Source organism: Oryzias latipes, chromosome 15 (genome assembly GCF_053564925.1).
Source record: "Oryzias latipes strain Hd-rR chromosome 15, Olatipes_Hd-rR_3.1".
In the NCBI taxonomy this organism is placed as follows: domain Eukaryota; kingdom Metazoa; phylum Chordata; class Actinopteri; order Beloniformes; family Adrianichthyidae; genus Oryzias; species Oryzias latipes.
In genome coordinates, this window is record NC_136251.1 from 3,557,534 (window position 1) to 3,624,457 (window position 66,924).

The following is a 66,924-nucleotide window of genomic DNA, read 5'->3' on the forward strand; positions in this document are numbered from 1 at the left end:
GAAAAACAGGAAGAGCAATCATACAAGGAAGTGTGGGGCAGCCCACTCCAAAAGGCTCTGAAGCTGAATGTTTGTGTCTTTGAACTCCTCAGAGAAATGTGTCCTAAAGGTTGCACTGAGTTTGTTTCAAGGCCATTTGTTTCTGATCATTTTAATATCTTGATTATGGATATTGTTCTTGAACTTAGTAGACCCGTAACATTTTTAAATATTCATGTTATGTTGATGTAAACATGATACACTTCCTGTGGCTCCAGTCAAGCCCTGTGTTGATGGTGTCATGTACTGTCAAAGATTGACAAGCTGCCTGCCGGGTGTATCAGTGGACTTCCTGTTGTCCCTGCAAAACAGGTTACATCCTCTGCTGAGTGCACATAGAACATGTGCAAGAAACTCTGCATCTTTTTTAATAAATTTATGTCACAAATGTGACCTCATCCTGCCATGCAGTGATGAATGACTGGCCACTTTTTGCCTGTTTTAGAAAACAGGCCCTTCAATTCATTTATGTAACAGAGAATTTCATAGCTGAAAGATTTACATGAGCTTGTCCTAATGATATGATTCTTAACAGGTTAATCTGCTTCATCAATCCAAACATACCAAGAAAGGTGTTTGTGTTTCAAAAGTGGAAATAAGTCAAATCTCTGTTCAGCGACTTGCTGAGGGAGGAGCAGCTCATGACATATTTTTCTACAGGATCTCCACTTCAATGGCTGATTAGCCTTCAAGCTGTTCTCTTAAACTCCAAAAGTGGACATTCACCCATCATACCAATCTGTTCGGCTTCTGACTGCTCATGTATCCGGATTACTTTGCGTTGGTTTTACAGAGAACTGAAATTGCGTTTGGAAAAAAAATTTTTGTGTGCCCTGCTGTTTAACACCTGAGGTTTAAAAATAGGACAGCATTCCTTTGCAGATTACAGTAAATGTAAGAACATCCACATGCAATTGTAAAGCAGTTTTTATAACCAGACCTTTTTTATGGTGTTAAATTAAAGTCAAAAGTACCTTTGACTTTATTTAAAGTTATACTTTCAGGTAACTTTCATCACCTGGCCAGCGTTTTCTCATGACGTTTAGGATGGTCCTGTGCTGCTCCAGATTTTGGCACAGGAACTCACATGACCGTCTGTTGAAATGTGTTTCGATTCCTAAAGCCTTTTTGAAACTCTTTTGTCCAGACTTGCAGCTTCTTACAGATAAAAGTAATCTTCTATCTTTAATCTTCTATCTTATATCTCTAACTGATTAACCCACCAAGTTACAATGAACCAACAATCAGAGAAATATTTAGTGATTAGTTTTTGTTTTCCAAAAGGATTTAAGAAACCAGGAACACAAATTGGGAGACAATGCATGAATGATCTCATGCCAACCGGAAGAAACTGTAACAAACTAAAGGAAAACATGAGAATGACACCTATGTAAACAGGGGGAGGGGGGGTAAAGTAAAGACAGTGGGTCAGCATCAGAAAGGGTTACACCAACAAACGTTTTTCTAAATCGTTCTTAAGAAATGTAATAAAAAAATATTTATAGTGAGAAAAAAATGGTGACAGTGAAACTGGGGTGCCCATGAGGTCCGGGGAGCCTTACTGAGTGCTGTCCGGTCTCTGTATGACCGGAGGAGGACTTGGTTCCCCCTTTATCACCGGTTCTGTTCATAGTTTTTAAGGACAGAAATACTATGCACAGCAAGGGGCTGGAGGGGGTCTAGTTTGGGGACCTGCTCTTTGCAGATGATGTTGCCCATGTCCCACTGGGCGGAGGCCCCAGAGATGACCCAGGACATGCTGGAGAGACCACACCACTCGGTTGGCCAGGGAACATCTCAGGGTCCCCCCAGAGGAGCTAGAGGAGGTGGCTGGGGAGAGGGAAGTTTGGACATCTTTGCTTAGACTGCTGCCCCCGGGACCCAGTCCCAGATGGGTGGAAAAAGGTGTTACTGCTGCTACGCAATGGTTAATGCGGGACAGCAAGTCTTCAAACTGGATCAGAGAGACACGGAAATACAGCAGAAGCTGGCTGTCACTCAGACACAGCTCTGGCGGTAGATGGTGAAGCTTACCGTAGTGGGAAAATCTTAGTTAGTTATATCGTTATTTATCCAGGGTCAATTGAGAACAATTTGTCATTTTCCAGCAGCAATACAACAGAATGACGATGTAATACAAGTCACATACAAATAAAACAGGACATATTCACAGAATATTTACAATAAAAGGTCTACAGGAGGCACTAAGTTAATGTTTATAAGGAAAAGATAGGAGACCCAATAAAACATCTAACATCTGCATTCATGACAAACCCCATCTAAAAAAAGATGTCTTAAAGTCAGCTAAGGAGACCAAGGTTCGCAACTTCAAGGTTTTCTGCAACTCATTGCAGTCATAGGTAGCAGAATAAAAAAGAACGAGGAGCGGTTCAGGGTACGAACCCTGGGTACAACCAGGAAAATCCCCAGAACGCAAACTACCAGTATTGGTTTGCAGAACAAAATAAATAAACCTGATTTCCCAGCATCCTCTGTGTCTTTCATGTATTGTAAATGAGATAAACACAGACACCGCTCCATGTAGCGATCAGGCTAAAAAGATTCGGACAGGGAATTTGTTGCACGACAAAAGAGAGGCAGTCAACGCGAATTTGAAAAACGAATTGCGTTCGGTGTGAACCCAGCTTTAGAGCTCCTCAGTGCTGACCAATGACTCCATTACGGAACTAGCAGTAGATCAGACAGGTCAAAATGTATTGATCATCTGATAAGAAAATGATTCTTGTTAAAGAAAACAGGACAAAATTTTCTGTTATCTGCTTGATTCAATGTTGTATTTTCACAATTAACTGAAGTGGCATCTGTTACGCCCCCTTCTGAGTCTAGCGGCACCGAGGCGGCATAACATAAAAAAGTAAAGTTTTGGCTAGTAAGTTGACTGCAACAAAAACAAAACGAATTGTCTCCGTACAAAATATAACAAATTTATTTACAAATAAACCAACATTAACTAAAAGTGAAGCAAAAAGGCTTCAGGGTGAACCCAGGCCAAAACAACAAACCACCCCCCCCCTCCTACCTGAAATATGGAATCTTACCTGTAAATGAAAGAAAAGGAAAATCAAATGACAAACAATAACCTCCCTAGACTAAGAAAAACAGGAGAAAACCTGAAGAAAATGGCAGTTCACCCCTACAGCTTCACTTAACATAACTACACACCAAAAGACTAAACAGCATGGGCACACAACTATGAAAACTACAAAATACTAAAACACAACTCTAAAGTGCAACACAACTAAACAGGTGGTGAACTACAAAACACATTTGAGAAGAGGGCCAAGCTGCAGTGGAGACTGTTGCTGCAAGGCTCCCTTCTCACACACTGGAGGTCCAAGTAGTGCTTTTAAGGCGGCCTCCATCAGCTTGTCCAAATGGAGGCCACACCTTCATGCACCACACCTGCAAATAATCACAGACATACAAATAAAGATCCACAAAAAACACAAGTCCCACTCTCATACAGAAATAATACACAAAACACAGAAAAAACAGAACCAGACAAAACCAAATACGACCACAGCCATAACAGCATCATTTGGAACCAAAGGAACTTTCTTATACGTTTTCCTTTTTGTTTTAGTGAATTGTTTCTCAAAGTCTGTGCTGTCTTAAACTCATCTGAATGACCTGAACTAATTAGGTCAGGTTGTGTAACACTCAGGAAGAAGCTGAAGAACATCGCATCTGCCCAGCCCCATGTGGCCACGGTGGGATGAAGGGGGTGGAGGGCTGAGATTCGGAGGTGCACGTGGTTTTTCTCAGCACAGACGGATCAACATCTTCCTTCACAAGTCTCCAGGCAAACAGCTGAGGCTGGCTTCATATGAGGAGCTCTGTCTTTGCCTGCCTTGCCCCTCCCACTCACCGCCCCTTTGACATGATTTGTGCTTCATCTGGAATTTGCAGCTTGTTGGAGGAAAGGGGATTGACCTTGGAGATACTCCCTTCCAACTGTTTCTAAGGGGCCTGAAGGCACAAAGACACTGAAATGCTTCAAGAAGGTCTGTTCATGACGGTTTTGAAACTAACAGAAAAAATTCATTAAAAAGTATTGGGAATGATGTGAAAACTTAAGGCGATATTCGTCATGCTGTTTCTTTGGATTCTAAAACAGTTCATTAAGCAACATTTATCTCCAATGGACATTGACAGATTAACATTCACACTAACATGGAATGGAAATATTGAATGCACTTGGCAGGGGAGGTTGACTGTCTTTGAAGTGTCTGCAGCTTGACACATGTACCAGGGGCATCAAGTCTGGGTTTCAACGGCACTGAAGATCTCAACAGACAGCCAGCTGCTTCATCACCCTGCTCACCTCAGGGTACGCTCATTTAGCAACAGCAAGAGACTCCACAGAGCCACATGGGGAACAAACATTTATCTAATCAGTGTTTTCACCTCTACTGTCTGGTTCTGACCTGGCCGGAGAGTCTGGAAAACAAAATTCATTTACTTCAACTTTGTGATGGATCTATGTGTGAGCTACGGGACCCAGACGAGCTTCTTCACATCGACAGTCCTTTGTGTTTTTAGGTGTAAAGTCGGTATTCTATAGTCCATCAAAAGATGTCCCAACTGTCATTGAGACTGTTTTTAGGTGTGAAATGAGTAAAAATGGTTTCAGTCTAAAACACAAGTTATTGGTGAGCTCATCCATCTATTTCAAATTAAAATGAACTATCAACTTTCAATAGAGCGCCGCCCCCTCCAAGCGGGGCTTTAGTCAAGCCCAATTTAGAGAAAAAAACGTGGAAAAAGACTTTGGGGAAGAACACATTTTCTTTGTTGATACTGTGGTGTCCGACGTTTTTTTACTTTTAAGTGAATTGCTTATGTAACCCAGTGGTGATTCAGTGAATTGCATTGGACTCACACTAGTTTCTGTAGTTTCTTCCACAAAGGGTTTCTCTAGAAGGTGGACTGGGTTGTTTAAGAAGTTCGGATGATCGTTGAGCTGCTAAAACTAAAATGGACGAATGTTTTACTCACACGTGATATTCTGCATGACTCCATTTATTCCAAAGCTGGAGTAGGTTTGTTTCTTGCTATCGCTTTGTTCTATACTCCAGCACAGTTAAGTGAACCATGCCAAGCTCAGCTTGCACAGGTGTTTTTCAGTCTTTAGTGCTGTACGGATAAGTTAAGTAACACCCTGCATCATGTGTCGCTGAAAGCAGATTAGCCGCCATTCCAAATTCTCGTTCATTTAAACACTTTAACTTAGTTTGAATTGATGTTTGGCTGATAGTCACATGTAGCACACCTGTTCCAAACAAAAGTTTAACATTTACAGCGACCGTGGAAGCCGCGGAAAGGTCAAGCTGGAGCAACAGCAGGTTGCAGGTTGGAGTTGAGCGACACGGCAGAAAATGAACTGCATTGTACATGCCTCTCCATTTCAGCCCAGTGCTAAAAGGTTACAACACCAAAGTCATTAAACCATGCAATCATAAAGGTTGCAGCAGCTTCATGTTACTGTTGCATATTGTTAACATGTGCAGACAACTGTTAGCATTGTGTCCAATTTCAAAGGAGTCATTAGCATTTATATAGGTTCCAAGTGTGGCAGGCGAGCATGATTAAGATAACTTCAGGAGGAGGAAAGGCTGAGGTCTAACTCCCTGACGACACACGTGTGACTAAGAAGAACACTCACTTTCGCCCCATCCTGCTGTTTGCCTCAGAAACATTACTACAAACATGAAATTCAACAGTTTAGAGAATGGCTTCCAGACTGACTTTTTATTTCGTATACACGAAGGAAACACATTTGTTTAGGCTGTGGTTATGTTTCTGTGGTCCTAAAGAGAGGTATCATCTAATTACGCCCAGCGGACAGCGGCTTTGCTCCCACCTTGACCAGCAGGGATAAATGCCAGTCCACATCCTTTACCTGTGCCTTCCTGGAAAGGCATCGACAATTATCATTCGTCTCCTGATGGGGGGTTGTCTGGGCCTTTCATGTGATAGATAAGAACACTGGCAAATGAACTGAGAGAGAAAGTGTAATGCCATTCAGCAAACAGGCATGTGAAGAAAGGTCCCAGAACGGGTTCATCAAAACACACCACCAAAATCCTTTTTCATAATTTCATCACCCACCAACTCTCCCAGAACAGACACGCACAAAGTCAATGTCACGCCTGTTTGATCTCTTAAATGTCTGCTGATGCTGAAGGTGCAGACATGACTCCACGCTGTCATAGGTCATCTGTACTTCACAAGCAGAGGGCCGGCAGTCAGTCGGTGTTTTTTCAAAGGGACTGAATCAAACAGAGGAGTGAATATAAGGGCCGCTTCTAGATTGGTTTGCTGGATTTAGCTAAACCAAAGTATGTCCAGCCCAATTAAAAAACTCTTTTAATGCTAAACTTTTGTTTTTTTTTCATTAACCATTACTCAACTGTTTCTCTTTTCACAGTCCAGACAAGCAGTAGATAACACAAGGATGTACAAAGGTGGATAAAGAAGAAGGAAGCTCTCTGTTCGAGAAGAAAAAACTCACAATTCAACTGTTCAAACTGAAAAAAGCACATGTGATAATGCTAGAATTCTTCAACTTACAGTTGTGTGTCAATGGGCCATGATAGTTATAATACTTGGAGACGCAAAATCCCAAGAACAAAGATGTAAGTAACATTTTTCATTTGAATCTCCTCTGAATCCTGACTCTGTATTTTACCGCTGCATAACTTTCACACACATTATGCACATCACTTTTTTTTTGAAGTTCCTAATTTTCTGCTAAAGAATGTAAACACAGAGGAAAGGATCAGATTATGATAAATAAGAAAATATTGCTTAATGAAAAAGAAGAAAATGAGAGGATGTTTTCTTAGTGCAGGAGACTTAACCTTGACTTTCAAAAGATTTGCTTTTTCATTTATTTTTTCAAAAGACAGCGAGTAGATAAAACACTTCTGGAATAAAGGTATTGTTGGGTTTGAGCTTTGAGCTCTTCTTTGAGGTGGGTCTGAAAAAGCAACCAGCATTTGAAACATAAAGTTTGTGCGATTTGTAGATGAACTTGGATCTTATCTTTTTCCTCTAACTCTAAATATCCTAAATTTATGATAGTGCAACTTCTCCCAAGGTTTAAACTCTCAATAAATATCCAGGAGTAGTACAGAAAAAAATATACTTACTGTCTGGCGTAGATGTTCTGATATTGCACAGAAATACACAAACAAATATACGTGTCCATGAATACAAATGTATGTTTGTGAATAAATCAAAAGTGCTTTGGCTGCTTTGATTAACCCTTTTGCATTAAAGTCCACCATGTGACTCAGATTGGTCTCTTCTTTAATAATTCATGAATGTTGTGTATTTATGCTGTTTGTATCATAATTATGTCAGAAACAGTTTTAAATAGTGAAAAAGGACAACGGAAGGTCAGAAAAGAAGATGTACGGATAAAAGAGAGGTTGTGAGGCTCTTTTAAATTTGTTTTAGGCTCACAACGAGCACTGCTGTTGTCCACCACTTAGAGAAGACACAATCATTTATGAAATCCTCATAGTCTTCACCAGACAGCAGATCCTTAACATGCATCACAGTTTGGTTGTTTGTCTTTTTTCCAGCTCATCTTGTGGAGCTGTTTCCTGCAGCAATGATGGTCAAAGCTGCAGATTCACAGTACGGAGAAAAAACTGGGAAGGTAAATTATTGGACCAAAGCTTGTAGTTCTTAGCAGAGAATTGGTCGAGAAGTACGCCTGTTTTTGAAGAAAATCATGGAAAGAATTTTTCAAAAGTTAAACTAATTGGATCAGCTCTCTGACTCCGTGAGCAAGGCACATGGTTGAACTTGGCAATGGGCTTTTGAAACACCTGCCAAACAAAAGCCCTCATACAGAGGGCTGGGCAGCCGGATCGGGCAATAAATCCTCATTTACCGGATGGTCACTGAGGTGTGACAGGCTGGCTTCCACCAAAGGAAACTAGATCAAAGACGGGGCAAAGATAAATACAGCGGGAAGGTCAAAGACTTCTGAGGAAAAAGTTCTGCTCAGTTTGACCCTCGACTTCTTCATCTGAGTCAGCATGAAAGTGGAACCTGAAGCTGAAATGCCATATTTGTAATGCTTTGGAAGAAATCTGACTTTCCCTCTAAGCCTTTTGAAGGTCATGATGGAGCTTTTCAGAAGCCAGGATTCAGGTGAAGTTCCATGACTGTGTTTTAGGAGAGCTGACCTGTCAGGGCATGTAACTCTGAGGATGCTTAAGTGTTGTGCGTTTCTCATGTTTGACAGATTATCCGCCACATTTTGGGGTGATGGGGTTCACTGTGAAATAATCAAGTTGGCCTTTTCCTGCCCCTTTCAGCTGCAGCAAAAGGCGTAATTTATCATGCAGCAGTTAGACAGAAGCGTGAGTTCTGTGTGCCACACAATCCACAAACTTTAGGCACTCAGAGATCCAAGAAAGTTTTTGTCTTTAATGGATTCTAATGTATTTGCAGATGCCAGTTTGAGTTTTGTGGTTTAACTGCAAGGACTTGTTGCTTGTTGTATTTAATTTCCTGTGTCCACAGTAACTTGTTGGTAGTGTGGTTTAATTTTGCTCATTGATAAAGAAAGAACCCAGACAATTCCATCACTGAATTAATCCGTCTCTCCATGTGTTGCCCATTTCAGGAAAGTTTCACCTCCCCCATTAAGGAGGTTTCCTGTGCAGAGACTTTTCCTTCAGACTGCAGGACAAACGGGATTCATCTGCACTTCAAAAATTGCTGCACCTTCCAGTCAGAGATGTGCCTGACAAACACGTGAATGGAAAACCGTTCCCACCCTATCATCACTCCATACCACCCTCCCTATCATTACCTCCAGAATCAACTTTAAGGTTCAGTGTAAGAACGCTCAAATGTCATTAAGACTGTCTGAGAGACACACCAGAGTTTATTTCTTCTGATTAGGGAAAATCACAGCTGAGATGCATGAATGCTGCATTTCCTTAGAGATGTATTTTTATTTGCCTTTAGAAACTTTTGAAGGGTTCAGCTCAATCAGAGCAGCTCCAGAAAATGGCCGCAGATTCTGCTGCTCTGCACTTACGTTTGAATAAAACCTCCAACATTTACACACTTTTCACTCAGTGAATTCTCACAACAGTTCTTCACAATACAGTAGTGGTTGGTCCCACAACAATTGCTTTTAAAACTCAGGACACTAGATAATCCTGCAGTACACAGTTTTTTTGTAGTTAGAGGGTAGGGAGGAAATTCGGGCATAGCCAAAGTTTTTTCAATTGGAATTAAAAAAAAGAAATTGCCGCAGACTCACCAGATTCGTTCTTGGTAGAGTAAGCTTGTGCAAAGTGAGTAAAATTATTATTCATTCATTCATCTTCTTGACCGTTTTTCCCTTTCGGGGTCACCGGAGCCTATCCCGGCCACTTGGGCGTAGGCAAGGGATGCCCTGGACTGGTCGCCAGTCTGTCGCAGGGTAGAATATCCTCAACCACACATCCATTCACTCTCACACTCACACCTATGGTCAATTTAGAGTTGCCAATCAACCTATGAAGCATGTTTTTGGATGGTGGGAGGAAGCCGGAGATCCCGGAGAAAACCCACGCATGCATGGGGAGAACATGCAAACTCCACACAGAAAGGTCCCCCATTGATGTTCTGGTTCAGGTCCCCCAGCCAGGACTTGAACCAAGGGCCTTCTTGCTGTGAGGCAAGAGCGCTAACCACTGCGCCACCGTGCAGCCCGTAAAATTATTAAATAAACCAAAATGTACTCATGTCTTGATTTAAGGGGAAGATAGTCAGAAGAAATGAGCTCAAAGGGGCACTTGTTCTTGTTGAGCCCTCAGTGCTCCATGAGCAATGCTTGGCTGCTCACGTGTGGCACAGATAAACAGACAAGCTACACAATTTTCAATGTCCTGCGGCACATACGACCAGTAAAACATATTTCTTGCTAGTTGATAGACTCATCAGTCAGCTTTAGCTTACTTGGTAAACCAATTGCTTTTCTGGTTTGCCTGTATGATACTCCCTTGTCCAATGTGACTCTGTTCCTTTCACATACAAGTCATTTCTCAACCCATCCGTTTTTATCTTTATCTTTGTGTTCCATCCCCTTTTTTCAGGTTGATCAGCTCACAAATAGCAGTGGCATATTTCTGTTTATCTTTGATAAACTTCATAAACCCGTCGTACTGCTGAGACCAGTTCTGGAGGCATGACCAATGGTTACGTTCACACTGCAGGCTGAAACGACCCAATTCCGATTTTTTTGCCCCTATGCGACCTGTATCTGATCTTTTCATGACAGTCTGAACGACACAGATCCCATCTTTGGAAATGCCATCCAGGCCACTTGGGGATGTGGTCCTGAATCCGATACGTATCAGATCTTTTGAAATGCGACCGGCCAGGCCACATGTATCCGACCCGTACGTCATCGATACGCTACAAAAGTCATAATTCTGCGTTGAAGTAAGCGGGAACGAGAACATAAACATCAACCATGGTGGACGATGCTGCTGAGACCAGTCAGTGGAAGGGAAACCAGGTCAGCGATTGGATTCATATTTGGGGTGACAGCTCTATTCAGGCCAAACTCCAGGGCTCTTATCGCAACCGGGCGGTTTTTGAAAAAATTTCCAGCTAAATGGCCGAGCGTGGTGTTGAACCTTCCCCGTGATGACATTTTTTTAACCCTTTCCGACCGTGGTCAGAAGCGCGGGGGAGACCTTCCTCCTCCGGGGTTCACTGCCTCGTTCGGACCCTCAGATTCTCCAGAACGGGTTAATAAAGAGTCAATAGCATTTATTCTGGGGGAGCCTTCTTTTATAACCGTTCTCCTTCCTCCATAACACACAACATGAATGCGCGCCCACACTGCCCCCCTCATTTTCTACCTCGCTGCACGCGCTCTCTCCTCTCTCTTACACACACACATCCACATCCCCATTCCACAACAGTGGGTCCAGACGATCCTGGCTCCATTGCCTTCTTAAAATGAGAAGATTGTAATTGTACTGGCTCCTTTGTGAAAATAAATGTAATAATGCAAAAAGAACTCCACTGTTGACAACACTGTTGTTGACATCCATTGTTACCGTTAGCTACTTCTGCAAACAACAAGTGAAGTCGTTCACCGTTAAGTACTCTTCTGCGCATGCGGGTCACTTCTGGGTCATTCCACGGTCACACAGGAGATCACAAAAATTCGCATTTAATTGGAAATGTGAACGGCCTTGCAGAAAAAAATCGGAATTGAGCATTAAGCCCTGCAGTGTGAACGTAGCCTAGGACAGTCTTTGAGGATGGCTGGATAACTTGAGAGGGTTTTCTGAATCTAATATGCATTTTTCTTGTCTATATTTTGTTTTGAAATGTAACCCAGATAACTCACCCACTCAATGAAATAGCAAGAAACCCAGGCTTGCCAAAATGGAGAAGATAGTTCTTTTTAGTAGGCAACAGCGTCCTGGAACCATATGCAATAACACAGTTTGTTTTCATGCTGCTGACTGAGTATGGCTCTCATCTGACCTTTATTTGATTTGTTGGTGAGAAGGACAAAAGAGTGATTAAAATTAACACATCAATAAGAGGAGATACTGCACTACTGCATACTGTTGTCCACTGTACCAAAGCTTTTGATGATGACTGTCCACCGTTCTTGTGCTTCAGCTGGTCTCTGGACGTAACTGAGTGAAATGTCTGTCTGCACAAATTAAAACGTTTACTATCTTAAACATCGGTCTAGAAATCCTCAAACATCCTCACTGAAGTTTCAATAATAACCAAGAAACCCTAAAATAGTAAATGGCGTATGCTTATATAGCGCCTTTCTACCTTGACCAAAGTGCTGTACAGCCACAGCCCCATGCACACACCTATTCATGGTGGCGGCTCTGCTGGCTCACAATGGTGCCAACCTGAAACCACCAGAGCAATGTGGGACTCAATGTCTTGCCCAAGGACACATGAGCAATCAGAACTCGGCTGCTTTACCTCTACTCCACAGCCAGGCCCATGTCATATTTTGAATAGGGATTTGAACACTCTTTGACTCTACTTCAGGTCCCAAGTACAGCAGGGGAAAATTCTAGGCCTTCATATGACATCTATGATCCACCTTTCCCTGACCATGCTCTTGACTGCCCTGCTGGGTTGAGTACACCTTTCTTAATACTTGTACTTTCTTGTAATTCTCAATAGATGTAAAGATTTAGAGAACAGACAGCAACTCTTTTACTTGACTGTTACTTACACCTTAATTCTCCTCAAGTAAAGGAACAAGATCACTTTCCTGCTTTTCTTTATAGTTTGTTCCAATGACCTGTTATACCATTACTGCCTAAGAGGGGACAGTAAAGGCTATTTTACAGATTAATATTGGCACTTAAACGGTAATGTGACAATAGTTCGGGCTGCGAATCTGCATCAGCATCAGCCCGGATGGAACACTAATGCCTTTCCATAGAGAGGCTGAATCTGAATGTTGGACAGAACTCTTTCCGTCCATGCTTTCCCTACCGTGGTCTCTTGGGCCCCTGAGTCCATCAGGATTTGAAGCAGTTAATTGGGGTTGAGATCAATAGGGTTTACTGTTTGGGACAGTTGTTTGACCAGAGAAGATATCTTTGTTGTTAGTTCTTTTATTGCAGAACATTTAACCTGTATCACAGTGTCATCTTTGTCCAACTTTAAAGTCCCCTGTGACAATTTTTTTTATTTATAAAAACGTACCCAGAAGTGTTTTAATTAGGATTATTACATTTTAACCAAAATCCCACAACCTAAAAGGGCACAAATGACACCAACTCACAGTCTCTATTCTCAAAAGTTTCTCTTTAGGATTAAAGAATCTGTGAAAAGTGACACATTTTTGGTTCCAAATCGAGACTCTTTGAACAATGTGTGGAATGACACAAGGATCGTGTGTACCAGACCCTGCTGTCTGATAAAATTACACACCAAAAAGAACTCAGATTAGGGAACTTGTGCAATGCGCATGTGCTGCTGGGCCGTTATGACATCACAACAGCTCATTAATTCAAACCGAGCGTCTTTGCGACAATACTCAGAAATGCAAAAAATGAAATGATTATTATTACATTTGTTCTCTTTCATAATAAAAATGCCACACGTACATGTCAAAAACTCCATAAACATGATTTTCATCAGAGGCAGACTTTAAATCCAAATTGTTGTGTTGCATTACATAATTCTCAGAAGAGCTCAGTAACGTTTTTATCTCTGATGTAGGAGTGCAGGAACTTTGATAGTCATTTTGCAGAATATGTAACATTTAGTAATGTCACAAGCCCTGCTGGGAATATTCACTGAACTGTATAACCCTTGTGCTATCCTAGGCACGTTAACGTTGGGAGTTGGGTCATCCAGACCCACTAGACAGTGCTCTGAACCTTTTTTCTTCAATGATTTGTGATCTTCACTGGTGTCCATGGATCTCATGAAATCTTCCACCTTTATCCACCTTTGTCATGGTAGGGAGAACACATCAATGTAAGGGGGGGTCATCTAAGATCGCACAAGGGATAAAGTAGACCTGTCCATGCTACACCACTGTAACAACGTGCGTTCAAGCAACCACTTCCAAAAAATATTCTATTTAAAAATCTTGCGTTCATGCGTAGCTACCCAAGTTTTTTCGACCCTTTTCGGGCTGCATGTACAAACTGCGAAGCCATTGAATGCACATTGAAAGTTATGCCTGTTTAACTTTGACCAATCAGGGTTTGGGATTTGGTAGTGAGGTATACTTTACTACCAAATCCGAGGGCATCCCTTATAACATACATAGTTGCCAACCGTTTGAAAATTGATCATGGAGGAAATTAATAATTGCAATTTGTGTCCAGCAGGCATTATAAGACTCCAAGTCTTTTCTAGATCTGAAAGAGGTGTAAAAGAAAAATCCTAAAGAAAGATTCATGAGATTTACACCACTTTGACACCAAGCCCCTTCCAACTGTAGGTGGTGAACATGCGCTGGTAAACAGAAGAAAAAGAAACCCCTCCACCAGAGCTTTCCCAAGGGGCAACGCCTGGGGGCAGGGCCTGGACTTGCTCCGGAGGGGGCGGTGCTTTCTGGCTCCTCTCTCTGTGTGGGGTGGGTGGTGGCGGGACCTGGGGGGTCAGCGCCTTGGGGGATGGGGCCCCTGGGCTGAGGGGACCTGGGCTATGCTGGGGGGGGGGCTGGGGGACGGCTGTTTGACTACCGGGGGACAGTTAACCAGCTGTCCCCGACTTACCCCCTTCCTCATGTAATCTGTTATTAGGGTGATGGGGGGGTAGTTCAGCCTGCGTTGCACGTTGGGGGGAGGAGCTACTTGGCAGTGGCCCCCTCCTATGTTGCCGTATGGAATAACCCCCCCCCCCCCCCCCCCTCTTGGTTTTATTTGCATCTTAGACATGTAGGGCCCTTGGTAAGGGGTGGTGCTTGGACATCACTGCCAGCAAGCAGCAGATGTCCTCCCAGCACCCTACCCGCCAATTTTAACCGCACCTTAGACATTTAGGGCCCCTTGGTAGGGAGGGTGAGGGGACATCACTGTGAGTAATCAGGAGATGTCCTCTCAGTGCCCTACCTGCCAATTTTAACTGCACCCCTTTAGTACACACACCCTTTACTCCTCAAAATATACATTACAACATAAACACACACCCATGCACACACACACCCTCACAAACACACACACGCATTTCACAAGGAAGCTAGGACCTAGGACCATCTGTCCTCTACCCCATCCCTGGTAGGGGGTACTGGGCCCTTTGCAACGGCGGCCGTGTTCCCTGGGTGCTGGCTTCCTGGGCCGGGCGGCCCTCTCTCCACGTATATATAATATAATATAATATTATATGTATATATATGCCCGACAAGCTTGAATAAATATTCAATAACAATTAGTTGTTAGTTAGAAGTTTGAAGCTGGGTAAACTATGGTGCTCTGGGGTTCTGTCCTTTATTCTTGTCTACTTCTCCCCTCCTCTATTCTTGATCCTTATTTATCATTCAGTTCTCCATGCCACTGTTTGGTGCAGCTTCATGTATCGTCCCTCTTTCCCATTCCCCTCCTGGGGAGCGGGAGTGATTTCGGATTCCACTTGGCTGATCTGTGCTCCTACACCAGGCTGTGGTTCCTGCCTCTGCCACTCGTCCTGCGCCCCCAGCCGTCCCCCAACTACATCTGGATGAAGCCCCTCTGATGGACTATTTTTATTTATTAAGTTGTAGTGTTAGATTAGCTAAGTCTTCTCTAAGAGTTCTGGTACACTGCCTGTCCGTCCTGGGGGAGGATCCCTCCTTCATGTGGGCACCCCTGAGGTTTCTTCTTTCTTTTTTGGAAGGAGGTTTTCCTTTCCGTGAAGATGGGTCTAAGGGCAGGGATGCCAGTTTAGTCTGTTTAGTTTAGTTTACAATTTACCAATTGAATTTTATGACTGATTTCTTGTTCTTCTACAATTACCAGTATGAAGCCCATTGAGATGACTATTGTTGTAATATTGGGCTATAGAAATAAAACGTCTTCACCCTTCCGTTGTTCTCTGCACACTTGCTCGTTCCCACTCTATAGTTTCCCTAAAGGTTTTGGAGAGCACCACTGTTTGTATATTTTCTGCAGTGCTTCGATGTCTGGTTGCTGCCATAGTTAGAGAAGATAAATTTACAAATCCAGTGTGACCCAAACACCTTGTTGATCCATTGCAAACAACAGGCATTCGCAACAATCAGAGCCCGTGAGCTGGTTGTGCTGCTCGTAGCTGTAGGGCTGAAAGTGGCAGACAAATCCGTTTCCCTGTTAAGATAGGCTCACTATCTTTGGAGTTGGGCGACTTTTTTCTGCGATGTCCATTTTTCCTGAAAAGTCAGTCTTGAGAATGGCGTACGCAATAAATCTGCGACTAAATCAACTCCCCCCCTTGTTAATTGCAAAACAGCTAACTATTTGAACAGAAAAAAAAGTCCTGCTGCTGCCAAAAATAAGGTACAGAGGAAGATAGCCTGGTCTTGGTGGTGCGAGCTTTGAATATCCAGCCAGAGGAGATTAGGTGGTTAAAGGCCTTCATGAACTCCCAGATACTCTCACTCAATTCTGATTGGTTGAATCAACTTCAATGAGTTTCATCAGCAGTATTTTTTTTAATGGAAAGAGGCCTGCCAAAGTGGATGTGCAGACGGAAGCACTGACTGTGTTGGCGAAAGGCAGACTTTATGAACCTAGAAACAAGTCAGGGCTTAAGAAAATGTATAAAGAAACTGATTTAAGAGTTAAGGATTAACAGGTGTTTGAATAATTCTAATTATAAATAAATATATATAATAAATAAATAATAACAAATAATTCTTCTATAGTTACTGGTTTAATGTGATCAGGTGTTCTAATACTAATCAATGATTATTTCATAATGGTTACCGTTACTGTTCACTGAAATCATAAATGAATGTTTTCTGAAGATATTCAATTATCAAACGGGACTGGATTTTGTTACTTGAAAAGAATCTATCGTATCAGAACCGGTTTAGAAAAATTATGTAAAACTAAAAACTGAATGAACTCAGTAGGGGTGAGATTATATAAACTCGCTTCATCTCTCTCCTTTTCAAGCAATAAATAAAGCTCTACTTGATTTTAGTTAATGATCACTGTATTTAATTAAGCAAATGTGATTTAAGTGTATTTTTCTTTCTTTTATTTTCTGTTTTTTTTTTTTTAATTTTTTATCTATGCACTTCATAATTTCTGTAAATCTGTGTACATCCTTGCGACCCTGCGACAGACTGGCGACCTGTCCAGGATGGCCCCTGCCGTCGCCCACAAGTGACCGGGATAGGCTTCGCCAGACCCGTGACCCCGAAAGGGAATAAACGAAAGAAGATGAATTAATTAATGTATACATTCTTTATTGCTTTGACTACAATGCTTGAAATAAATCAATAAATCAAATCAAAATGTTTGGTTTGAAGCGATCATGTGAAAAAACATGTCTGAAAGCAGTGCAGTCATGAGAAAGCTAACAGAACAATTGGAATGATCTAATACATATTTCGGACCAATATAAAACATTTCTCTGTGATTTAGATACTTTTTCCTAGATTATTTTAGGCCTTTGCTGAAGGCATTGCAGGCCCTGAGGATATGCCACTGGATAAAAACCACATCTGTCCATCTAAAGGACACTTTAGGAATCACAGTGACATCAGTCAAGACAAACAGATTAACTACACAACAAACACTGTGAAACACCCATCTTGTAAATCTCTTTTCACTGATAAACGGATACTTTTCAGAGCTCTGTTGTCCATGTTAACTAAATGTACTGTAGCTTTTACCACACGTGTAAATCCTGAAGAAGAAGTTCAATGGCTGTTGGACATTAACGGCACATGCCTGCTGCCTGCGGCCTGTAGCCCATAGCTACACGCCCTGCGCCTTTGAAGGACCCACATAGGCACAGGGGCACCATTGATGGATACAGAGTAGTGTAAATGTGACAAATAAGCTAAAATGTTGTGGGGAGGGTTGTTTAGACAATTAAATGCAGCCATCTTTTTCTCTTCTACTTCACTCTCAAAACTACAACATCTATGATGATAAAGAGCTGGAATGTGGAAAAACAAACCTGATTGGTCAGAAGAACTGTGTGTTTGAGCGGCTTGATGTCTACAAATTGTTCTGTATGAACACATGAACTCTTGACACCAGAGGTCATTTTTATATGAAAAATGCAAATGTGATCCCTAAAACTCCAAGCTTGTTCAGGAATACCATTTTATTCAGAATATTTCATTTGTATTCAAATTCTGAAGACCTGTGGTAGATGTGTTTTTAACCATCACACAATCAGCCCAACTCTTATGACTCACATTTCCTCTAAGGTGTTTCTATGTTTCAGTGAACTGAAAGCTGACCATGAGTTTTAGCGATCTAAGTGAGTTGAATCAATACAACAGAAATTGAATCAGGAGATTTCTAAACAGTGTTTTCAACCTTTTTGAGCTTAGGTCCACCTTTTTCCTCGACAAAAGTCCCAAGGCACACAATACCAACCAAAATGTGAACAAAGAGAAACTCTGTGGTCTGTATTATTGACGTACAGTCCCTCCAAGATCTTGCGTGCCTTTTTTTGTAACAGTGGAGGCACCAAAATTTTAAAGTTGCTGAAGTTTTTTTTAAAGGTTTTGATAAAAGTTTAGATGGTTTTCAATAATAATTTTCAACTAAAGACTGTAAAATTAAGAACATTTAGAAACTGTTAGGACACACAGTTCGATGTTTGCGTTTGTTGTGCTTCATGACAGTTAACAGTACAGTAGCACAGATGCTGTAACATTAACCCAATGGATCATGGGAATGTAGTGCGAAAACAGTGGCACTGATGCCAGACAGACTCAAGTCTCCAGGCTTCATGTTTTATGCACTTTGTCCACGGTCTGACATTTATGTTGTAACTGAGAGACTTTATGAGCCTGTTGACACAAGGAAGTGAGGACGTTAACCACGGCTGATTGGTTAGATTGGTGATGTATATGATTAAACCTCCAAGAAGGATTGGTGGAGACAGTTTAACCCTTGTGCTATCTTAGATGACCCCACCCTTGCATTGACGTGTCCTCCCTACCATGACAAAGGTGGATAAAGGTGGAAAGATTTCATGTAATCCATGGACACCAGTGAAGATCACAAATCATTGAAGAAAAAAGGTTCAGAGCACTGTCTAGTGGGTCTAGATGACTCAACTCCCAATGGTAAAGTGCCTAGGATAGAACAAGGGTTACGGGGTCAAACTTTTCCAAAAAAATTAGAGCAATTGGCCAAGGTTGCAGCAAAATTATGTCTTGAATATTAATAAACACAAAGAAAAAAATCTGTTATCTTCCATATCCCTGGCTACTCAGTGGGCAACCCTGGCCTGTTTGATGAACACAGAGCGGATATTCAGGTGGTGGGAAATGTTTTCAGCTAAGCTGTGTGTGACAACAGAGAACAGTGTCAAAAAAATCTCCCTGTTAACTACATACAATGTGTGTGCTAAAAGTAGCTTTTGTGTAAGTGTGAGCACTTGTGGGCCTCTGTGGAGCCACATTTGATCACATTTCTTCGCTGTCAATCTCCCAGTTCAAATCCAAACTGAGAGCATTTCTGTTCCAACATATGACACTTTCTTCTCCTCTTCTTTTTTGGCTTTCTTTATTTTAGCCCTAATGTGCCTAAAGGGTCCCTAAGTATTTTGGATAGGATTTAAATGTGTGTCTTAATGTCCATAAATTAAATCCTATGCATTATGAGGGGCTTCCTTTGTGATAACATTTTAAGGGGATCCTTTCTTGTCTTGGGCAGTTGTACAATTATAACGTCAAATGGGAAATAAAATGGAAAATAGCAAATGCTCAGTGTTATCTCACATATCATTTTAAGGCACCCAAAATGAAGACAATAATATCCAGAGTGGAAGTTCTCAAACAGCATTTTGGCATAACAATGCTGAAAGAGCCAGTTCGTTCTACCTTTGTGTAGATTGGTGATTCTCTGGTTTCAGTTTTCTGAGTTATCATGCTGCATAAATCAAGTCTTAGGTTTAGGTTTAGGTCATTAATTATGCATTAGTCTAGTGTTTTTCAACCTTTTTTGAGCCAAGGCACACTTTATCCTTGACAAAAATCCCGCGGTAACCAGCATCCAAGAATGAAAAAAGGTGAAACTCTATAGTCTGTGTTGATGTACAGACCCTCTGCAATGTCACAAGAACTGTGTGACAATTATGGCAGAAAAAGCTGTAATACAAGTTAGGTTTATTTTTCCGTAATAATGTTCAACTAAATTATTTGAAATTTTAACCTGGTAGTTTTTTTCCCTTCAGTTTATTAACATGCAATTTTATGTAACTTTACAAAAAACAACAAATATATCTTTTCTAAAAAGTGATTTATTTATTTATATATTTACCTCAATGTTTGTGTAAGGCAACTGTAATTTTGAACATTTATGTGACCACAATATGTTTGACAAATTTTACACAAAAAAACTAACATTATATTTTTTGTTTTCTGTAGCTACAGAAAAAGTGAACATGTTGAAGTTTTATTAGTTTTTCTCTTGTCTTAATCAAAGACAATCTTTAACAAAATTTTTTTTATTTCATTTTAGATGATTAATACGGAGCCCGTGTCCTGACATTAAGATATAAAAAAATATCTTGTTCCCACAGATTAATATCTTGTTCCCACAGGTTATGTCGTTCGCACGAAATACTATTCCGTTCCCACAAGATACTATTCCGTTCCCTCAAAATACTATTCCGTTCCCTCGAAATGATTAACTCGTGCGAACGCAATAATTATGTCGTTCGAACGCAATAATTAATCCGTTCGAACGCAATAATTATTCACGTCATAAGTCATTCACGCGGCTATGCTCTCTGTACGCCGGCAAAAGCCGCTTTCAGCGGTAACTTCCGTGTCTCTGTGACCCATATTCGTTCAAAAAAGGAACATGAAAAACAAAAATGATCACTTTATTACCGTCTCAATGAATATAAGACAAATATCAAAAGATTTATGATAACTAGGCTGCTTTGTCAAACGATAGCTTCTGCTAGGCTACTACTACTAGCTCCGCCGCAGAGCTCTTTGATGTATGCCGGCATTTGGGCAACTGGCTGGTCTGTTGTCAGACAGCTGATATTGTAGTTTAGGGTCGAATAGGAATAATAATATTCAGGACTTGTCTTTTATTAACTTTAGCAGTCAGTATCTTTACATTCGAAGGCTATTAGGCTACATGCTAACTGACTAGCCGATCATTTCCTGTTATTAATTTACGTCATAGATTTACAGCAGATACCTTCACATTTCTGTCTGTGTGTGTCTCATTACATTGCATTGAAGACACGCAGGATGTTTAGAGAACAGATTTATTTATTTTAAAAAGCACAGAAGCATCCATCGTATTCACGTTCACATCATCTGCTACGCCCTCAGTCATCTTGCTGCAAAAGCCGCTTCCTGCTGCTACTTCCGTGTCTCTGTGAGCATTCAATAGGGGTAAAAATAAAAGCAAGAATGGTCGATCTGTTATTTTCTCGATGAAAATCTGAAAAATATCATATTAAGCTGGATGCTTCGCCTAAAGCACTTACCTTTAGCTTGTAGCATAACAACAATAGCAGTACGTCCCGTTTCCCAGCGTGCTTTGCTGCCAATCACTGGCCAATCACCGTGTCCCCTGGCAGCAAAGCACGCTGGGAAACGGGACGTACTGCTATTGTTGTTATGAGGCCAATAACAAGTCAATAGAGACTCTAACTAGTGCAGTTTCCGTACTGTGGTGAGGTCTAAACCCCGACTGAAAGTCTTCAAAGTGGCTGTTGTCCTGTAGGTGGCAGTAAAGCTGCTTAACTACAACTCTTTCTAGGATTTTAGAAATAAAGGGCAGGTTTGATATTGGTCTATAGTTGGCCAAGATGCTAGGATCCAAACTGGGCTTTTTCAGAAGAGGTTTAACAACTGCATATTTAAAAGACTGTGGCACATAACCTGTTTCCAGAGAGTTATTTATTTTCGTTAATATGGAATCATTAATTAGGGGAAAGGTTTCTTTAAAAAGTCTCATGGAAATTGGGTCTAACAGACAAGTTAATTGAATTGAATTGAACTATAAAGGCAGGAAAACAAAACACCTGACAACATCTTCCAAAAAAACAGAATTCACATCACCAAACCAGACTAAACCAAACCAAAGCAAAGAGCTCAGTCTTCACAAATGGGAATGTTTGCACGTCTGACACATTCCTAATCTGGTGTTTGAAAGGACAGAACAGTGAATCAATCATCTGGTCAGATTATAGCGATGAAATGCTGCTCTGTCCCAGCAGCAAAATCTATACCTGAAATAAGACAAAAATGGAATTCGGAAAAGTTAGTCGAACAGATCTTTCTTTTTTCCTCTGTTTTCAACATAGTTTGTGTCAATTCCAAACTCCGGAGTTCATCACACCCGCCTGCAGCCTTTCTTCTTCTCTTTTTTTCTCCTTGTCATCAGAGCAGAGGCGCGCACGGGCTGCCGGATAGGTCCCATCTCCTCTCCTCAGGGCCGCGCGGATGCTGAGCCGCCTATAAAAAGACGCTCCAAGATGCCACGGGTCGCTCGTTCGCGCTCTCGCGCCGCGCAGCTCCAGCTCACGCGCTTCCTATCAGTGACCCACCATCTCCACCAAACACATCTGGCGTGTTTCTGTCCTCACCATGCGCGTCTGCCGTGGCGGATTTTCGCCCAAGAACTTTGCGAGACGCGAGCGGCAGCGCGCACGGGACGCGGTGCGCAGGCAGCGCCTGTAACGCAGACGCGGGCGCGCCTGTCCAGACCGGAGCGGCTCCAGCTGAAGTTGACAGCATGAGAAGAAGAGCGCAGACAAGAGTCTTCCTCCACTGAAGCCCCTCTCTGGACATGGACAATGGATTCGTTGAGCTTGTCAGTGAACGCGGTGTCCTTCACCGTGGCGACAGAGATCTTCTCCACCGATGACCCGTTCACTGGACCCATCAAGAACATCGCGCCGTGGAACTTCACCGTCCTGGCCGTCCTCATGTTCGTGATCACATCGCTGTCTCTGACCGAGAACTTCCTGGTCATGTTTGTCACTTTTAAGTTCAAGCAGCTCAGACAGCCGCTCAATTACATCATAGTGAATCTGGCCATCGCGGACTTCCTGGTGTCCCTCACGGGGGGGCTGATAAGTTTCCTGACAAATGCCAGGGGCTACTTCTTCCTCGGAAAGTGGGCTTGCATCTTGGAGGGGTTTGCTGTAACTTTCTTTGGTATGTTCTCTTTCTGACTTCTTCTATGTCATAACCGCCGTTTCTGAACATTTTTGTCAAATCAGCTCCAACAAATGTGGATTTTTAAAGATAGTTTCACAAGAACGCTCCAGAAATAACAATTTCGTCATATAGATGTCAATATTAGCACTGTGATTAAAGAGTTTTCCCCCCACGAATTTACTATAAAAAAAAACAACAGAAAAAGTTTTGGAAAAAAATGATTTTTGATATTTCCAGCCTTTAAACGCTTTTCATTTCAAACCGAACTTACTTTAAAACTTCATTTGTTTTAAATTAATTGATTGTGTATCTTGTCTCTGGTTTAATGCACAATGACATCTGTAGAAAAGTGCTGCTGGGCTGAAGTGGGATCAGTCGAAAGCCTCTTCAGAGTCTGAACAGCACAAACGAGGCACGTGCACAGCAGATGTATAAACGTGAACAGGATCAGTCTCACTGCATGCATGACTTGTCATAAATAGTTTCTGAGAACTGTGACTACCAATGTAAGTAAGTCAGTAGGCTGTTGTTCTGCAGCAAAACTCTGTAAGATGACATGCAGAAGCTCTACAACCGAGGTGGTGAAAATGTGGAGATCATTTCACACGAGCACTAGTGACCCGAGGAGCCCGGTGTGTTTGATCCTCCTCAGGCGGGTTTTACAGAGAAAAAGAGAAGATGTCCTCATCACAAACAAGCAGACGGAGAACCCTGAATTCCAGGGAAAGTACAGCTGGATGAACCTCACATAGGAATCATCAGACGACCGTTTTTTGATCATGAGGAACTCAGACTGTTTTATTAGGACAGCTTTGGTCCTGCAACCAACTACAAATACAATCTATAAACCTCTTTACATGGATGCAAAGGGAGAAAAATGAGAAAAAAGCCTTCATGCTGGGCCCTGAGTGAGCGCCATCCTCACAGATTGACACGTTGGAGAATTGAGGAGTTTGACAGATTTAACTCTCGGGCCGACTCATCACTGAAGAAGGCTGACACGCAGAACTGGAACTGAGCAAACTGTTGTGGGCCGATGTAGTCAAAGTCCTATCAAGGGATTTTAGATATAAAAAAAATCTAATTACATCTGAGCAGCTGTTTCAGTGATTTCCTGACCTGATGTTCACGTTTTGTGTGCTTGGGAAAGCTTTTTCAGTTCTGATGTAATGTGGAATAATAGATGTCTTGATTAATATTCTGTGCTGCCTATTTGATGGCTCTGCTCTTCATGTTTTTGCTCCACAGATGGATACTTCAGAAAAAGACCCAGTTTGAAAACGCGCCCGGCTTCATCATTGACGGCTTCACTTTTACTTGTTAGCACGTGTGTGATAATCACACATGCAGTTTTGTCCTCCCTTTGAGTGTGGCAGGCAGACATAATGAGCACCTCGCTGTGTGAGAAGTAATTAAGCAGACTCTGAGAGTGACTTATTACCACAATTAAAGCCTGCCTTCTTTTTTTAGCCCATTAGGACGCAGTCAGAAGCCTCATAATAGAATGAAATAAAGAAATATTCTCAGTGAGAGAGCAGCCACTGATGCGTTCAAACACAGATTAGGAGAGTTTGTCTAAAATAATTCATCTGTCAGTTTGAAAGCCTCAACTTCTTAAGGAACGTATGGCCTTTCAGTTAGTGGAGGATCTGAAGGAGGTGCAGAAACCCTTCAGTGAGGGGGTGTTGACAGCTGCTCTGCTGTTCTCCTCAGGGATCGTGGCCCTGTGGTCCTTGGCTGTTCTTTCCTTTGAGCGCTTTTTCGTCATCTGCCGCCCGCTGGGGAACATCCGGCTGCAGTCCAAGCATGCCATGCTGGGTCTGCTGTTCGTGTGGACGTTCTCCTTCATCTGGACGTTCCCTCCCGTGCTGGGCTGGAACAGATACACTGTGAGCAAGATTGGAACCACGTGCGAGCCTGACTGGTGAGAAATGAGAACTCTGTTATCTGCGGACCGCAAAAAGATCTGTGAGTGTTTGGGAAGAAAAGTAAATGTCACCTTCAAAGGTCAGCTCACAGAAATGCTCAAAACAAAGAGTTTAATCCTGAGCAGGGCTGTGATGCTGCAGTTAGAACCAAACGTGAAGACATCCCTGTGAAGGCTGGTCAGACTGTCTGTTCCAATATCAGACCAAAACTTTGTCTTTTTTCAGAATGTGACTGATTTGGGTTAAGTGACTCTTTCATGTTTGGAAATATACAGTCAGTGATGAATCAATGTGGAAATAAATAGCTGCATTTGATAAATTATTAACAAAGGTTGGTTAGTATGTCACAGCACAGTTAATTTGTTTTTCTGGACCATCAGGAAGTCAAATGAACCGCATGGTGGCTAGATAGCTCAGTTTGTTAAGTGTAGGACTGGCACATGGGAAATCAGGGTCAATTCCCAAGTATTGAGCTTCATCCAGTGCTCTTGGACAAGAGCCTTCACACTACTATGTAACTGAGTGTCTCCACCTCTGCTAAATAACAGGGTTGTGTCAGGAAGGCTTTCCAGTTCAAAAGTGTCTGCCAAGCTTTCACTGATTCGCCCGGCGACCCCTGTAGGGATATGGCGATAAGTCAACAATTTTAAGCAGAAGCGCGATTTACTTCGGTTTGATGCAGGAGATCAGGGTGCGGCTGGAATCCTGTTCTGGTCAGAACGTCTGTGTTGCTGGCAGTAAAAGTCTTTTTGTTGTAGTACCTAGAGAGGAGGATCAAATCAAAGCTGCCTTTTCTGAAGGTGATGATTTAAAAGACAAGACCTCAGCTTTTCAAAGCCAGACATGAGCTGAAAAACAGAATGTGTGAGGTCTTTTTTTATCACAGAAACTCTGTTTATGTGTTCCTTTTCAAATGTATTTAGGCTGAAAGGAGATAATGAGTTTAATCAGGTAAAGCACTTATCCTCACCGCAGTAGCTGCTGTAACTGCCTTGCTCTCTGCAGTGTTGATGAGAGATGGCACAGACTTGTGCACATTTCCTGCTGATGACTAATTTCTATTTGAAGGAAAAACTCTTGAATCGTTGGATACCAAAAATGTGGGCGTCATTACATCTGTTTCCTTTAACGCCTTCCATGACAATTTCAAGAGGACCTGAACCCACAACCATCTTTTGAATAATTTCTCTAGCCACACGGCTCATACCTGTATAGCTCAGACCTTCACTCTGGCTGTTTAAACACACATGTATTTGTTTTATGAGAGGAGCAGGTCTGCTATAATCCCGGCCCTCAGGGCACCATCTGGGTAATGTTGCTTAGCTGTTTGGATCAAACACGGCAATTCGGAGCTGAGCGTTTGTCGCTATAGGAGAACCACTGATGACGTGAAGGGATGTGAGGAGAAAAGGCTCACGTGACACAATTAAGATGTTTCCTGATGCAGAATCCTGTCATTCAGATGACCCGAGCGACCCCCGGCCGCACGCGGCATGAGTTCCATCAGAAAACGTTTGGTTGCCAGCAGGAAGCTGCAGCGGCACAGGTGTGCGAGGCCCAGATTGTGCAGCAAGCTCGTCTGATGCATTTTAAGAGCCTCATTTATGTGCAGGCTTTAGTGCTCACAAACACGTAGACTTCACAGGCAGACTTTTGAACATCAGGTAGGTTCGGAGGAGTGTCCAGAAGGAAAAGGCATGACCAAACCATACCTAAATTCTTTAAAAACTTTATTAACTTTATTGTTATCTCTGGGTATTGTATGAGGCATGTATTACAACGGCATGGAGATGGAGTTTGCTGGAAAAGCTACACATGAGCAAAGTTAGTAACCTTCCACTCTGCTCAAATGAATTTACTTTTTGGTGTTCCAAGTTGGTTTTTAAATTTTTGATTTTTCTAAAAGTCATTGAAAGATTCTCATCCAGCATTTGCTTTTTTAAGCACAAAGATGAGCTTTTTGCATCAATTACACAGTTCGAGGATTGTACTTGTTGTGCTCCATCAGTCTTTTGTTATATCAACCTTTCTGCTCAACATGCACCGCCACAGAATCTGCTAAAGCTTTCATTAAAGTGCAGGAAGAAAGGAAATTGAATAGAAGGATCATGTCTGTCCACACTCAGTACAGTACAGCCATCAATTTGCACAAACATTAGTTCACCTCACTATTTGTAATTTATGGCCAGTCTGTTAGATTGTGCTGAAGAAAAAAAGGCCAAAATATTCTAAACAGGTCTCCCAGCTCAGTCTGCTACATTTACCGGTGAAATGTGGTTTAGGTAAAGCTCATTTCTCTGCACCAAGAGCTGGAGCTCCCCGGACTCTTTTCATAGCGACAAACTTTAGCTACCACATGTCTACAGCAGGCTGGGATGAAGTCACGGGAAGCTTTTCCTAGAAGGGTTTTTAACCTGCAAACACATTAAAAGCTACCTGAAAAGGTCCCACTGGCAGTGAATGCACCACGGTCCAGCTGTGCTTTAATTCTGTTTATTTTGACCTCAAGTCCTTCAGGGAATATTGGGGGGGGGGGTTAATTTAATTTAAGACATTTGTTTTAAATGAAATCTTTTGTGAATTGAAGATTTAAAATGAGTAACAGGATTACTGTAGTGGCATGTTTCAGCTTGCTTTCTGCAGCCAAAGGCTGCAAATAATTGATAATAAGTGCAGACAGAACTTGTGATGCTTTAACCTAATTATCCGTAAGTTTAACATAACTTCCCCTCTGGGCACAAAAACCTTAGAAAATGCAAAGAGCAGGGGGGTTGACTCTCTGTAAGGGCACAATTAAGCTAAAGTGAGGTTGCTCTTAAGTGGCATTAGAGAGACAAAGATGAATGAATCGGGGGACGGGACAGAATAACATAACAGATGTCTATGATCGTGGGTTTTATAAATTGTGTTCACAGCTTTTATTTTCTCTCATTGAATGACAATAATGTTTTGATTGATAACTGCAGGTTTGGTTTATGCTGGTCTGTGCTTTAGTTACATTTATGTGCCTGAAGAGCTTCATCCCTGCGATCCTCTGAACATTTCTATATTGCCAAATCGAGCAGTGTGGAAAGTTAGGATAACAAGATATTTTGAGACGTGTGAAGTGTGAACAGTAACTGTGGAAGAGATGGACTGTCAGAGTTGTTTGACTTGCAGGTTTAAAGTCAGTGTCTTTTTTTTGTTGTTGGTTCTCACCACCTTGTCTCAATACGAAATTCCAAAACCCCAGACTTCCCAAAACAAATTCTGGTAGAGAAAAAATGAAAAGGAAAAAAGTCGTTTTCCATTCAAAAGTCTTGAGCCTCGTTTGAACCACATTTTATCTCAAATATTCATTTAAAAATAAAAACCTAATAATGAAAGTCAAACACAACAAGATGTAATTATGTTTATTTGTTTTGTAATGCTGTTGTTTTTTAAAAGGCCTATCGTGCAAAATATCTTTTTAGCGTTTAAGTGTATAAAAATGCTAATTATTTTCCCAAAGCGGTGTTTTGATCTGTTCACGCATTTCTGATTATTCCTCTAAAAACCAGTACTCTGAGCACCAGCCCCCCTCAGATCTACTAAAACATGTGGGCTCTCACACTGTGATGTCACAAAGTGAGGAACAGCCCCTTCCAGGAAGAGTCTGCACTTCCGCCCTGCCCCCAGACTGACACACCCCCACTTTCTCCAACTGCAATGTTGTGGGTCTCTTGCCTCCAGAATCCTTTTTTTTGGAGATCGGTTAAACGGTTTCCTTTTCTATGCACAATATGCACATCTGTCTTTGAAAAGTTTGGATGTTGTTTGTTTTCGTGGGCGAAATGCAGACCGAGGCCAACTCTAGGTTAACGTCATGAAATGGGCGTTACCCACAGGGAGAGAAAGGCGGAGCCTCAGAGATCGAGTCATCTTACTACTGGGTAGGAAATTAAACTGTGAAAATAACTTATATGTCATAAAAAATGTTATTTAGTGCCCCAAAGGTAATATTAACATATACATTAGTCATTTACTCGGAAAGCTTTAAGAAAAGCATGATATAGACCATTCCATGAATTATTTTTCTGTGATCAAGGGCTTGATTTGGTTTAGCAAAAAGCCTCCTAATGGTTAGTTGTTGAGCTGATGTGGCTCCATTTCTTTAATTGTGATGCTGGTTTCAGACAGGAGAAAACCTTCTCTTGAATATAAAGCCACTGTAAACCATATAAAACTAGAAAACACAATAGTGGTCATTATAAAGTAAATCAGTAGAAGACAGTCCTTCTCGTATAGTGGGGCGGCGCAATGCGATGAAAGGGGGGGGGGGGGGGGGTATGACCCCGAGCAACAGGCTTTGCTTTTTGCGGGATAAAGTGCAATTGTTCGTCCACGGCAGCAGGTGGTGCAGTTGCACGCTTATTGTCAAAGTCTGCGCAGGAGTTTAAAACTTTGCTGTCGACAAACCCCTCGAGAGACACCATGAAGAAATATGGAACAGTAACGAAAAGAAAGGCAGAGAGAAACGGAGGGAAAGAGACCAATGATTGTCTCCCAAAAGCTAAGACGAGGAAATATGAGGAATCTTATCTAGCGCTTGGATTCACTGTGTTCTGTGTCTGAAAATGTTGACAGCGGGCAGGAGCCATTAAGATGTCACCTACAGACATTACATCCTCAACACGCTGTCAAGCCGCTTGATTTTTTTCAGCAAGAACGTGGGGGGTACGGCCAACAATCTTCCCGCTTTCCCAGCTGAACATTGAGCAGACGCTGAGAGTAGCACCATCATGCTTCAAACCTCGCTTTTAAAAGCTGTGCTCCGCAAATCGTGCTCACTGTAGCCATTAATCATTACTTCATTAATGTGACTCAGAAAATAATCAGCACAATGTTTTTTTGCTTATTTCTTCTGATTAAGAACGTTACATAGATTGGTGCTGCTGTGTTAATGTTTCAGATCAATTTACATTTAATATTATTTATGGATTGAATTATTTTTTTCAGCATCAAATGGTTCAGTTGGTCAAAAATATTTCTAGTTTAAATTGGGACTGACTTAGACTCTTACAGGGTTTCTGTGTGGCAAAATAAAGTTAGTATTTGTTAAAACTTCATATATATTGCTTTTTTCTTTCGTTAATGCTAAAAGATAAAATTTTAGGTATACTTATGCAATTTTCAAAGACACTGATGTTATTTATAGCCTCTGCGGCGTGTTGGGGGGAGGGGGGGGGGATTGTCTTTTTTTTTCCTGGGGGGGCCATGCAAATAATAATTGAGAAGCACTGGTATAAGATAACTGAAAAAAAACATTTTTTTCTTATTCAAAAAACATGTTTTCATGTGTTTTTTTAAGCTTTTGTTAACTGAAGTCTCTGATCCATGAAGGAAATCTTGATGTGTGTAGTTACTGTGTTTTCTCTTCCACATGACTCTGTTTTTGTAGAGGGTTTCTTTCATGTGCCACACAGTTAATGAGGAATGAAGTGTGAAATGTACCATCCCAAATGTGAAGCTAACCGCACTTTCTTTCTTCAACAAAGATTAAGATGGATGGCTATAAGTGCTCAAACACACACACACACACACACACACACCCACAGTCAGCTGTGTGGGCCAGGTGGATTCCTAGACATTAATCTGAGGCTTGTTTCATATGAGGGTAGTAGGTGTTCTTGGGGAACAGATTTAATTAGACTAAATTAGTGTCCTATGGGCTCCTAAGTGATTCACACAGATTTGTCTCAGCTGTGAAATTTCTCTTTTAGCGGAAGCTCATTTGAGATGCACACATGCCGTCTTCCTCTGGAGTCACATAAAAGCTCTGAGTTTCAGAGCAGCTCAGCTGGGATTTAGTTAACATGCTTGTTCACTGGAGCACTTCTGTGTAATAAAATTCAAAGTGAATAAAAACCTTTTTGTCCACCTATAAACAGGTACTCAACCAACATGAGCGATCACAGCTACATCATCACTTTCTTCGCCACCTGTTTCATTTTGCCTCTTGGGGTGATATTCTACTGCTATGGGAGACTGCTGCGGAAACTAAGAAAGGTCAGCTGTTATGGTGCTACTAAAACACGAGTTTATTCAGTATTTTGCCTAAATGAGCAACCAGAGCAGCGAAAATGTGCCTAAGAGGTTTTCCAGTGTCAGCAGCAATCAAACCTTTAAAGCTGCTACGCACACAGGTTCATGTGATTGTTTCCTTGAGAGTAAAACCTCATATTCAGCCATGTCAAAACCATTGACTGTATCAGAGAACTGGAGTGTGGTGTGATGTCCCCCATAGAAAACGGTTCACTTCCAGCTCCAGCCAAATGAAGTCAACTCACTCACCATTGTTTTGCAACGTGGATGCCGCCATGTTGGACCCAGACGACGTCAGTTACCAATGATTGCTCCAAGTCCACCTGAGTCCAAATTTCTTAAATAAGTTGAACTACAGAACAAATATCATGAACAAAGGAGGATAATCAAAAATATGTTAAGAAAAAGGTATCAGAGCAAGAATTGTTATTCTGACCAATGGAATGATTGAGTAACAGCTGTTTAGTTCTCTATGGGATTTTGGCTTTTTTGAGCCAACTGGTACTTCCTGTTTGGAATGCCGGGGGGGGCAGTCACTCAGTCCTGTTCTCCTGTACAGTCCATGGACCAAACACATAAACATGCTACCTTCAGCTGGATCTGGAAAAGTCCAGTCTGATTACATTTAAGATGTTTAAAGTTTTACTGAAAGGTCTGAAAACTTTAGGCAATTTGGCTTTTTTTCAATGAATTTTTATTAGACGATGATGATGATATATGTATTTTGTATTACAGTTTTTCTCAGTCGCTTTAGTAAAATTCTCAGATCAGAATTGAAGTTTGCAAATATCTGTGTGCATTTCTCAAAACAATTTGTACAAACAGCAAAACACTATGGATTTCTTGCAAAAGCCTGTAACTTGCTCAAAATCTTTCAAATGACTTAGTCATGTTGTCAATATAACTGTGTACTTTAGAGGGATGTTCTGATGTAAACTATCGCTAAAGTTTTGATGACAATTATTGTAAAATGTTAGTAACACCTTTTTTGTTTGATTGCAAGAGACTGGACAAGATTCCCATTTACACTTTTATTGTTCATATTGTAATTTGTTGACAGACCATGTCATACCAACATAGAAAAAACCCACTGCAAACAGTAACACAAAGGGAAAAAAAAGATAGGACAATATTCTGTACAACAGTACAGGCAGTACAGTAGGAATTGGTGTGGTCTTCCTACACCTCTTGTCGTTCCTGTATGTTAGGCCACAAATTCTCATCCACATCACAGCAAATATCCTCTCTTGCAATGCAGCAAAATATATTTTTGTCACATTATGACAACTTGGTCAACCATTTTGCCGTTTATGACTTATACCATGAACTAATGACTAGGTGTTTTGAGGAGTAAGACTATTGCACAGTGAACTATATAATACATTTTGATCCACATGACATAAACAATTGATAATTTAGCAAAGAGCAGAGAATTGTACATAATCATTTGCATGGATGTACCAAAGCAATTGCAACTTGTTCAAAGAAGTGAGAAACTGCTTATATGATGTGCACAAGTGACATCATGATGTGAAGACTGAACAAATAGTTTTGGGAATTTCATTCTGATCTGAGAATTGTACTAAAGCCACTGAAAAAACTGTAATTATTTGTCTTCTTTAGTGAATCGTAACTGTTATTAAAGCAGTTATTTTACTAAAGGAATGTAAATGAGACCCAGAGTGCTAGAGGTTATCTTTTATATCATCTTTTATTAACAACGTTTTTTTTTTTTAATTTGAAACATTGCATTAGTGTTGTGATGCTCACGTATGATTAGGTATTGCCAATGAAAATAGAAAGCAGTGATTGAATTTCATTGTTGTGCTTGCTTTGCTATAACTGTCATATTCTCTTTTTCCTCCAGGTGTCTCATGGTCGTCTTGCAACGGCGAGGAAGCCTGAGCGACAGGTGACCCGTATGGTCGTGGTGATGATTGTGGCGTTCATGGTAGGCTGGACGCCCTATGCTGTCTTTTCCATATTGGTCACGGCTCATCCAACCATCAAACTTGACCCGAGGTTGGCATCCATCCCTGCTTTCTTCTCCAAGACCGCTGCTGTCTACAACCCTATCATCTACGTCTTCATGAACAAACAGGTACTCAGTCAGAAATAATCTAGAAGATATCTTTATAAAATTGATCCAACTGCAGCATTTGTGAGATCTTCACAGGTGGCAATGATATTAACACAAGTGGGATGATTGAAATGTATACACTGTTTCAATGGGATTCTGTTCTTTTCCGTTTCTTTTGAAGCCATCCAAAGTACCAGTAGACAATTAATTTTAGTTTCTGTCCTTGAGCTGTTGCACTCCATCTCATCTTGTATGGCCTCTGAGCCACTGCCTCCTCTCTGCTCTTATGCTGCTTCCGAATTGACTTGGTCAAGTGTGTTGCTCTGTATTGTCAGCCACTCCACTATCTGTTGAAATCTAATCAGAAAAAAAAAGTCCTTCACTTGGAAAAAACATCTTTCCTGTTTTATGTATTTGGCAGGCAGCATTTGTTGTTTCCTCATTTGACAGCCGAATTCTCTTCAAAACCATGACTGCACGTCTGAGGTAAAGGATCACTTCCACTAAATCTGTGGAGTTGCTTGGTGTATATGTTTGTTATACAGGTGAATAAAAAAGATAAATGCAATCCATGGCATCTATAGCACATATCCTTGGACAAATATGTGTTTTATTATTAGGATACATCTCATGATGCTTCCCCTGACCTCACGTTCCTGGACTGGGGTGTCTTTCTTGGTTGGATGCATTCTGAATCAATGCTGAAAATAGAAAAGCTTGATGTTGCCACCAAAATATAGAGAAGATTAGTTCACAACAAAATGGTTGGTACCTGATCATTTTTGAAGTGTCCTCCCCTTAAAGTTCATCCATTATGGCAGGTCAAACTGTTGCGTGCTTGGCTTCCTAAATAGATCATAGATGTGAATGATACCGGAAGTAGTTTCTAATGACATGGTTTGGAAAGACTGAACATCGTAGACACAATGATCATAGCTTGAAAGAACAGTACGAGTTCAATAGAGGCTAGGATTTGCCACACGAGACAGGATCTTAGATAAAAGCTGTGCAAAGGTACCTGCAAGCTGCAGGGTGAAAGATGCTAACAGTCAAGGAGGAACATCACCAAATAGTAATCCCACTAGGGCCGTTTGGTCTGGACTAACGTTTCTTTCTGGTCCAGCCCACTGTCTGCATGTTTGCAGATATAAAAGCTCATCTAGATTCTACAAGGGCTCGGTCTGTTTGGTAGAGTTCAGTTACAGCCTGAATCAGTGAGGTTCACGGCTGGTGAGACACTGATGTCATCAGTCAGATTTAGCCTCACCTGTCGCTTCCTCGTGTATTTGAACAGGAAATTTGTAAATTTGCAACTTTTTAAACAAAGAAAAAGATTGAAAACCCCCACAGAAAAAGGTATTCATGTTCAATTCAATTCAATTCAATTTTATTTGTATAGCCCAAAATCACAACAACAGTCGTCTCGATGGGCTTCGAAGTAAAACATGAACTCAAAAGGATCACGAATACAAAGAGTTCAATAGGAAAATACTAAAATGAAATAACAAACTGACTAAGCTATACTGGCATCCCTGCCCTTAGACCCCCCTTCGCGGTAAGGAAAAACTCCCAAAAAAAACGGATTCCGGAAAAAACGAAGAAACCTCAGGGGTGCCCACATGAAGGAGGGATCCTCCTCCAGGACGGACAGGCGATTTACCAGAAATCTTAGAGAAGAATTAACTTATCTAAATCTACAACTACATATATATATATATATATATATATATATATATATATATAAATATAAATATAAATATATATATATATATATATATATATATATATATATATATATATATATATATATATATATATATATATATATATATATATATATATATATATATATAAAAGTCCAGCAGACGAGCTTCATCCAGCCGTGGTTATCGGGACAGTCAAAGGCGCGAGTCGAGCCGGAGACAGGAACCACAGCCAGGTGTAGGAGCAGGAGCAAAGGCGAGGTAAACGGTCAGGAACTGGAGCACGGATGAGCCAACTGGAGTCTGGAAGCACTCCCACTCCCCAGGAGGGGAGAGGGAAAGAGGGACAATACATGAATCGCACTGTACCAAACAGAGGCATGGAGAACTAAATGATGAATTATGATCAAGAATAGAGGAGAGGAAGCGTAGAAGTAGAAAAGAAAAGAGGACAGAACCCCAGTGCACCATAGTTACCCCAGCTTCAACTTCTAGCAGCCTTTTAAAAGAAATAGTTATTATTAAGTTTAATTTAAACAAATTAACATTAAGTTAAATAATCTCTAAATACTAACTAGTCTGACAATAAGCCTGTCCAAATAGGGATGTTTTAAGTCTAACTTTGAATGTAGAAACTGAGTCGGCCTCTCTTCCATGAGCTGGGAGTTTATTCCATAAGACAGGGGCGTGGTGGCTAAACGCTCTACCTCCAACCGTACTTTTACTAATTCTAGGAACCACAAGCAGTCCTGCATTTTGCGAGCGAAGTGTTCTCATTGGATGGTAAGGGACTATGAGGTCCTTAATATAGGACGGGGCCAGTCCATGTAAGGCCTTATAGGTTAACAGGAGGATCTTGAACTTGATTCTAGAATCAACTGGGATCCAGTGAAGTGAAACTAACACAGGAGTGATGTGATCTCTTCTGCTAGTTCCTGCTAACAATCTAGCTGCTGCGTTCTGAACAAGCTGGAGACTTCTTAAGGAACTCTTAGGACACGCTGCTAACAAGGAGTTACAGTAATCCAGCCTCGACGTAACAAATGCATGGATGAGTTTTTCAGCATCACTCTTAGAAAGTATATTTCTGATCTTAGCAATATTCCGCAGGTGAAAAAAGGCAGTTCACTCTTAGAAAGTATATTTCTGATCTTAGCAATATTCTGCAGGTGAAAAAAGGCAGTTCACTCTTAGAAAGTATATTTCTGATCTTAGCAATATTCTGCAGGTGAAAAAAGGCAGTTCACTCTTAGAAAGTATATTTCTGATCTTAGCAATATTCCGCAGGTGAAAAAAGGCAGTTCTACACGCCTGAGATATGTGAGCCTTAAATGATAAATCCTGGTCAAGTAAAACCCCAAGGTTTCTAACTGTGGAATTGGGGGCTATACTTATGCCATCCAGGGAGACTATCTGAGCATACAGAGCATCTCTGAGGTTTTTAGGACCAAGTATAATGACCTCAGTTTTTTCTGGGTTCAAGAGGAGGTCATTAATTGTCATCCAGGTCTTGATGTCACTGATGCAGGCGTTCAGTTTCTCTATATTGTCATTCTGGTCAGGCTTCATGGATAAATACAACTGCGTATCGTCGGCATAACAATGAAAATTAATGCTGTGTTTCCTGATTATGTTTCCTAGGGGTAGCATATAAAGCGTAAACAGGATCGGTCCCAAGACTGAGCCCTGTGGGACTCCATAGTTGACTCGAGTGCACTGAGAGGAATGGCCATTTACATTAACGAACTGATACCTATCGGACAGATAGGATTTAAACCACTGGAGAGCAGATCCTCTGGGGCCTCATTTATAAAACTTTGCGTAGGATTTGCGTCAGAAGTGGCGTACGGATGAAACATAGGATGTGCGTACGCACAGAAATATTCGGAGTTATAAAACCGTGCGCACGCACATCCTACGCATCTTTCTCTTAATAAATCACAACAAATTCTAAATGCTGCGCAGCTTTTGCGGCCTCAAGACACGAATATAGTTGCCCATAAATAGTCCGTAAAACGCCCACAAATTAATATTCATGGTTTGCGAAACCGTGCCAAACACGGAGAGAAAATCAAAAAAACGTAACTTTACTCAATGTGAAGTAGAAGTTATCGTTGGCGAGGTGGAAAAGAGGAGAATAATGTTGTTTGGAGGGCACAGTGTGGGCATTACTAATGCCAAAAAGGCACGTGAGTGGCAGACGGTGGCAGACGCTGTAAATGCTGTAGCCTCACAACCTCGGACCGTGGCCGAAATAAAAAAGAAAAGGTCGGACATCAAAGTCAAGGCAAAAAAACGTCTAGCGCTGACCCCACCCCCCCCCCACACACACACACACACGTGTCTGCCCCGGGTGTGTGGGGGGGGGGGGGGCACCGGAGCTGACCCCTCCTGATGAGATACTGGCGGCAATAATTGGGGAACCCCTTTTAAGTGGAGTGGTGACTGAGGCGCAGGGGGACACCGACGCGCCAGATGCACGGGGTGACACACCCCCAAAATCCCGCAGAGGAAGTCGGAACCGGCTCATAAGCCACTCGTCCTCGTTTGCCAACAAGTCTCCTTGCTGTCTAAAGATGCGTTCACTCCGAATTCTTCCATTTGCCACATCTTCTAAGAGCGCAAGATCAGCCATAGTGCGTCATTACGCATTGTGATGGGGCATTTTATTTCCATCCATTTAATTACATCTGACAAGCTGCAGATGTCGGTAATAATCGACGTGGAAATGGGAAATTGATCAGCGCAAATGTAATTTCTTGTTGCTTTCTGAATGGTCGAGACATACGCCATACATTGTTTTATGAAAAATAAAACAAACTAAAGGCATATGCATGAATACCATAATTTCGTACCTTATGAAGAAATGTTTTACTATGAAAACAACTTTCCCCAGTGGACAATTAATGCATCTCTCTCTATCTATCCATCTGTCTGTCTAATTGCACCTATATCTGCTTCGCCAGACGGACACATTGACGGGAATGTCAGTTTTGTACATTATTTCGTTCTGTTAAATATATTATTTATGAGGATGAATTGCACAACATGCCAATATTGCAGAACATATTTCACTTTTCTTTTTGCAAATAAGTGTTCATTTGAATTTCTGTTGTAATTTTCGTTTGATTTTTTTTTTTGTTTGTTTCACTGCTGATCGATCAAACGGGTGTTGGTGTAGCTGTTAATTGTAAGACTTGCTTTGTGAAGTCTTCATGTTATTTCTGAGAGGCAGTATTGTCATTTTCACTTTCACGTGTTTCTTCCATCTGCCGACGGCGTCGCCTTTTCTCATTTCATCCGTTTTTGTGCGTACGCCTGGGTCAGAGCTTGCGTGAAGGACCGCACATTTTCCCGTCAAGTTTGCTTTTTATAAATCTCAACTATTGCGTAGAGAGTGGCGTACGCTTTCTTTTGTGCGTACGCAACGTTTATAAATGAGGCCCTTGATCCCTATGTCCTGCTCTAATCTATGGAGTAAAATACTGTGGTCGATAGTGTCAAAGGCAGCACTGAGGTCCAACAGGACCAGTATAGAAAGTAGTCCCTTTTCTGAGGCCAATAACAAGTCATTAGAGACTCTAACTAGTGCAGTTTCCGTACTGTGGTGGGGTCTAAACCCCGACTGAAAGTCTTCAAAGTGGCTGTTGTCCTGTAGGTGGCAGTAAAGCTGCTTAACTACAACTCTTTCTAGGATTTTAGAAATAAAGGGCAGGTTTGATATTGGTCTATAGTTGGCCAAGATGCTAGGATCCAAACTGGGCTTTTTCAGAAGAGGTTTAACAACTGCATATTTAAAAGACTGTGGCACATAACCCGTTTCCAGAGAGGCATTTATCATTGTTAATATGGGATCATTAATTAGGGGAAAAGTTTCTTTAAAAAGTCTAGTGGGAATTGGGTCTAACAGACACGTTGAGGATTTGGAGGACGTAATAATTGATGTTATTTCCGCTTGATCCACAGCAGTGAAGCAGTCCAATGTTACAGAGGTTTCTATGGATGCCTCCATTTCTACCGCTTCAGCCTGTTCTGGGCTGATAGTAGGAATAACTTGATTTAACTTATGTCTAATATTTGAGATTTTACTATCGAAAAATGTAAGAAAATCATCAGAGCTGAGAGAAACAGGAACATGTGGTTCTACTGAGCTCTGACTGCGAGTTAATTTAGCAATAGTGCTAAAAAGAAATCTTGGGTTGTTTCCATTCTCTGATATTAAGGTTGAATAGTACTGGCTTCTAGCTCTACGCAGAGCTTTTTTATCATTTAATAGGCTATGTTTCCAGATATCCAGAGACTGCTCTGAACCGGAGCGGCGCCATTCTCTTTCCAACTTACGGGTTTCTTGTTTAAGAGAACGAGTTTCAGCGTTAAACCACGGTGCAACTCGGTTTTGTCTGACGAACTTAGGTTTCAAGGGGGCAACAACATCGATTGTACTCCTGAGGGCTTGTAAGGCATCATTAACAAAGTGGTCATTTATACTAGGACTGATACTACGGGAGCTGGACTCAGAGTATTTTCTCAGAATATCACTAAGTACTGCCTGAACTGTGTGTTTAAACTCAGACACAGAACGGTCAGTTAATGTTCTTCTAAGCTGTTTCTTATTCACTGGGGCAGAAGGATGTTCCAGTGTAAACTGGAAGGTAATCATAAAGTGATCAGAAATGATGGGGTTAAGAGGAAGGACACTCAGCTGGCTGATCTCTATACCATGGGTTAGAACAAGGTCCAAGGTGTGCTTATGACAGTGAGTGGGTTCATTCACACTTTGGGTGAAACCAACATCATCTAATAAAGCTGCAAAAGCCTTTCCTAGGCAGTCACTGGGGTCATCAACATGAATATTAAAATTCCCTAATATTATAGTTTGATCAGAATCTAAGACAATAGGCGATAGGAAGTCAGAAAACTCAGTTAAAAATTCTGAATATGGGCCGGGGGGGGGGGGGGGGGATAAATAATTATGAGTAAAACAGGTTTTCGAGTTTTCCTGTTTGGGTTACTTAAAGACAATATGATGTTTTTAAATGACTTATAAGCATTTTTAACTTTAGGGCTGAGAAGTAAGCTAGACTGTGATATTACTGCCAAACCACCTCCTTTACCTGAAATCCTGGATTTCTGATAGTTAGCATAAGTGGGGGGGGTTGCTTCATTCAATCTAACATAGTCATCCTGATGGAGCCAAGTTTCTGTTAAGGCTAAAAGACTGAGGTTGTTATCAGTAATTAACTCATTGACTGAGAGGGACTTGGAGGAAATGGATCGAATGTTTAATAAACCGCATTTAATTACATCATAATTCTGCTTGTGAGTTTTGCTGTCTGTCACTTTGAGGTTTCTGTGACGCGCTCCTTTCATTTGTCTTTCAGCACATAAGCTAAAGCTCGGACCTGCTTGACTTTCCCTGCATGGGTTTTGCACCAGCACTAACCCTAAGCTCTAACCCATGTCTAAAGACATGTCTAAAAATAATATTTTATTCTCATTTGAATGAAAAAGTAAATTCATCTTGTTAACTTGTGTATTTTTGGGCTATATTTCTACCTCCCCTGACTGCACGTCACTGGTCTGAATGCAAAAAGCATTGGACAAGCATTGGACAAGAGCACAAAATATACAGAAGACTGTAAGCGATGGACAGTGATCCCTTATTTATTACAGGAGTTACATTGTAAAAATACCCAGCAAAAGGCCAAATCTACATAGTAGGATTACAGATGTTTTAAGGCTGTAAAACTCCTCACTACACACGTGTTACAGCAAGAAACACTTTTCTTAGAGTTTTCACACTTTTGTCTCTTGTTTAAACTCTGAAAGTTGAAATGTTCTTAGAAAAATCAGTCCAGTATTATATAATGAAAACAAAGATCTGATCACAATCAAAGATTTCTGTACATTTCTGTACAGGAGAAACTGCACAGAAGAGATTGATTAAGTACAGTACAGACCAAAAGTTTGGACACACCTTCTCATTCAAATGAATGGGACTTTTGAATCAGCAAGAGGGCGAAAAGGGATTATAAACCAAGAAGAAATGTTGTAGTACATTTCATGAGAAGCAGAAATCCAACAAGACGGAAAATGTATTTTTGGTAAATGTGGTAAACATTTCAAAGATGAATTTCAATGACATAGTGAATATGAAATATGAGAATGACTCATATAGTGTGATGTTGAGGATCTGCATGCAGTCTGAGCATCCATGTACCTTCGAGCCCTTTCGAGGGGTCAGAGCAGTTTTTACTAACACCAGCCTAAGAGCAGGACCTGTAACACAAATGACCAGAGCTAATTTGAATTCAGCTGACCTGTAGTGCTTGGCTTTGTTTCTGTGCGTTGCATAAGAAGGTTAGGAAGAACACAGTCTCTGGGGATTTTTATGATGCATGAATAATTCTGCTTGTAATTTTAGAGGTAGACAGCCTCTGGTGATCTCAAAGGTCAGAAGGTTTCTGCTGCAATGTTTTACTTCAAATATGTTTTTAAAAATGCATCTCAGGTGAGCTTTTGACAGCTTTGATCTCACAATGACATGGGGTTATCCAGTGGACTAAAGAGATTCAGAAATAAAATGATCTTTAAAGTTTAGACTAGATAGTCATGCATGCAGGAAAACATGGTTTTCACTAAACCATGTCCAAATGTTAATAACTTCCTGTCCTTTGAGTTTAAGTGTGTGCAAAAGGCCAAAGCATACAGTGGTTAAACATTTCTTTATAAACATCCTCCATCAGAAGAAAAATGCAGTAAAAAACACAGTTTTCTTTGGAGTGGGTCCTTAAAACATTTTTAAATTTAATTATATTTTTCGCTTGCACTTAGACTACAGTCACAGATGCCAAACTGCCACCGCTTGGCAACCAACATGTGAGTGACAGGATGGCATGAAGGCAGCAGCGTGATAATTGACTGATAGGAGGATCTCCAAGGTCCCCAATTTCGTCTGATGATCGGCCGATTTCAGACTGCCATTCCCGGCACCCATCGGCACCCATCGGCACCCATCCCCGTGGTGCCGTCCCACTGCCACCTTCTGATTGTTAGAAATCGTTCTGTAGCAGTGCGGGCACTCGATCATGGCTGTTGGGTCCAAATGGGGAGACGACATTGATGGTGGACAAAACTCCTCATGGTGTTGATAGAACAGCGACTCAGAGACCTGCGTGTTGACAAATTGCAGATGGTGCTGAGGAGAATACGAAGGAGACAGAACATTGTGCTTTGTGCTCTACTCATAAAAGAAGAGCAACACACACAAGAAGAGCGGAGAAAAAGGAGTTGTTGGATGAAGCCGTGGTTGCAGCACAAGTCCATATAAAATACGACCGGCCAGCCGGTCGGTGGCACTTGATATGGACAGCTGCCGTCTGGAAACATTTTCTCGTCGTCCAATCAGAGCTGCTGGAAACAATCTGGCTGTGCCCTCCCTGTGGCCACCCAGCTGCTGCTTGATTTCGTGATGACGTCATCCTTGCCTGACTGACAGCTGCCAGACTGTCGTCATCTGCATTCATGATCACGCCAAAGATTTTCCAAAAAATTGGTTAGCTGCAGCTGATCTTGAAGATTCTGCCGATCCCTCCCCATTCTGCAGTGGCAGGTGGATTTGTGACCGTAGCATTAGTACGACAAAAGCATTAGTACGATAAAAAAAGATTGTATTTAAGATTGTTTAAAATCACTTTATTTTAGTTTCTCCAAGACAAATATGCAAAAAATAAATGTAAATATAAGGTAATCTAGAAAAACAAGTAGATTTGCACTAAAAACCAAGAATTTGTATATATGATGAACTTAATATAAAAGAAAAACAAGAGGAGGGTCTTTGGATAAACAACATTAAAGGACACAGACACCTTTCACTTTTAGACTGCTGCGTCTCAAAAGTATGAGAGATGGGGGTTCTACACACGTAGAACCCCCATCTCTCAAATGTGGGAGAAGAGCTGAAAATATTTCATCACAATTCTTCCAGTTTTCTGCAAGCCTGCATTTAAGCGCACACCAAATAGTCCTTAATTCTCCTGGTTCAACCTGACATTTTAGTCATTGAAACATTTAGCCTACAGATGGTTAATGACATCACTTATTTAAAATGAATACTCCGTCAACAGAAAACAGCTTGGTAATAAATAAACAAGAAACCCTGCTATTCAGTAAAAACACAAAACCATGAAAACAAGAGTAGAATCAATCCACGGCTCATTAGTCTCTATACAGGCTGGAAAACTGCAGTGGGCTACTCTTTGTTTCACATTTTCAGGGAAACTCAGAGACGCTCATAAGTCCAGTCTCAGGTTATAAGTAGCATGTTCTACTGGCCTTCAGATGTTAAGCGACTGCTAACGAGTATGTTAATAAAAGACAAGTCCTTAGTTATTATTATTCCTATTCGACCCTAAACTACAATATCCCATACCGCAGCTGGCTGTCCGTCTACCAGCCAGCTGCCCAAATGCCAGCATGACAAGCAAAAGAGGTCTGCGGCGGAGCTAGGAGCTATGTCCGGTAGCTGAAGCAGGAAGTTTGGGTATCCAAAATCTTATGATATTTTTCAGGTTTTCATCGAGACAATTATAGATCGATCATTCTTGTTTTTATTTTCCCCCTCTTGAACGAATGTGGGTCACAGAGACACGGAAGTAGCGGCAGAAAGCGGCTTTTGTAGCAGGATGGAGACCATACCGGGATGTGAATGAACCCAGACATGAAATAGTGATTACCGATGCTTTTGTGCTTTTTACAATACATAAATCTGATCTCTAAACATCATCTGTGTCTTCCATGCAATGTAATGAGACACACAGACAGAAATATGAAAATATCTGCTGTAAATCCAATTGTTGTTCACATCTGTGTTTATGAAGCTAGGAGCTAAGTTGGGTAGGCGAAGCAGCAATCCGTGTTTATGAATGACTTATGACGTAAATAATTATTTCGTTTGCACAAATTAATTAATTTATGGCAACAGAATATTATTTTGTGGGAACAAGAGACTATTTCGTTCGCACAACTTAATTATTTTGTGGGAACAAGATATTAATTTGTGGGAACGAGATATATTTTATTTTATCCATGTCAGGACACGGTATGAAGCAGCTGGAATTAGAATTTAGTCCTCCAAGGAGGCCATGGCTCTTAATTGGAGGAAGGAGATTTTGTCCTCTCTGGGTCAGTAAAGAGCTCCTGCCCATGTGGGGGCATTCAAGTATCTTGGGCCTTGTACCAGAGTAAGGAAAGGATGGAGCATGAGACGGACTGGCAGATAGGAGCAGCAAACAGCTGCATTACTGCAGTTTCTGTTTTGATCCGTTGTAGTGAAGATCTTGGCCAAAAAGACAGAACTCTGGATTTATTTATCAACACATGTTCCTCGACTAAAAGTTGGTGATGAACTTTAGGTCGTGACTGAAACAGTAAGATCCCTGGTACAAGTGGCTGAAATTAGCTATATCTACAGTGTGGCTGGGCACCCTCTTGGAGATGGAGTTAGAAGGTTGAAACAGAGCCGCTGCTCCTCCACAGTCGGAGAAGCAAGTTGAGGTGGTTCGGGTATCTTGCTCAGATATCTATTAGATGCTTCTATGAGGAGGTATTTTGGGCACATCACACTGGGAGGATGCCTTGACCATGACCCAAGATGTACTGGAGAGACTCTTGGCAGGTTTGGAAGAGAAGTCTGGACATCTCTGCTTAGGCTGCAGAGAAGGCGCAACAGGAGTTCTGACAACTACCAAAGAAAAATAGAAGACACAGCGTTAAGTTTGATTGATTCATTTATGATTTTCCTTTTGCACTTCAGATTTAAATTTACTTCAATTATAAGTTTCAGCTTTCTGTGTTTCCCTTTCAAGGTTGCAATAGTGAATCATCCCCATGCATGTAACCCTTTCCTCTGCATCTTTCTCCCCCACACCAACCACCCTCAAGTCCTTGCCAACCTTCATGTACCTCCTCTTTGGTCTTCCTGTAGGATTTTTTCCAGGTAGCTCCAACCTCAGCATCCTTTCACTAACATCATCACTGTCTCTCCTTTCAACACATCCGAACCATCTCAAACTGCTTCCCTGAATAAATAAATGCATGGGATACATTTATTTGGTAAATTGCAAGAATGTAAATTTTATTTTTGTCCAGTTTTAATTTGGAGAAGATAACTGCTTTTATATCTAACACCTGACAAAACTGTATCTAATGCAATAGAAAAAACTTTGTCATGGAAAATAATTTTCTGTTTTAATAGTTCTAATGCAACCCATTGAAGCCTTGAAAAAAAATGCTTTTCAAATTTTTCAGAAAATAAGTCAAAGCATCAGCATATTTCCTGTTCAGGACAGCAGCGAGTTAGTAAGAGATGTTACTACTGCAGCTCAAACAGCACTGCCAGTTTGATTGAAGCAGTTTGGAAGTATATGTGTCAAATTAGGCAGGCTGTTGTGGGCCATGAATCAATTTCTTTCTCCCAGGGGGGTTCCAAAGGCTAGGCACAAACATTGAAAAAGGTCAATTAGACTTTTAGTGGGATTGTCATCTGGAAAACAATGAGTGGGAAGCAATCTGGGACCTGTTAAAAATTACATTTTTTCCCAAGAAAATCATTAATGACATGTTATAGTCCCTGCGACCAAAGGAAAAAAAGCAATTATGACACACTTTACAAGCTATTAGCTATGGAAATTCGGATGAACCTTAAAAAAAATCAGCAAAACTTGATTCCTCTTTTTACAATCAAATGTGTGTACCTTCTGAAGAGTTCTTTTGGGTTTTTCATCTGTAAATCAACTTAAAAATCTACATCTGAAACCTAAAGATTCATTTTAAAAATGTTTTAGGAAAAAAGTCTATCTGTCTGTCTATCTGTCTGTCTGTCTGTCTGTCTCTCCATCCATCCATCCATCCATCCATCCATCCATCCATCCATCCATCCATCCATCCATCCATCCATCCATCCATCCATCCATCCATCCATCCACATCACCAAGATCTACAGTACTGACATTTTGTAGTCATTCTGGCTTTAGAATTCCACGGGCAACTGGCAACCTGGAACAGGCAACAAGGAAAGCTGCAACAGCCAAATACCTCCAACAAGTAAGGCAAGTCCTGAGAAGGCAGTCAGTGAAGAAGTCTGCACTTCCAGTTATCAGATACCCTGCAGGAATAATAAGATGGAAGTGATACAGACCACAGATGTTAAGACACGAAAGCTCCTCACCATGCATGGAGGGTTCCATCCCAAATCCAGCACCCTGAGACTGTATGCTAGCCGCAAGGAAGGAGGCCGAGGACTAGTGAGCGTAGAAGCCACTATCCAGGATGAAACATCCAAGATCCATGAATACATAGCTCAAGGCCCCAAATGACAGTGTGCTCAGTGAATGTCTCAGGCAATGGAGAACAGAGGATACAGTGCTGGAGGACAAGATCCTCATGGGAGGACAAACCCCTGCATGGGATGTACCACCGGACCATAACTGAAGTGGCTGATATCAAGAAGTCCTACCAATGGCTAGAAAGGGCTGGCCTACAGGACGGCACTGAAACACTCATCCTGGCAGCTCAGGAACAAGCCCTGAGCACCAGAGCCATAGAGGCTCAGATCTACCACACCAGACAAGACCCAAGGTGTAGATCTACCACACCAGACAACACCCAAGGTGTAGATCTACCACAACAGACAAGACCCAAGGTGTAGGCTGTGCAAAGAGGTGCCTGAAACAATCCAGCACATGACTTCAGGGTGTAAGATGCTGGCAGGTAAAGCATACATGGAGCGCCACAATCAAGTGGCTGGAATAATATACAGGAACATGTGTGCAGAATATGGACTGGAAACCCCAAGGTCAAAATGGGAAACACCTCCGAAGGTGGTAGAGAATGAGAGGGCAAAGATCCTGTGGGACTTCCAGATCCAGACTGATAGAATGGTAACGGACAACCAATCAGACATTGTAGTGGTGGATAAAGAACAGAGGAAAGCCGTTGTGGTGGATGTGGCAGTACCAAGCGATGGGAACATCAGAAACTGGAGAAATACCAGGGACTCAGAGAAGAACAGGAGAAAGCCTGGAAAGTGAAGGTGACAGTGGTGCCTGTGGTAATTGGAGCACTCGGGGCAGTAACCCCCAAGCTGGAGGAGTGGCTACAACAGATACCTGGAAAGACCTCAGACCTCTCAGTCCAGAAAAGAGCAGTGCTAGGAACAGCTAAGATACTGCAGGAACCTCAAACTCCCAGGCCTCTGGTAGAGGACCTGGGGCCTCATTTATAAAACTTTGCGTAGGATTTGCGTCAGAAGTGGCGTACGGATGAAACATAGGACGTGCGTACGCACAGAAATATTCGGATTTATAAAACCGTGCTAAAACCTGTCTGTCTGTCTGTCTAATTGCACCTATATCTGCTCCGCCAGACGGACACATTAACGAGAATATCAGTTTTGTACATTATTTTTTCTGTTAACTATATTATTTATGAGGATGAATTGCACAACATGCCAATATTGCAGAACATATTTCACTTTTCTTTCTGCAAATAAGTGTTCCTTTGAATTTCTGTTGTAATTTTCGTTTGATTTTTTTTTTGTTTGTTTCACTGCTGATCGATCAAACGGGTGTTGGTGTAGCTGTTAATTGTAAGACTTGCTTTGTGAAGTCTTCATGTTATTTCTGAGAGGCAGTATTGTCATTTTCACTTTTACGTGTTTCTTCCATCTGCCGACGGTGTCGCCGTTTCACATTTCACCCGTTTTTGTGCGTACGCCTGGGTCAGAGCTTGCGTGAAGGACCGCACATTTTCCCGTCAAGTTTGCTTTTTATAAATCTCAATTATTGCGTAGAGAGTGGCGTACGCCTTCTTTTGTGCGTACGCAACGCTTATAAATGAGGCCCCTGAACTTGGAGGAGAAACCACCCATGGAATAGGGAGAGGGGTTCATTTTTTTTTGCATATATACACAGTGCAACCCCAGATTAAATGTTATTTTATTATGCATAAAGGAGCCAAGGTTAAAAATGGAAAAATCTTGAAAAGTCATCAGATTGCAGATGAGACATTCTAATAACATGTCAACAAATGTGGCTTTATTTCCATCATTTACCCTTTCAAAATAACAAACAACAAAATAATATTGTGTGCTAAAGTTTTGGGCAATTAGTATCTTGTATTGCTGCCCTTGGCAGGTATTCCAGCTTGTAAAAAATGTTTGTAGCCAGCCAAGAGTCTTTCACTTCTTGTTTGAGGTATGTTTATCTATTCTTCTTTCCAAAATTCTTCCAGTTCTTTCAGACTTCTGGGATGTCTGTTACACACGGCTTTTTTCAGGTCTAGCCATATATTTTCAATGATGTTAAGGTCAGCTGTTTGGGAAGACCATGGCCAAACCTTTAGTTTCTTAATGTGTGCCAGCGTGGATTTGCAGGTGTGTTTAGGATCATTGTCCTTTTGTAAAAAAGCCATCCTTTCTTGAACTTCAGATTTTTCACAGATGCCATCAAGTTAGTGTCCAAATCTGCTGAAAATTGGTTGGATTCATTCTATATTCTACTTGGGAAATATTCCCTGTGCCGCTGGCTGTAATACAACTCCAGAGCATGATTCATCCACCCCCATGCCTAACAGTTGGACAGAGGTTAGTCCGTTACCATCTGGGTGTTTTCAGATTTGGCCAAGAAGATGACATCCAGTGAACTAAAAAAGTGTGTATTACAAATTTTTGCACGGTGTCGCAGTGGTTAGCGATTTTGACTCAGAGCAAGAAAGTCCCCGGTTCAAGGCCCGGCTGGGGGAGCTGAACCAGAACATCATTGGGGGACCTTTCTGTGTGGAGTTTGCATATTCTGCCCGTGCATGCGTGGGTTTTCTCCGGGGACTCCGGCTTCCTCCCAACATCCAAGAACATGCTTCATAGGTTAATTGGTGACTCTGAATTGTGCCTAGTCGTGAATGTGAGAGTGCATTGGTGTGGGATTGTGGCCCTGCGACAGACTGGCGACCTGTCCAGGATGTCCCCTGCCTTTGCCCAAGTGGCTGGGCTCCAGCAGCCCTTTGACGCTGAAAGGGACAAAGTAGGTTTAGAAGATGAATGAATGAGTAATACAAATTTTTGATTGAGATGACCACACTAAATTTTTATTCTTTATTTAGTTTTTATCAGTTTTTGTCTTCTTTACAATCATTTACTTCAGGGGTCCCAAATCCAGGCCTCGAGGGCCGGAGTCTTTCATGCTTTCCAACCAACCTGCCATTGATGCTCCTTAATGGCTAAACACACCTGATCCAGGTAATCAGAAGCAGAGGCAGAATGTTTGGAAAACCAGCTGGAGGCCAGCCTCCAGGCCTGGAGTTTGACACCCCTGATTCAAATGATCAGTTTTTATTTAAGGATCAGTTTACAATGACAGTTGTGTAGAGCACAACACAAAAAGTAAGAAACATTATGGCTGAAATTTTAGCAGACACTTGATCAGTTAGTGCAGGGTTGGCCCACCCTGGTCCTCAAGGGCCACAACCCTGCCTGTTTTCCAGCTCTCTCTGGACTGCTTGAAGCTGACTACCTAAATCAGGTGTGTTTAGTCAATCAGGATGTGGAATTACTTGAGTCAGCCAATCAGCAGCAAGTTGGTCAGGAAGGACTGGAAAACCAGCAGGGTTGAGGCTCTGCAGGACCAACGTTGGCCAGCCCTGTGGTAGTCTGTTCATTCAAGAGAGGCAAAATCCACCCTCACTTTGATTTGTTTCTTGTGCTGCACACAACTGATTTAGAGGAGAAAAAATCTGCATGAAGACCTTTAATGAAACAAATGTAGACATTAATTGATCTACTAAGGCCATTTTTTTAACTATCCTCCTACAGCTATATGGATACAGTAACTGGAATGTGTGTCTTTTTATTTTTGCAAACATATTTACATTAATTTAATTTATAATTGGTTTTCTCTTCTTTTCTCCAGTTCAGGAAGTGTCTGATTCAGCATTTCACCGGAATGGGAACCATCCCAGAGAGCAACTTAAACCAGACTTCAGAGCGACCAGGAATTACGGCTGAGAGTCACACGGGGGAAATGTCTGCCATCGCCGCCCGCATCCCCATGGGTGGCACTACGTCACCCAGATCTGATGACTCCCAGACTGACTGTGGTTCCTTTGCACAGCTTCCTATACCAGAGAACAAAGTGTGTCCACTGTAGCTGTAAACCTCAGACAAACACAGCTCCTGCACATGACGTCACACTCATCCCGAGCCAAAACAGATGCCATACTGTCGGTTAAATCAGGTAACGGAGACAAGACAGCATTGGTCATAAGATCCTTGATCTGTTTTAGGACTGCATCGTGAAGTTGTTGCTTGGGCAGCAATGTGGCTGTTGTCAGGGGTTGGATAAAGTTGACTAGAATAAATCTCTAGGTGTTGTTTCTCCTCAAAGGTTCATGTTAATGTCATCCAGTATCACACTGGATGTTTAACAACCCCTAAGCATAAAGAAAAGCTCATGTAAGTTCTTTTCTTTTTCTTATTTGTTGTAGAGGCTAGAGATGTTTGATTAGTTTCTGGATGAAAAAGAGCTGTAATGGCAGAAGAGGTTTATCCGGTGGAAAACATGTAAATATTTCTTTGCTGGATATTCTCTCCTGGTGTGTGAGAATTTCTTTGATATTCTTCTCCCATCATTGATGGCTTGGTGGCTTCTATCTCCATTCAGCTTAACAGAGTTTGCCCTTAAATCTCAGTAGGGGGAAAAAGGAGAGCTGCCAAAAAACTGCAACCCTTTACATCAGTTAGTTTAGGTCTAGCCGGTATTTTCAAGTACCACTATGGATCCAGCCTTTCATGTCGTCCTAGCCTTCTTCGTTGAGGCCCATAATGGCGCCTGCAGAGAATGCATTGCTTCCCAATGCTGTTTCAGTATTGTTTTTGGCAGCAGGCTCATTCATCTTTGCGCGTCAAAGGCGGTCTTAGAATTTAGAATTTTCAGTGTGTTGTTTCCTGCACATACTGGAGTGGGTCAAAGCATTCAGGTTTTAGTCAAGTTGATTTAGAAGCACCATTCTCCTGCTGCCTCCAGCCCTGGAAAACATATTTATGAAGTGACAGCTGGGGATCCACAGAAACAAGCAGAAGGCTTTACAAGCAGCACACACACAACACACACTTAAAGATCTCAGCCTAATACTGATTTTATAGTAAGTCACTGTGGCGATAAAATAACGCAACAATAAACACCAACAGCACAAGAGTGGCCTTGTTAATGAGCCATGTGTAAAAGCAATGGGTGTTTCCATCACACGCACAAGTCTTCACTAGCAATATTTAAGCTGAATAATGTCCCAAATATTAGCACTTTGGCATAAGCTACAATAGCAGTGATTGTTGAAATGTCTTTTTACTTGAAATTTGTCGTGCATGTTTGTTTATTGTTACTGGGTATTAATCAAAACACTGTCATGTGGAACACATCTCTTTATGTGCTGTGTCTGTTTTCTATGCAGTGGAATTCAAACAAGTTTGGTAAACTGACACTTCCACCAGGTAATTTGTGTAGCGCAACACAAATTTTAAAATGATGTTACCCAGATTAAATGCACACTCTAAAGGCTGGTCTCCCATCCTTGGACTGGACACGATGCAGTCCTAGGTCACATGCAGCACTTAAACCATTTGGAAATGCACACAGTCCACAATCTAATTTGGTGTGAGATCTTTTGGTGGTTTATACCCAATACTGTGGTAGACTGTTGTATTTTCAGCAAGTCCAAGTGTGCACTTTTGTCAGCTGAAACAAACTATTTAACCCTTGTGCTATACTATGACCCCACCCTTGCATTGACGTGTTCTCCCTACCATGACAAAGGTGGATAAAGGTGGAAAGATTTCATGTAATCCATGGACACCAGTGAAGATCACAAATCATTGAAGAAAAAAGGTTCAGAGCACTGTCTAGTGGGTCTAGATGACCCAACTCCCAATGTTAAGGTGCCTAGGATAGCACACTCCAACAACAATTAATGAGAAAAACCAGAAATGTCTGTCATGTTGCGGTCAAAGTAGGACAACTTTTGATTCCCAGAAAATCAAACAGGGAACTATCTTATGTCTTTCTAATTTAACTACAAATGCCACATCAGGAGAGTGAATGGGTGTGTGACTGTGGATGTTCTACCCTGCGACAGACTGGCGACCTGTCCAGGGCGTCCCCTGCCTTCGCCCAAGTGGCCGGGATAGGCTCCGGCAGCCCCGTGACCCCGAAAGGGAATAAACGGTTAAGAATATGAATGAATGATGAATGCCACATCAGGAGTGAATTTAAAAAAATAATCAGCTCAATATGAGCAGCAGACCACGTTCGAGACCACTGAGACACATAGTTAAAAGAAAACAATACTTCCTCTTATTTTTCTCTCAAAATGAAACATCAGTGTTTTGTGATGCATCACAGCTCATAGTCAGAGTGTCACTGTGTGTGCCCACCTAACTTTGAAAGCAAACAAAGCATGGTTTGATTAAAGTGAAGCTTTTTTAAGTAATGAATTGATTATCAAACTTCTTCCTTGCTCTTTAAAACTAGAATCATTTTTTTAATCTCATTTGGCCATGGGATGAGGCGCTGAAGTAGGGCAGTATGTGCTGTTGCAAATTGCAGGACAAGCAGGACAGTGACTCAGTTAGAATTAAATTATGGCTGTCTACGTCTTGGCCTGGGGAGCTGCTGTCCTGCTCCTTTTCCAATAACCTTTTCATTGCAATTGTTCATTTGGGGAACACATGCGATCTCCGTAATAAGCAGCAGGTAGCCTGGATTTGAATACCACTGGATTCGATTTTTAAAGCACAACAAGATCAAGAATTCTATGTGTATTTGTCAAATCCATAGACGTTCCTCCCTTCAACCATCTTCAACATCTGTAATAATTTCCTGTTTCCTTCTTTTATTTAACCCCTTCATGCCTAACCTTATTTTCTATTATGCAAAAAATATTCCTCAGTGTTTTTTCTGTTCAAGGCAATGATAATACAAGTGGAGCCCTGTATTTAAAGGTTATGCTGTGAATTAGCGCCATATGGCCTGAAGGGTTTAAGGGTAAAACTATCAGGCCACTTCTGATGAAAGGAGCTTCTGAGTTTTCGGTTATCTCAGTCTATGAGTGTGCAGAATAAAACCCAATACTGAGCTTAAGTACATCTCAAAGAAAATGACCACCACCACATGTGGTCACATGTTTGACATTTGTAACAACAGTAGGAATTATTTAGGCTAGTTTTCATAGCTGATTTTATTTCAAATGTCAATTCAAACCGATCAACTGTCTCCAATCGTGGCATTTTGAACTTTTATCAAGTACTTGGAGCCACGCTCCTCTACAACTACAATACCAATACATGTGTATGCTAGTTTTTAAAGTTAACGACTTGCCTGAACTTGGTGTGTAATATTAGTCTCTGCATTGAACCAGTTCCTGGGGTGGTGGTGGATGTTGTTTTGGGGGTTGGGGGGTGGGGGGTGACAGCTGCATTGGGGCACGTTTAGTGGATCAACACCCCCCCACCACCACCACCACCTCCAGTTTATTGAGCATTAAGCAGGGTGGTACTGGTTTCCAAGTTTAGTCTTTGGTATACCGAACAATGGATTTGAACCCACAACATCAGAGTCTCAGGGTGGACACTGCCACTAGAGTACTGAGCTTGAAAGTAGCGATTGTCCATTAGCTGTAGCTTCTCACCTGATTAGTAATGGATGGACCTGATATCGTACAGGTTACTAGCCTAAGCTCATCCCGATTCACTGTTGGTGTCATAGTTTGTTGTTAGGTGTAGACATATGCAGTGATATTTCTAACTAAACACTACCAACCAGAGAAACAAAGTCCGTGAACTCTCATTTAATTAATTTTTAGTAGAAATTGTTAACTAAAGTCAATGTTGTTGTTACTGTTAGCAGTGTCTGAGCAAAAGTTTGATGATTAGGTAAAAGCCTGATTAGAGATCCACAATAGTACAGTATGTCCGCAAAATGTGCTGCACAGTAACATAAATGTACACAATTTTAGATGATCAAGTGTTGTACCTTGAAATGTATGCTGTTCATATTCTAAATCAGCACATATTGTTGTTACCGATGAGTTTTTCCTGCCTCTGAGCTGCTCACACAGACTCCCTCAGAGCCATGGACAGCGGCTAAAACCGCTGATGTGTAGCAACTTTACCTTCAAGACCAGACAACGGAGAAATCAAACATACCTGCCAGTCTGACTACTTGGTGGAAGAGTTAAGGACTGGGCTGCATGCTAACAAGGGCAGGGAGGACTGACTCATTTCCCTGCTTCCCAAGCGGAGTAGCAAAACACTTCACTGGTTTCTTGTACAAACAAAAAGCATGTCAATAATTGTTATGCTGTATGTTCTGTGTCATGAGTACCTCTGTCCTGGATAGAAGTGGGTTTACAGGTCATAAATGCACGCCGTTTACAAAATGTGTGTAATAAAGTATATTTTTGGAAAAGCAGTAATGCTCCTTTTTGGAATTCCTACTTCTGTACATGTATTACAAACGGATTCAAATTAGACAGGTAAAGAGGGTGAGGAAAGCAGCAGCAAAGATTAAAAACAGCACAAAGGATCTGAGGTTTTTTAGGGCACATTCCCGCTGGGCTGTTTGGTCCAGACTTGAGTTTTTGTTCTGATGGTCCACCTGTGCAACTGCAGATAAATTATCCATAAGCCATAGAGCAAATAGTTTCAGTAACATAAAAGTGAATCTAAAGAAAGCTAACACATGAAAAAATTGAACAGTCTCTCTAATGTTTTAGTGAAGACAGGTTTCTGACATTCAGCAGATTATCTTTCTATGGTTAAAACTTGTGTTAGCAGATGTTTAAAGAGCTTGAAACTGATAAATATACATTTAGTTACATGTCTTATATCTTGAATGATGAGAATTGTTGTTTTAGAAACGGAAGAATGATCATCAGTAAAAACAGAAGACGTCAACATGAGCAATCTTTTGTAGCTTCTCTTAAACATAAATAAAAGAGAACAACCTTCGTAGGCTTTGATTAGTTTGGTTTGAGTTAACCCAACTAAGGTTTTCTGTGACTGCCCCTCCCACGTTCAGAGGTGGAACTGAGACTTTAACTTTTTCAGAAAGGGCTCCATAATATTTCTTCTTTTATCACAGCGGAACGGCCACGTCTACACATCATCCCTGGAAACCTTAAAGTGGTAAAATGTCTTTTACTTACTGGTTGAAGGGTAAATGTGGAAGGGTAGAAGAAGTTAATAATAACCAGCCTCCTGGTCAGTTCATTTTTCATGGATTCTGCACAAATATGACAGAGAAACAATATCTGTAGCATTTTTTCCATGTAACCTGTAATCTGGTTAGTCTGAAAGAATTAGTTTGTTTTTGAAGCAGGAACTCAACTAAAAGAATGTTGCTAGTACTTTAAACTCAGAACTTCATGATTGGAACGTGGGTACTTGCCAAACATTAAACCGATTAAAGGAGCCAAATTTCAGTAAACGTCATCAACGATGGTATGAGTTTTTGTCTTTTGCTTCTGATGACACCAAATGGTATGACATTTGTTTAATTGATCTCGTAAGACTGTCCTGCTGCTTCAGAGAATCTAACACACACGCCCCCCTGTGTCCTGTGAAGCAATAAAAAGGAAAGACTAAGTTGGTTTGTGGAGGCTCATGTGCAGAAATCTGCACTGCACTGAAAGATTCTTTAGCTTCCAGTTTCTGAAAAACCTATTTTTCACATTAAAATGCTACACAAGAAATTTAGTTTGGAAAAAAACAAAAGTAGTTTTACTTTTTATTTTTGCAGATGACAAGGATTTGGAGAAGGAAAAAAGTTGATTTGTAGAAGTTGTTCTGATTTGTAAAAATTCAATAAAAGCAACATTACAGCTTTTTCCCTATAGAATACCATTATTGTTGGGCTCTTGGGCTCATCTCCGCACCTGCCACCCATCTTCTAATCAGCCTGCAACCTTTATAAGGAACCACCACCCTTCAGCTGACATCAGTCCATCTGCGTTATGCGGTTGAGTACTGACTCCTTAAGCCAAGCTTTAAGTCTAGTTTTAATGCTATGTGCCCTGTATTTTCAGAAGATCTAATCCGCCTTTATTTCTGCCTCTTCAAATATTACCACCTGTCATGATCTCGCGAGGCTTAACAGACCCAAATGCTGAAACCCGGATGGAGACTCTGCAGGCAGCGAGGTAGGTGCAAAATAATTTTAATTTCACAGCCGAGAGTGGAATAATGAATAGAGATGAATCCCAGGACTCTTGCTGCGGCCAGAGGATGAGGCTGGAGGGGCTTGGCGGCAGCAACCGTGATTTCTGAGATGAAGCCAGAGACGCTGTTGGGCGAGGAGTTTGGATGGCAGACAGCAACCAGGTGAGCTTCTCGTGGGAATGGATTCCTGAGATTGCGCACAAGGACAAGGTATTAGCGAGAGGAAAAACAGGCATGAGCGAAGACTAGAAGTGGCCAGACTAAGCACCGTAGGAGTACAACGAACTGGCATCGAATACTGATCCAGGATCTCCTTATGAGGCTGCAGGTTGATGAGTTGAGAGGGAACAGATGGTTGCGCCAGGTGAGGACTGAGGAGGGGGAGGAGTCTGACAGAGGCACCATGACAGTACCCCCCCCCCCCTCAACAACCGCCTCCAGGCGGTTCAGGGTGCCTATCCGGGTGGTCGCGGAAGAAATCATCAATAAGGGAGCGGTCCAGGATGAGGGAGCGTGGAATCCATGTACACTCCTCCGGACCGTAGCCCTCCCAATCCACGAGGTACTGGAAACCACGACCCCGGCGCCGAACATCCAACACCCTACTGACAGTAAACGCTGGAGCGCCATCGATGATCCAGGCGGGTGGAGGGGAAGCGGATGGCGGGCAAAGGGAGCTTTTACAGACGGGCTTAATTTGCGAGACATGGAATGAGGGGTGAACTTTGAGGGCTGCCGGTAACTTGAATCGTACACAGGAGGGGTATTAGCGTATGTCTCTGTCCATGGAGGGCCAAAAGAACCGTCGCTTGAGTAGATGTAGGGTACGGTGGACCCCTCCGTGGCAGGCAATTTTAGAAGTATGCCCCCAAGTGATGACGTCTGACTTGAGATGGTTGGGAACAAATAGAGTTCCAGGAGGGCATGTAACATTAGGAGGCTTCCCACCTTGAGCCTGTTGCACTTTGGTCTCAACTTCCCACGTGAGATTGCCCACAAAACATGAATCAGGAATGATGGAAGGAGACCAGGTAACGTCTGTGGTGTTTTATTTCCAGGAGAGGGCATCAGGTTTGCCGTTTTTGCTTCCTGGGCGATAGGTGATGGTGAATTGAAACCTGTAGATAAAAACAGACAGCGGGCTTGTCACGGCTTCCAGCCAGTGGCGCCATTCCTCTAGGGCGAGCTTGATGGCCACTAATTCCCTGTTGCCGACATCATAGTTCTGTTCTGCGGGACTGAGTTTCCTGGAGAAGAAAGCACATGGTTTGAGTTTCCCGGAGGACGTTTCACGCTGGGATAAAACAGCTCCAACCCCGGAGTCAGAAGCATCCACCTCGATGATGAATTGTTTGCGGAAACAAACAGTTCTTGAAGTTGTTTTAAAGGCAGAATCTGCGGCAGGGTTCCAGGCATAGGGTGTCTTGACAGAAGAAAGTTGCATGAGGGGGACTTTGATGCTACTATCGTTCCAGATGAATCTTCTGTAAAAGTTTGCAAACCCCAAAAACTGCTGCAGTTTCTTGCAAGATTCCGGAACCTCCCATTCAGAAACAGCTTGGATCTTAGGGGGATCGGGTCTGATCTTATCAGCCTCTATGATGTAACCCAAAAAGGGTACTGTGGTGACGTGGAAATCACAATTTCCAGCTTTTACGAAGAGTTTGTTCTCTAATAGACGCTAGAGAACGAGGCGGACGTGGTGTTGATGCTCGGAAGTGTTGCTAGAATAGATGAGAATGTCGTCAAGTTAGATGAATACGAATCGGTTGAGGAAATCCCGGAGTACGTCATTAACGAGACGTTGAAACACGGCGGGGGTGTTTGTGAGGCCAAAGGGCATGACTAGATATTAATAATGTCAGAGGGGAGTGTTAAAAGCCGTTTTCTATTCATCCCACTCGCGGACCCGAACTAAATGGTAAGCATTCCGAAGGTCCAACTTACAAAATACAGCCCCCCCGGACGGAGTCAAAACCTGAGTTTATAAGCGGAAGAGAGTACTTGTCTTTTACAGTTATCTGATTGAGCTTGCGATAATCAATACAGGGTCTAAGGGTCTTATCCATCTTCTCAACGAAGAAAAACCCAGCACCGACAGGCGAGGATGAGGGCCGGATGTGGCCGAGGGAGAGCGCTTCCTGGATGTAGCTCTCCATGACAAGTTTTTCGGGCCCAGAGAGATTGAATAATTTCCCTTTGGGCAGGGGGGCTCCACTGAGAAGTTCGATAGCGCAATCTTAGGGCCTATGAGGGGGCAGCGCACTAGCCTTGGATTTACTAAATATAGTTTTAAGATCGTGATAGCAGGTCGGCACCTTAGACAAGTCAATGTCTATGATATCAGGCAGCCTAGCAACGGGCGTGGGCGGAAGATCGGAATGCAAACAATTAGCCATGCAGTAAGTACTCTACTTAGCAATATGGGTAGACGACCAGTCGATTTGGGGATTATTTAAGTGCAGCCAAGACAACCCCAAAATAACCGGGGTCTGGGAGGAGTCAGTAACAAACACTGATGATATTCGCGATGGTTGTGAGGTGAAACCTTTTCCCCTGTGTGATTTTTCTTTGCATGCTTTTGTATTGGAGTTTTTTTTTTTTTGGGGGGGGGGGGGGGGGGGGTTGTGTTTCATGGACCATTTCGTTTTATTTCTTTTCAACAATATTTTTGAGTTTCCCCTTTGACAATTTTATGATGTTTTTAAACGTTGGGTTTTAGATGTTCTGGTTTAACAGTTCTGACTTTGTCGTGCTGCAGTTGCAAGTTTTTATTCTATCCTTCTTGAGTTTTCTGTGTGGTGCCCTTTCCCTGCTCCTGAATCTTTTTGTGTGTGGCAATTTAGCCGGACCCCCCCTCCCCCCATTTGGCAAAGGTGGGGACCCGACACTAATACCCACATCCCCCACAAACAGAGAGTGGAGCCAAGCGATAGCTGGCCCCAGGGGCAAGCCCAGGCCCCCACACCCAACCCCTGCCCCTGTGAGAGCTCTGATCAGGCTCTGACAGGACAAGTCAGGGCCCCCACTGTTTGCCTCAGTGGAGACCCTAACCTGCCAAACCTCCAACGTCCCATACCTATAGTGCCCCACCTTCCACAGACAGCCCCCAGGAGAGGGCCAGCCCTACCCCCAACCCCGCAGCCATGGAAGGTATCACCCGGAGCAACCGTGGACCTCACCGTACCAGGGCCAGAGAAGGAGTGATCCCAGCCCCAGATGCAGATGGGCAGCCTATCCAGCGCAGACGGATGGTAAATAGTTCTAGAACATTTGACATTGTTTTATTCACTGATGGAATAAAGTGCAAACTTTTTCTATCAATAAGAAACATACACAGAATGGATATTTTCTGAAAAAAAAATAAACAAATGTAGTATGAGGAGAGTTGAGATTCTGCATCTTGCCCTTATTGAGCAGTTTCTCTGCAGTTCTTTAGCTTTATTTCCATTCCCCTTCATCCACTGAAAATATACCATCCATTCTTTGAAGCAACACTGACACCAGTGACTCCATATCCATCATGCGAAAAGGAGTAGTAAATATTTAGGGAGTGTCAAAACACATTGACAGCTGAGATGAAAGTGCCAGCCGCTGAAGACGAAGAAGAGGAGAGGAGGTTGGCACAAAAGCAGCCCAGTTCACTGTCCTGAAGGCAAAGGCTGATGTTAGACACAGCATCATTTTTATTTTATCCGTGGTTTTTTGAGGGCAGCTATATCACACGTTATGTTCCTGTTGGGAAGGTTGATACCATTGCAGTAAAGGTGAAAAAAGGATAGGCTATAAGAATATACAGATGTTTTCCTCACTCTGAGTCCTGGTTTATAATCTGCATCTGTGCATGATCACAAGAAGGAGCCATATTTTTAGCTAGCACAATTTATTGCTGCAGATGTTCAGGTTTTAGCCTCCTGCTGCTTCCAATATTGTGGGCACCAATGAGAGCAGTATCAATAGACTGGGGAGGTAGACTTTCCTTGAAAACAGCACTTTAAAAAAAATCTTTTCAAAATTTATTGGCAATTTAACCTCCCCATAATCTTTTTCAGTGGTGTTGTGTTCATAGCTCCTTACTGCCTCCATCCGTTGTTCTACAAAACAACTTGTTCAACCACAATAGTCGTAAATTGGTCTTTTCTGCTGACATTGCTGCACCTACCATTTACATTTTTGACAAATAATTCAACAGCTGACAACAACAATGCCAGAGTTCATCTTAGATGATGTGTCCGAAAAGAGGTGTGAGAACTCCAAATTAGGAACTGCAAAAAGAAAAATGAGGTCAGCTGCTGCCTTTCAGGTATGCGCTCGATAGGACACCATGCTTTTCTGTCAAGGTCAAGCACACAACGATTTTTAAAAGCAACGCATCAAGCTGCCCTCTGGATTAAGGAATTCTTGTGCCAACCTTTAAAAATAAATTAGGTTAGTTTACATTTTTTAGTTGAAAATCTTTGGGTAATCAGAAGAAACGAGGGAGGGTGGTTGTCATTTTAGTACAGCCTCCTTGACAAAACATATTTGTAGTTTGGTAATATAATTTTTTCTCTCCAATATGACGCTATGACTAAAAATAGAGACACATTAAACACACAAAGAAATGCTAACAACCCAACCAGCTCCGTTCAGAGCTCATTATAAGTCACACATATGGAACGTCTACGCTTATAAATCACTGCAAGTACTTATATTCGTATCTAATCCAAACACAGACAGGGGCCGTTCATCATCTGTGTGAATACAGTGACATGCAGTGGGTAGGATGAAGGTGAGAGATTTGGACAGCACTCTCAGCTCATCTGTCTTATCTGTTCAAGAGTCTGGGGCATCAGAGGCTGGCTCTCCTCCCATCTGTTGCTGAGGAACAGCTACAACGCTTTCAGGTCAATAACCGCCATCGTATTGTGAGATAAAACAGATGTAATGAAACCTGATGGAATCCAACAAAATCAAACAAGCAAAATCATCTGCACTTACAGTCAGGCAAAGACGTATTTGAACACCCTGTGATTTTTACAAGTTCTCCCACTTATAGAAATCGTGGAGGGGTCTGACATTTTCATCTTAGTACATAACCAATTGAGATGTATCTAAAAATGAGGAAATCCCACTGTATGATTTTTAAAAAAATTATTTGAATGCGACTGCTGCAAATACAGTAAGTACAGTGGTGGACAAATTTGTTGGTACCCTTCAGTTATAGACAAGGAAGTCCACAATGCTCACTGAAATGACTTGAAATGTTCAAAAGTAACAATGAAATATAACTTATTGAAAATTAAATAATCAAAATCAGCCATTACTTTTGAGTTGTTGATTAACAGAATTATTCAAAAATAAAAATAAACTAATGAAATAGGGCAGGACAAAAATGATGCTACCCATAACTTAATATTTTGTTGCACAACCTTTTGAGGCAATCGCTGCAATTAAACAGTTTCTGTATTTGTCAATGAGCCTTCTGCACCTGTCCACAGGTATTTTGGCCCACTCCTCATGAGCAAACTGCTCCAGTTGTCTCAGGTTTGACGGGTGTCTTCTCCAAATGGCATGTTTCAGCTCCTTCCACTGATGTTCAATGGGATTCAGATCTGGGCTCATAGAAGGCCACTTCAGAATAGTCCAACGCTTTTCTCTCAGCCATTCTTGGGGGTTTTTGGCTGTGTGTTTTGGATCTTTGTCCTGTTGGAAGACCCATGACCTCCCACTGAGACCAAGCTTTCTGACACTAGGCAGCACATTTCTACCCAGAATGCCTTGATAATCTGGAGATTTCATTTGATCTTGTACAACTTCAAGACACCCTGTGTCAGATGCAGCAAAGCAGCCCCAAAACAGAACTGAGCCTCCTCCATGTTTCACAGTAGGGTCAGTGTTCTTTTGGTTGGATGCTTCATTTTTGAGTCTACCAACATAGAGCTGATGTGCCTTACCAAAAAGCTCCAGTTTGGTCTCATCTGTCCAAAGGACATTTTCCCAGAAGCTTTGTGGCTTGTCAACATGCATTTTTCCAAATTCCAGTCTGGTTTTTTTATGATTCCTTTCAACAGTGGTGTCCTCCTTGGTCGTCTCCCATGAAGTCCACTCTGGCTTAAACAACCACGAATGGTGCGATCTGACACTGATGTACCTTGATCTAGGAGTTCACCTTTAATGTCTTTGGAGGTTGTTCTGGGCCCTTTGGATACAGTTCCAACTATCCGTCTCCTCAATTTGTCATCAGTGTTCTTCTTCCGGCCACGTCCAGGGAGGTTGGCTACTGTCCCGTGGGTCTTAAACTTGTGAATAATATGTGCCACTGTGGTCACAGGAACTTCACGCTGCTTAGAGATGGTTTTATAACCTTTACCTTTACAATGTTTGTCTATAATTTTGTTTCTGTCCCAGGACAATTCTCTCCTTGGCTTTCTGTTGTCCATGTTCAGTGTAGTACACACCTTTTCACCAAACAGCAACGTGACTATTTGTCTCACTGTAACCCTTGTGCTATCCTAGGCACTTTAACGTTGGGAGTGGGGTCATCTTGACCCACTAGACAGTGCTTTGAACCTTTTTTCTTCAATGATTTGTGAACCTCACTGGTGTCCATGGATAACATGAAATCTTTCCACCTTTATCCACTTTTGTCATGGTAGGAAAAACACGTCAAAGTAAGGGTGGGGTCGTCTAAGATAGTACAAGGATTAAATAGGCAGACTGACTGATTATGGGTTTGAAAACAATTGTGATGTCAATTAAATGACATACCTGAGTTCATCATGACCCCCGGGGCAATCAGTTCTAAGTCTATTTTGGAGGTACCATCATTTTTGTCCTGCCCTATTTCATTAGTTTTGTTTTTTAAATAATTCTGTTAATCAACAACGCAAAAGTAATGGCTGATTTTGATTATTGAATTTTCAATTCTTTTTAATTTATTGTTACTTTTGAACGTTTTAAGTCATTTTAGTGAGCATTGTGGACTTTCTTTCTTTAACTGAGGGGTACCAAGAATTTTGTCCACCACTATTAGAACACCGGAGAAAATCCTTGTTAATATTTGGGACAGTAGCTTTTGTTTGTGACTCAAATGTTTCCCGTAGTTTGTCACCAGGTTTGCACACACTGCTGGCAGGGTTTTTTTGGCCCACTCCTCTACAAATATCTCCTTTTGATCAGTCAGGTTTGTGGGCTGTCATTGGGAAACACAGAGTTTGAGCTCCTTCCAAAGATTTTCTTTTGGCTTGAGGTCTGGAGACTGGCAGGCCACTCCAGAACCTTGATCTGCATCCTATGGAGGCAGCCATGAGTTCTCCGTGGGGAGCTCGAGTTAAAAATTCAGAACCCTGGTGAGGTCACCGCTTCAACTAATCAGGGACTCAACTTTGGGCATGAGACATTTTCAGTGACAGCAGGTAGAATACACAGTTGATCGATCCGACAGTTCTCTTCATGAACTTCCATCCTTTTTTTTAACCTGCTGTATTCCTTTTTGGTAGTAGCAGGTCTAGAATATTTTTAGGGGGGCCAGATATGGGCACAGGTTGGGGAAAGGGGAGCACATGTAAATTACCCAAAACTTATTCACATCATAAACGTTAGTGGTTCTCATCTCATAAGAGGTTTTGCCACCCAAAGGAAAATCAAAATTTGTCTTCAATGATTTGGGATCTTCACTGGTGTCCATGGATTACATGAAATCTTTCCACCTCTATCCACCTTTGTCATGGTAGGGAGAACACGTCAATGTAAGGGTGGGGTCATCTAAGATATCAAAAGGGTTAACTTAACAAAAAGCACTGCAGAGCAGGGAAACAAAACTAAACTTACTGTGGCCTAAACATGAAAACATGGCAGAAGACAGTCAGGGACATGACAGCCAGGGAAGAGACCCCGGTATGGACCAGCAGTTTGGCGCCTGCGGGTTGGGCCAGTCGTCGGGGTTGGTTGAGTCGTCAGTCCACAGGGCAGGCGGGTCATGCATGAAGTCTGGGGCAGGCGTGGCAAGGTCAGGGTGCACCGGCAGGTTGGGCCAGTCCCCGGGTGGCAGCGTGTTGGGCCAGTCGTTGGGGTCGGTAAAGTCTGCCTTTAAGAGGGCAGGCGGGTCAAGCCAACAATCAGCTGGCGTGTCAGGCCAGCAATCGGCTGGCGGGTAAGGCCAGTAGTTGGCTGATGGGACAGGCAAGGAATCTTGGACCGGCATGGCAAAGTCAGGGTTCGGCTAGTCGTCGAGCTCCGGTGGGTCGGGCCAGGCGTTGAGGTCCAGCGGGTCGGGCCAGACGTCAGGCTCCAGCGGGTCGGGCCAGTCATCAAGGTCGGTCAAGTTGTCCGCCCCAAAAGGACCTTAAATGCAGAGACGGGAGTTACACGCTTCCATGGCAAGGGGTTTATTAACATAAAAAATGTGCTGCAGGGAAGGGAAACAAAACTAAACTTACTGTGGCCTAAACATGAAAACATGGCAGAAGACAGTTAGGGACATGACAGCCAGGGAAGAGAGGGTAATGGACCAACACAAGAGGAAGGGAGAGACAAGACTTATAAACAGACAGGACTGACAAGACACAGGTGACAACGATCAGGAGAGATGGGGACCAGGGAAGTCAAAACTAAAAAAGAATGACAAAACAGGATACCTTCAAAAAAATAAAACAGGAAACAGAAGTCAAACATGACAGAAACAAAAGGAAGCAAAAACTAAGGCAAATACATCCAAACCATGAAACTGGAGAGGTAAGAAGAGCAGTGCCTGCCAGTGACATTAACGTAAAAACAAGAATTTTAATAAAATCAAATATTCATCTAGCAGTCAGTTTTTGGTTGTTGTTTACTGCTGTTTCCCAAATGAACAAACAAAAAGCACATTTTCTGTGAAAGCCCAGAAGAAAACTGTTCTAGGGTTCTTCATGGTTAAAGCAACTTGGAGCGGATTTTATTTTTTTATGGGGGTCATGTGCTACCCAAGGACCATTGATTAGAATTAAACCCTGTGACCAAAACAGCAACACAGTTTACTCATTTACTCTTTCACACATCCTTGACCCCGCTGCTTCCTGTCAGGCCTAGACACTGAAAATTGTAATTTCCGGTTAGGAGCAAAGCTTTCGATTTCAGGATGCTGCCCCAATTGTCCCTCTCAGAACATAGTTTAAACAAACTCAACAGCTTTCATCTTGTTCTGTTTCTGAATAGATGTTGTTCATGGGATGTTTCACTTACAAATAAGTCATTCAGCTCAAAGCTCTTCAGCCCGACAGCATTTACTCTCTCACAGAGCGTTAGAGAAAAGTAGGTCGACTCCCCAGTACAATGCAACTAAAGGCAACACGAAAAGGCTACCAAAGAAAAAGAGGTCATCACATACTATTCTCTGTGTATTTGAGCAATTCATACATTTTTATAGTTCTTACTTCAGTTCTTTCTTCAGCATTGATTCAACTGATGGCAGGAATAACATTTTATGTGGAGCTCAGTTCTTCCTTAAGTATTAAAAGACATTCTACCGCCAAAAATTGGATCAATTTCATAATTTAAAGAACTTGCTGTACCTAAGCTAACTTCAGACTGTTTTTCAGACTGTTTGCCACAGATCCAAGTTTTCATTATGGTTCCGAAATTATGGACTTTAACCATCTTCTTTCTTACTTCCAGAGAAACCGTTTGAGAAGTTTCAGACTGATGTGGAGCACAGAACAGAAATTGCATTGATTAAAGTCATAAACAACCTGATTCCTACTGACACTGGCTCTGCTCCTATGATGCTCCTTATACACTCAGAATTGCTTTTCACACAGTAAAGCACACTATTAAGACTGAATTCTCAAAAAAGGATAGCTGTGAAAGTTTTGGAATTTGGCCCTAGAGAAACTAATAACAGCAACTGAATCCCTTTTTAATGCCATAAGCTTGGCCTCAGCATCTTTGACCAGGATCTGTTTTTTTAATGCTCACATTAAACAGGTCTCCCAAAAAGTGATTCTTTATCTGTAAAAGCCCTTCCCTGGAGGGCTGCAGAAAATATAGCAGCAGTGTGTGGGTTTAAAATTCCAGACAAGTTAAATCCCTGGTCTTGTGTTGTGGTTGGCTTGTTCGCCTCACTGGATGGTTCAAATCCCAGCTGGGACCTTTCTGTGTGTTTTCCTCATGCTCTGGTTTCCTCCCACAGTCCAAAAAAGGGGCCTCATAGGTGTTCTGTCCCTGTGAATGTGTGCAGCTGAATGAATAAATGGTAACACGGTGCCGTAAGGAGGCAAAGTTTCATCTGTTTTTCTGAGACTGCCCCCATTCGAGCAGCGTTTGTAAGTGATTGATTTTTTCTGACGCTTTCGTTAAGTTCCTTTCCACACTCTGCAAGAGTGGAGTTTGTAGAAGCAAACCAAATGAAGGTGGGATGTATTTTTCCTGTTCAGCCATTCTGCTGTGAAGCACTTTAATGTTTTTCAACAATGCCAGAACTCTTGTTCCTCTGCTCATTGATGGCTTTTCCTGGGCTGAGGGAGACACTAACGGATGTCGACAGCAAGCCTAGATTCTGTGCCGGTTTTTAAAAATATTTGTCCTTCTTACTTTCTTCGTGATCGTACAAACTTTGCTTGAGTAAGGGTAAATGGACTTCCAGCACACTGTGAGGTCTACAAAGTTCTTCTAAAATTTGAAGACAGATGTGCTGTTGGCAGGTCTCATACTGAGAAGTCTAGCCTGGCATCCCTGAGGGAGAGCTTGAAGAAGTCCCTCCTGGAGAGCCATGTTGTTAGAACAGGTTTAGAGATTCCAGCTGGTGCAGAGGATGACAGTGGTGAGCATGAAGACGAGAGAAAACAGCAGAACCTGTTTTTGCTGCAGTAACTGTTTATCCCCCTGCAGAGAAACTTCAACCCTGATTTCTAGTATGTGTTGTGTAAATAACAGAAAAACCAAGTGGTTTGGAGGGAAGTAGAGACGTTTGTGTTTGTGCTTTGAATGACATTATAGAAAGACAAAACTGCTCGTGCAGTTTGGTGGCTCGAGCAGCGTCCAGAGCACAG

General features: G+C 41.9%; 1 protein-coding gene across 1 annotated transcript; it reads left to right on the forward strand.

Moving 5' to 3' along the window:
- Positions 1–22,515: 22,515 nt before the first annotated feature.
- Positions 22,516–49,856, forward strand: valopa (vertebrate ancient long opsin a). The gene is given in 5 exon segments (NM_001136515.1): positions 22,516–22,879; positions 24,596–24,806; positions 30,720–30,837; positions 32,741–32,974; positions 49,620–49,856. Coding segments are annotated over 5 exon segments (1,164 nt in total).
- Positions 49,857–66,924: the final 17,068 nt, after the last annotated feature.